This window comes from Budorcas taxicolor, chromosome 23 (assembly GCF_023091745.1).
Source record: "Budorcas taxicolor isolate Tak-1 chromosome 23, Takin1.1, whole genome shotgun sequence".
NCBI classification, from domain to species: domain Eukaryota; kingdom Metazoa; phylum Chordata; class Mammalia; order Artiodactyla; family Bovidae; genus Budorcas; species Budorcas taxicolor.
In genome coordinates, this window is record NC_068932.1 from 36,080,613 (window position 1) to 36,144,703 (window position 64,091).

At 36.0% G+C, this 64,091-nt stretch overlaps 1 protein-coding gene across 1 annotated transcript; it reads left to right on the forward strand.

The window, feature by feature from the left end:
* Nucleotides 1-6,160: 6,160 nt before the first annotated feature.
* Nucleotides 6,161-60,722, forward strand: CCDC172 (coiled-coil domain containing 172). Its single transcript, XM_052660821.1, has 8 exons — nucleotides 6,161-6,239; nucleotides 6,408-6,493; nucleotides 37,092-37,208; nucleotides 38,452-38,617; nucleotides 41,846-41,947; nucleotides 42,659-42,761; nucleotides 59,773-59,860; nucleotides 60,681-60,722. The coding sequence occupies exons 1-8, from the start codon at nucleotides 6,161-6,163 to the stop codon at nucleotides 60,720-60,722; spliced, it is 783 nt and encodes a 260-aa protein (XP_052516781.1).
* Nucleotides 60,723-64,091: the final 3,369 nt, after the last annotated feature.

Consider the following 64,091-nt stretch of genomic DNA (forward strand, 5'->3'; position numbering starts at 1 on the left):
AAGGAGATCAGCCCTGGGTGTTTTTTGGAAGGACTGATGCTAAAGCTAAAACTCCAGTACTTTGGCTACCTCATGCAAAGAGTCGACTCATTGGAAAAGACTCTGATGCTGGGAGGGATTGGGGGCAGGAGAAGAAGGGGACGACAGAGGATGAGATGGCTGGATGGCATCACCGACTTGATGGATGTGAGTTTGAGTGAACTCTGGGAGATGGTGATGGACAGGGAGGCCTGACGTGCTGTGATTCATGGGGTTGCAAAGAGTTGTAGAAGACTTAGCGACTGAACTGAATTGAACTGAACTGAACTAAGAATTGACAGTTTACTTTCATTTCTACTTTCTGACTAAAAATAAAATGAAACCCTTAAAGCATTTATATTATATATATGATTTTATCATGTTTATGTGAGTGTATATATATATATGTTTGTATATACTCACATATATATTCATATGCTTGTATATATTCATATATATTCATATATTCATATATATTCATTTGTTTGCATATACTCACATATGTATGTATGTATCTGTGTTTTCTCTACATCTGTCTACCTGTCTCTGTGTGTGTCTCTCTCTGTCTCTCTTTTCATATATCTATCTACCTGATTTCCTTAAGGAGGATGGACTCCTGCAGTAGATAATTGCCCGAGGCCTGCTCTGTACCCTAGTTGTGATACCCTTTCTGCAAACTCTTACTAGAAAGTTCAATATAGGAAAAAGATAAAAGAAGATTTGCTTTAACTGAAGTAGTTGAAAGCCACTGGTGAACAAAAAAGATCTTTTATTGGAGCAGAAGGAATTAGGAGGGAGTTCTAGACGTAGCTCTGACATTAACTGCCTGTGCAATGTTGGGAAAATCCATCATCCTCCAGGCTTCAGTGTTAACATCTAAAAAATAAGAGGATTGTGCAAGATCTTTACTAAAGTCAATTAAACCACTAAAAAATGCTTTGCTTGTAATAGAAATAAATCTTAAAAATTAAAAGAATCATAGCTCTTTCCCACAACTGAACTTTTAAAGTTTGTTATGGTTTTACTTGCAATCCCCAATAAGAAACGTGAAGTCCTAACCCCCAATAACTCAGAATGTGACCTTATTTGGAAATAGGGTTGTTACAGATGGAATTAGCTAAGATAAGGTCATACTGAAGTAGGGTAGGCTCTTTATCAAATATGACTGGTGTCCTTATAAGGAGAGAAGAACAGATAAAGAGGCAGAGACTCACAGGGAGACCGCCAAGGAACAATAGAGGCGGGGATAGGAGTGATGTATCTGCCAAAGAATTTGGAAGGCCAGAGATTACCAGTGAGGACAGTAAGCTAACAAGAAGCACAGAAAAGATGCTCCCTCAGAGGGCCTAAAGGAACCAACTCTGTTGACACTTCGATTTCAGACTTCTAGTCTCCAGAACTGTGACAAGATAAATTTCTGTGTTTTTTTAAACCACCCAGTTGTGGTGCTCTGTTATAGCAGCTGTAGGAATCTAATAAAAATATTAAGAAATGAATATAGTAATTAGTGTATTAGTATTTTTTAGACTACCCAGCTGTGGTACTCTGTTATAGCAGCTGTAGGAATCTAATAAAAATATTAAGAAACTAATATACTAATTAGTATATTAGTATTTTTTTTAGACCACCCAGCTGTGGTACTCTGTTATAGCAGCTGTAGGAATCTAATAAAAATATTAGGAAACTAACATACTAATATGTGCTATGTTATGCTCAGTCTCTTCAGTCGTGTCTGACTCTGTGACTCCATGGACTGTAGCGTGCCAGGCTACTCTGTCCATGGGATTCTCCAGACAAGAATACTAGAGTGGGCTGCCATGCACCACCCTCCACAAGGGGATCTTCCCCATTCAGGGACTGAAACTACATCTCCTGCATCTCTTGCATTGCAGGTAGATTCTTCACCAATAGTTTGTATACTAATTTCATTTCTTAGTTTTACATATCAATATGTAGCTGGTTAAATAAACATTTATAACAAATATGATCCATCTTCAATTATTTTGCTTTATATCACATTTAATTTTAACTTGTTATAGATGCATTGTGTTACTAATCCAAATTCTAGAAATCTGCAAGGTGTCTTAAAAATATGACATTAATTGGTTGATGGTAAGTATTTTTTAGAAAATGTATCTGTCTTGAAATATTAACAGAGCTGCTGAAATTGTCTCATTTTCTCCAGCCTTTTATTTTTGGAGGCAGTAGATGAAGTTATTAAGTATTTGCCTTAAGAGATTATCAGGGTTCAAATCCTGACTCTGTTACTTCTTAGCTAGTATTATGTGTGACCTTGGACAAGATGCTTGCGCTCTCTCTGCCTTGCTTCTCTGATTGTTAACTTGGAAATAATAAAAGCATTGATCTCATCTGACTGTTGGATTGATTATACTAATGAAAGCATGACAAGGTCTCAAACAGTGGTTGGAACATAGTTATTAATACATGTTAGCTGTTAGCCTTTCCTTTCTAGTGCTTCTAACCCATTGCCAGATTGACTGCGTAAAGCAATTCTGATGTGCCACTCACCAGCTAGCGAACATTATGAGAATCCCCATCACATAACATAAAAATGTTAAACACTGTCCAAAAACTGGCATCATCTAAGTTTCTGCTTTTTTTCTCCCTTTCATGCTATCTTCTGAAGTCTCATCCTCCTTTAAAATCCAGCTCATATTTTATTTCCTTCTGAAAAGTCTTCCCAGATCACCTACATCAGACATTCTTTTCCTCCCTGCCATATTTCCATCACATCAGCGTGAAGCTCTCATACACAGCCTACCAGGAATCATGCCTGTTATGTCCCATTTGATAGATTATGACCTCCAGGAGGGCAGGGCCTGAATCTTATAATTTTGTATCTCCCATAGTACCTACCAGAGGTTTTACGCTTAGTAGATACTCAATAAATGGTTGTTAAACTTGGTTGAACCTGTTTTTTTTTTTCTTTTTGGCAGATGCCCTAAGAAAATCATAAAACAAATGAATTACTTTTCTTCTTTTCATTGCAATATATATGCCCTGGGCTAGTGGATATTTGCAAGCCTGGTTTAGAACTTAGGGAAGTCATCAATCTAAGAAAGGAAAGGAAATGCATTTTAAATCACAAGAGCAATATAGCCTTATATAAGGCCTTCTAGCAAAGCAATTATCGATGGCTCAATAACCCAGGTGCTAGTGTTATTATGAACAAAAATATGAGGTTGAGAGACAGTGAGTGATCTCAACTTTTATATTCCATAGGTACGCAATTCAGTGAAACATGTACAGATGGAAAATTTAGATCTGCGAATCATATGTGGGTATCATAACACAAATAATTGGCTTTCTTTCTAAAGAACATCTGTTTAAACATCTGAAAGCAGTTGTTTATATTGCTGCCAAGATGCTGAAAAATATAATAATTCTCCAATGAGGTTAGAATATCCAGGGGAAGAAAAATACTTTTTATGTAGTTCTATTTTTATTAAATCCTGTTGTTGTTTCTCTAATATGGCACATAGGATATGCTCAATAATATTTGTTGAATGAATAGCAGAGACTCATTAAACAGTTGTTGAATGAATCATCTTTCTTTTTAGGCTTATAATATATATGTTTTCAGAAAATAGAATGCCCTAGTTTTACCATGTCATATATAATTTTTATTTGGCATAAATTTAAGTAATGCTACTTTTGCTCTAAACATTATAGAATGTACTCAGCATGTATATCTATAAGAAAAAATATGTTAACACTATGGAAAATGTTTGAATAAAGCTTAATACAGGACAGCAATATCTTAATATGTTACTTTTGCTCATTATTATGAAACACTTTTAAGAATTGTGACCTTGCATAATTGTGTTTGTGCCTATAAATAAAACTAAAAATCCTGCTAACGCCTATAGGTGTGATACCTCTAAGAAAACCCAAACTCGGGATTTAAAAGCACAAAAATATTCTGAGAGGTGAAGACTACAAAAGACGAAAAAGCCATATTTCCCATGCCCCTTCCCCAGAATTTCCAGCGGTGTTCTCTTCCATACTTCTGTGTGACTGAAGTGACGCTCCCTAAAGTCTGCCCAAATTTTTGTCTGCCAAGTTTTAGCACAGAAAGAGCATGTTAAATAATAAATGTGAGTTTGAGTGTAACTAATAAAATTAGAATGTTAAAGAGCAGCATGCTTTCGAAAACCAGCCTCCTTGTGAGGATGCTCCCACTGCAAGTCCACAGGAAATCATTCTGAAGGGAGTGATATTAATTAGTAATATAATTTATCTTATGGAAGCCCTTTCTTTTGATGGCTGCTGTGGCACAGTTCATAAGCCTCCAAACGAGTACTCAAAGAAAAATGGTTCACACCACAATTTCAGCTTTGTTTTCCATCACTGAACAGATAAAAGTCAAATTTATTTCAATATATGTAAATTTTACATATGCATCCATATGATGGAGGATTATGAAGTTTTAAAAAATGTATTAATAAAAGAGTTTTCAATGAAATGGTAAAATGCTTGTGCTGTAATAAGGAAAAAGAGCAGAATCCAAAATTAAATTCATGGCCTCTGATCTCAGATCTTGCTCTGCTACATACTAGATGTGCAATCTTGGCGAGATACTTAACTTCTGTGCCTCAGTTTCCTCAACTATGCTCTGAAGGTAATAGTAAAAGTTAGCTCAAAAGGGCTTATAGTGTTCAGAATAGTACCTGGCAAGTACTCAACAGATAATAACTATTATTGTTACTTATTCACCACGCATTTGTAAAGAAAAAATGCAAATGCACGGTGAGGGGAATTACCTGAAGGGCAATAACCAAAATGTTATTAACATTTGCTTCTGAATGATATATTTATGGGAAATTATTTTCTACTTCATTACACTTTTTAGTATGTATTTTTTATAATAAAGTTTAAAAATTAAGTTTTTGCATACAAGTCTTGAAAAAAGGTTAACATTTATAACCGATTATGCTATAGCATTATTGAAATTTTAATTAAGTTTATTATACAAATGATGTGACAGAATTTACATTTACCATTTTTTACTTAATATTAAATACACTTCTTTAAAGTTTAGCCGCTTTGAATTTAACATTTAGACAGAAAGTCAAATGTTTATTATAATCTTAATATTTTGACCTACTGAAACTAAAAATATTTTATTTTTTAATATAAAAATCCCATACCAAAGTCCCAAAGGTGCCTTTCATGTTTAAGCTTTAATTAGCAACCACTTTGGTCTCTGACACATATTACGCAGATATTGAAGTGTTAATATTACCGCAGCTTGATTACAAAAGGCAGTGATTAATTTAAAAGCAGACAAAAAAGATATGCCCTGATTACAAAGGAATGATTAAGGCGAATGTCAGACACTGCACATTTATAGCAGTCTTTCCCATCGTCAAATGATAAGACTTTGCAAAAGTTTATATTTAGAATCACAGGTACTTTGTACTTTATTATAAGACTGGGTTTGTGCCTTGGAGACAGATCACTCCAACTCCCAGGACGACCTAAAGACTGTTGGGGGCCACGTTGCCAGAACGGAACCAAGCAAAACAACTGAATGACGCATAGTGGGCCCAAAGAGATACCGTAGGCTCAGTTCCCAGAGAACCCCGCGAGGTGAGGCCTGCCAGGTCTCCAGCCCACCGTAGAGATTGCTTTGAGGACTTTCTATTTGAGACTGGGCGTTGGGGGGCGGGGGAATGAGAGGAAAAGCCCGAGCCCAGAAAGGGCTGCTGTTCCAACTGCTCCAAAGCTCAGGCCTCGGTGACTCCATTTTTTTTTCCCCTCACCCCCCACAAGAACGAAAAAGAACCTCGCACAGGGGCCAAGGCCTTGTCTGAGGGGAGCTGCGCTCAGCCAGGGGAACAAGGCAGTTTGAGACAGGTCACAGGAAAAACGAAGGCGCACAGAAGGGAAAAAAAGCAAGTCTGTCCAACTTAACGGAGGCCCGGAGTGTGGTTGAGGCCCCGGAGCCTTGGGCCTCACCTCATCCCGTACGGGCCCCGTTCTTGCGGGGGGACAGGCCTCTGGAGGCCGAACCAGAAATGACCCTGGAATCAAGCTTCTTTCTGCTTTCCAGGATCCTCAGACTCGGTTATAAAATATTTTAAGGACGAAGACGGGAGCGGCAGGAGCGCGGCCTGAGATGAGTCTGGAGTCTTTGTTCCAGCACATCATATTCTCCGAGCACCAGGCAGAGGAGAGTCGCCGCTTGATGCGGGAAGGTCAGGGACTCTGCTGTTTGAGTTGGCTTGGAGCCGGAGGGAAGGCTGGGGGCAGTGGGCAGAGCAGTGAGGGGTGGGGGAAAGACAGCCGAAAGATGTCTTATCACAGGCCCCAGAAGAGGGACTCCAGAGAGACGGACGTGTTTAAGCATTCAATTTTTATTACAGTAAGGTCGGAAATAAACAGATGTCGTGAGAAAATTAAGAAAGCAGCAGAGCAGCTGAATGAAGAGAAAATCCAGTTGGAATCTAAGGTATTGACATGCAGAGCTTGCTCATTATCACTTGAAAAGGTGTTTTTTATTTGACTTTTTGAAGATTTGATACTATTTAACTAGTTGTCCTTCCATGTGGTGGTTATGATAAAGAATCCTCCTGCCAGTGCAGGAGACCCATGAGATGCAGGTTGGATCCCTTGGTGGGGAAGATCCCTTCCAGGAGGAAATGGCAACCTAGTCCAGTATTCTTGCCTGGAGAATCCCATGGACAGAGGAGCCTGGTGGTCTACAGTCCATGGGATCACAAAGAGTCAGACATGTATGAGCATGCACAAAGACACACAGACTCACACACAAACACACACGCACCCACCCACTATCATGAAGCATGCTACTATGTTAGTGAGTGTTGTTCCATGCTGTCTGGTAATATTTAAAGTTCTGAATCCGGAGACACCTTCCACCCTAACATGAATTTGTCCTATAGAAACCAATTTAAGTCATGAAGAATTCATTGTCCGTGTTGTGGAATGGTTAACGTTTCAAAAGAGCATAATGTCATTGGAAAAAGAATGATTCAATTAAGTAGTTGGTGTGGGAAATAAGTTTAGAAGAATAAATAATTTAAGAAGTGTGCTGTGTTGATGAAACAATTGAATGTAACTTTCAAAGGAGTTGCTACCATTTTTTATTATGACTTTCTTTTTTTCACATTTTATTTTAATTGGAAGATAATTGCTTTACAATATTGTATTGGCCTCTGCCATACATTAACATGATTCAGCCATGGGTACAAATATGTCCCCTCCCTCTGGAACCCTGCTTGCATCTTACCATTTATTTTTCAGTTTTCTGCTAGATTTTGAACATGTCTTTCATCCAGAGAAATCATTTTTTTTCCCACTAGCATTTCAGTCTTTTCTGCAGCATTTGTAAAGTTCTGTTATTTTACACAGAAACAGAGGAATCTGATGATATCTTGAAGGTGGATTTTGAAATGTGGATAGAATTTTGGAGAGACAGAGTGAAATATAATAGTAAGAGAAAAGTATTTGGAGCAGGGGGAGAATATGAACAAAAGGGAGGCATAAGCAAGGCATTTGTGGAGAGAAATCTCTCAAAGCAGGGGTTGATGCCTGGGAATAGGAAGAAACCATTGTAGGATTTTGATTAGGGAATGGTGTGATAAGAGTGGGTTTTGGAAGATCTCTCTGAGCTCTGGGAGGAGGGGAACTAAGCCCATCATCCAAATAGGTCACCCATAGCCTTGCTATGAGTGGAGGGTAGACAGCCATACAAAAATATTTATCCAGCTCCTAAAGATAAATTATGTGAGCAGTGTGCAATGGGAAATCTGTTTGAGGAAGTCTGTTCGCTAAAATAAGTCAAATAGGCTTAACACTGTGAGAAATTTCCAGTTCTCTTTTTGGATAAAATAATCATAGATTCTTTCTCCACCTCTCAAGCTTCTTCAGTTATTCCTTTCAATTCTCGTTCAAACACCACCTGAGAGCCCTCCCTTGTACATCTTGGAAAGATTTTTTTTTATCATAGCATTTTGGATATCACCTTACCATTAAACAACAGAGCATACTTGTGTTTGTATCCCTCATTCTTTTGTGGGCAATGTATTGGATTTTTTTTCTTAACCACCTTTTATTCCCACAGCCTGTATTCCATAACACACAGTATTCTTTAGTGTTTTGAATGAATGAGTACTAAAAGGGAGATAATAGGGAGAGTTCAGTTCAGTCGCCCAGTCATGTCTGACTCTTTGCGACCCCATAGACTGCAGCACGCCAGGTTTCCCCATCCATCACCAACTCTCGGAGCTTGCTCAAACTCATGTCCATCGAGTCGGTGGTGCCATCCAACCATCTCATACCCTGTCATTCCTTTCTCCTCCTGCCTTCGATCTTTCCCAGCATCAGGGTCTTTTCCAGTGAGTCAGTTCTTCGTATCAAATGGCCAAAGTATTGAAGTTTCAGCTTCAGCATCAGTCCTTCTAATGAATATTCAGGATGTACTGTCTTTTAAAATATAATTTGGATATATGGTTCAGTGAGACCTTAGGTCCTGTTTTGCCTGTGAATAGTAGATAAACTAACTGCTAAAAATAATTCTAAAAGCTGATGCACGGGCAGAGTTTTAAGAATGTCATGATGTAGCTTAATTTCCTCTTTAAAAAGAATTAAGATACTTTCAGAATTGTTAACTAGAAGCTAATACAGGTAATAGGCAAAACATATGCAATTAAGTAATGCATAGCTAACACTTATCGTGCACTTACTGTATGTTGGGCACTGTTCTAGATGCTTCCCTTGTATTAACTCTTTTAATCCTGCCGGGAATCCTGTGATGAGGCACCATCATTAATTCCCCTTTTGGGGGGAGGAAAAAGAGAGGTTAAATGACTTGTTCATGGTATGTAATTTAAAAACAAATGACAATAATGAAAGTAGTAATTGAGTAATGACAGTGTATTTTATTAAAACAGTTTTTAAAGCTCATCTTAGACTTTTTTCTTCATGAAATTCACATATAATAGTGTCTGAAGCTTTTGCATCTAGTCTAAGGCAGTATTTTTAAAAGTATAGTAGTGTAAGTTTTTGTGCAAATGTGTATTTCCTGGGTTGGCGAAAATATTGACCTGGCAGATAACAAATGTTGAGAAAAAAAGGGTTTATTCTTGAATATCTTTAGAAAATAGTAGATTTACTCTTTGTAATATTTTCTCAGTTAAAAGCCTATTTTGCTGAAAATGGAAATGTAGTTTGTTGATATATATGCATACATAAAAAGCTGATTCAAATTGTTTTATTTGAGAGAAGAAAGAGCAAATCCCTAGCATTGCTTGGAAACATTTGCTGAAATTACTAATTAATATAGGCTCATGAATGCACATTGCTTTTTAATCACCTCATATATGTGGGGAGTAATACAATTGCTTTTACTAATACAATTAACATATGTGGTTCACAGTTCATACAGTACTAATTTATAACTGAAATAATTTGATTTATTATATAGTCAACATGGGGGGGGGTGTGTGTATAAAGATCTTTAAAGTAGAACCATAATTACAATGTAAATGACTAATGGGAAGAACTGAAGAAGTAATCATAAATTGATTTCTTGTTTCTTTTATTCTCAGAGTTAATTATATGTCTGCCAATAATAATGAAAATATATTTACTTGCATATTTGACTTGGCATTTATTGACCAATTCATCAAGTAGAAGCAGCATAAGGAGAAACTAGAACATAATTTGAATAGGCCAGTGCTTGAGCTATTTGCACAGTGATACATTCAGAAAGTATTTTGGGCATTTATTTTGGAAGTTGCTTGTGGTCAAAAAGTGAATTCAGGAAGTATAGTATTTATATTTTTCTGTTCTATAAAACCCAAGTAGCATGTAATTAGAACTTGAATGATAGCATTTGCCTTTCAGGGCTCAATGAATACTTTAAAATATATGGTTGCAAAAGTCTCAGATTATGTAGTATGAGTACTTTGTGAATTGGAGAACTATGATATGCCTGGTTAGGTTTGGTAATGTGAAAACAGAGAGACAAGAACATGCTGTGGATTTGTGTTAATGCTTACCAGTACCTATAGCTTCTAATCATCAAGGAAAGGTTTTATAATATTGATGACAGGAAAAATCAAAGTTAGGGACTTGCAGGACATTTGTTGTTTTTTTTAAAGCATCTGAAAGAGTTTTTTTCTTTTAAAAATAGTAATATATGGTTAAAATTGGGACATTTTAATGTTTAGAAACATATTACAAAAAACCTAACATAAATCTATCCTCCCTCAAGAAGAAGTAAATGGAGGAAAATCTGAGGCAGTTTTACTTTTTGCTTCTTCCAGTTTTAACCTATTGCATAAACATAACACTGATGAAATAATATTTCATGAATTTTTAAAGGAAAGTGGTATTGAAATAAACAAGTAGCTTAAGGTGGCTTCATTTACTTCTTTACTTCAGAATATATGCTTTCATTTTTTTAAATTGATAAAAATTATGAACCTTCCTAGAACAGCAGGCAGAGTCTTAATCTGTTAGGACTGATGCTGAAGCTGAAACTTCAATGCTTTGGCTGCCTGATGTGAAGAACTGACTCATTGGAAAAAACCCTGATGCTGGGAAAGATTGAAGGCAGAAGAAGAAGGGGATGACAGAGGATGAGATGGTTGGATGGCATCACTGACTCGATGGACATGAGTTTGAGCAAACTCTGGGAGTTGGTGATAGACAAGGAAGCCTGGCATGCTGCAGTCCATGGGATCACAAAAAGTCCAACACAACTGAGTGACTGAACTGAACTCTATTACCTAATTAGGGAAAGAACAAATCACAAATTATTATTATTTATAATATTGAAGCTGTGTAATTAAGATTTTTCCCCTTTTAAGAAGTTTAATCAAAGAAAAATTTGTCTACTACTTATGTTTCATTTCATTGTTGATGAAAAGTTGCTTAAAACATAGATAAAAGAAAGGCATTTCTTCTTTTCCAATTAACATTTGTTAAATAACAATACGTGTGAATTATTTAATCTTAATTTTGAAAAATAAAGTTCAAATTCTCTTTATCATAATTTAATATATACCTGAAGCTCTGTTAGTCGTGACCAAGACACTTTTGAGGATTCAGTTGAGTTCAGTCACTCAATCGTGTATGACTCTTTGCGACCTCAGCATGCCAGGCCTCCGTGTCCATCACCAACTCCCGGAGTTTACCCAAACCCATGTCCATCGAGTTGGTGATGCCATCCAGCCATCTCATCCTCTGTTGTCCCCTTCTCCTCCTGTCCTCAATCTTTCCCAGCATCAGGGTCTTTCCCGATGAGTCAACTCTTCGCATGAGGTGGCCAAAGTATTGGAGCTTCAGCTTCAGCATCAGTCCTTCCAATGAACACCCAGGACTGATCTCCTTTAGGATGGACTGATTGGATCTCCTTGCAGTCCAAGGGACTCTCAAGAGTCTTCTCCAACACCACAGTTCAAAAGCATCAATTCTTCGGTGCTTTTGAGGGTAGTTATACTTAATTGTTTTTAATCTCTGACCTTTCCACGTGGAATTATGAAGTTATCTTGTCTTAAACATGTATAGCTGATTTTTTAAAGTTATCATAGAAGTTTAGGTGTATTTCCCCTTTTTTATTCGCCTTAGTCAGTTGTACAAGTCCATGTCCTCCTTGGAGGAGGGTATGGCAACTCACTCCAGTATCCTTGCCTGGAGAATCCCATGGACAGAGGAGCCTGGCGGGCTACAGTCCATGGGGGTCACTGAATCTGGAGTCTCTTGTATGAAAAATAATTTTTCTTTCACATCCAAGGTACCTCATAATTGATGGTTTGATTGATGTCCTCTTCACTCCCCAGTGCTGCTTCCAGGACACGATTTCTCTACTTGCTTATGGTAGTTTATCCTGTATTCTAGACTCCGCCAACTTTCCTCCCTGCTCTTTTCTGTCATTTTACTCACTCACTGGGTAATCTCCCTTGTTCTTTAGAATTTGGCACCTGGCTCTCAGGCTTCCACTCTATCTCAACTCTTGCCAGCATCTTGTATGATGTCATTGTCTGTATGTACTATTCAGCTACCTTCCTGACCTGTTGGTTCTTTGGTCTCCACATGTTCAGTGCCCTTATTCTCCATTCTACCTCAGCTGCCTATTTCCAGAATTACATTCTGGGTGAGTCAATTATTTACTTCTATGCCAACACTCAGGAAATTCCAGGAGAGATTTGATCCAATATCTGAGACGGCCACACTGCCTGGAAAACTGCTGCATTTCTCTTTCTCACTCTCTGCAGTGACTGTTGTAAACCTTTTGCTCTCATGTATTTTGTCCTTCTTCTGAACTACTTAACTGTCATGATAACTTTGCTTTGTGATAAAAAAAAAAGCAACCTATAAAACTTCCATAAGCATAATACCATTTAAAAACACACAGAACAAATAACACATCTTGTAAGGGGTTTATATGTGTATAGTGAAATTATAATGGCATACATAGGAATGATAATAACACATCAACTTAGTGATTATCTCTGATGAGAGTGGAAGATAAATGTAATCAGAGAAGGATATACAGGGTATTTCAGCTGTATCTATAATGTTTTATTTCTTAAACTGGGGCACATAGCTATGAGATTACTTTAAAAAATAAAGATATATCTTAAAAGTTACAGAGCTGTGGCTTTTAGTCCATTCAAAAGGTTTTGCAACCATCATTATCTGAGCCCAGAATATTTTCATCACTTCAAAAAGAAACTCTGTACCCACATTAGTCACTCCTTCCCATATTAGTCACTCCTCCATCTCCCTCAAACTGCATGAGCTCTCGGTCACCACTAGTCTACTTTCTGTGTCTGGAGATTTCATGTAAGTGTAATCATACCATAATGGCCTTTTATGGCTGTCTTCTTTCACTTAGTATGTTTTCAGGATGCATCCATGTTATAGCATGTGTCTGTACTTGATTCCTTTTCATGGCTGAATAATATTCCATTGTATGGATACACTTTGTTTATCCATTCATCAGTTGATGGACATTGGGTTATTTCCACATTTTAGCTATTGTGTATAATCGTGCTGTGAACATTTGGGTACAAGTTTTTGTATGAACATTGTATTTCAGTTCTCTTGGATATTCCACCTAGGAGTAGAATTTCTTGGTCATATGGTTAATTATAGGTTTAACTTATGGAGGAAATACCAAGTTTTCTGTAGTGGCAGTTTTACATTGCCACCAGGAATATATGAAGGTTCTAGTTTTTCTGTATACCGACCATTGCTTGCTTTCTTGGGATTTTTGGTTTGTTTGATGGCCATCTTAGGGGCTGGGAGATGGTGGTTCATTGTGGTTTGTATTTCCAGTTTCCTAATGAGATTAATATTGAACATTTTTGGGGGTGCTTCTTGGCCATTTTGCAAATCTATTTTCCAGATGGCCTGCTTAATTAATGGTCATATAATTGGTTGCAGTTCTTTTATGGGAGGGTCTTGTCTCTGAGAAGTAGTAATCTTTCTGTATATTAATATAACTGAAATGATTTTATTTCTAAATGAAGTAAAATATTATTACATATAACATTTGTTGGACTCCTTTTTCTCAGCTTTGTTTTCATGATCTTAAGAAAATCTGAGTAATATTTCATGGTAATAGCAGTATAGAGCAAACCATATAACAGTATGCCAGATAGCCTTTCTATTTGCAAATGCACATAAATCACAAAGGTTGCACATTTCCTGGCTTGGATCCATGAAATGGAGAATCTGCTGCATTGCTTCTAATTGTTAAATCTACTAGTGTGCTTCTATTCCTTTTTTAAAAAGAGCTGCTGCTGCTGCCGCCACTGGTAAGGTCACTTCAGTCACATCCAACTCTGTGCGACCCCATAGATGGCAGCCCACCAGGCTCCCCCATCCCTGGGATTCTCCAGGCAAGAACACTGGAGTGGGTTGCCATTTCCTTCTCCAATGCATGAAAGTGAAAAGGGAAAGGGAAGTCGCCCAGTCGTGTCCAACTCTTGGCGACCCCATGGTCTGCAGCCTACCAAGCTCCTCCGTCCATGGAATTTTTCCAGGCAAGAGTACTGGAGTTGGGTGCCATCACCTTCTCCCATTAAAAAGAGCTACTCTAAATAAATTGTTTACCCTGAAATGTTAGAAGTGTTTTAAACAGGAAAGAAAAGAAATACTTCCTTTCCAGGAACTGAGACAATGATCTTCTAATTAAAGACAGTAAGTTTGTGGCTCAGTATTTAGAAAGTATGAGATTAACAAGTTTGCTAGCCTCCTAGGAATATACAGCACAAAAGAATACCTTTTAAAAAGTTTACCTTTTGATTTGTGATTTCCTGGAAAATCAATTAGCTATGCTCTTCACTTCTGTTATTCATTCACTCAACAGACATTCATTGAACAACTCTTAAATGATACCAAGAGTAATTGGCAAATAAATTATGTAACAAGCTTCTACCTTAATTAGAGGGTTGACATTAAACAACTTCAACTATAGAAACCTAACTGTAAATTCAAAATTCTTGATGTTCTCACTTTTTAAAAATTCTGTAATTACTTTAAATTTTCTCTAATTCTCTAAAGAAAGCCTTATAATGTTTGTCATGAATTCTTTTCTAAAATGGGGAACTACAATAGTTCACCAGATATTTTAATGTAGCACTGGCATTTTCTAGTAGCTCACCACTAGAGATAATCTGATTTTCTAGGGTGTGTACCTTTGCTGTGGGTTTTTAAATTCTTGACTAAAAGAATATTCTTGAATGTACCAGCCATTCTTTGACCTCAGGGCCTTTGCACTTGGTGTCTTCTCTGCTTGAAATGCTTCTCTCAGCTATTGGTGTTTTATACACACTTCTTTTAGCTCTCTCTCGGTAGGGAGGCCAACCATTCTATGAGAATGTGAGACTTTCAATTCTCACGTTGGAACAGCCACATATAAATCTTGATGGTTGGTTACCTTACCTCTCAGCCTAGTTGGCACTTTAGAGCCGTGGGTCTCAAAGTGTGATCTATGATCCATTGTTGTTCTGTTGCTCAGTTGTGTCCAGCTCTTTGTGACCCCATGGACTATAGTACTCCAGGCTTCCCTGTCTTTCACTATCTCTTGATGTTTGCTCAGACTAATGTCCATTGAGTTAGTGGTGCCATCCAATCATCTCATCCTCTGTTGCCCCCTTCTCCTCCTGCCCTCTATCTTTCTTAGCAGCAGGGTCTTTTCCAGTGAGTCGGCTCTTCGAATCAGGTGGCCAGAATATTGGAGCTTCAGCTTCAGCATCAGTCCTTCCAAAGAGTATTCAGGGTTGATTTCCTTTAGGATTGACTAGTTTGATCTCTTTGCTGTCCAAGGAACTCTATGCCATACCACAGTTTGAAAGCATCAATTCTGTGATCTATAGGAAGAGTTTTGTGATGTCAAACTATTTTCCTAATAATATAAAGCTATTATTTGTCATTTGCACTGTTCTGATATGTACATTGATAGTGCAAAGGCAAATATTGGCACCTCAGAACAAATTAAGGCAGTGGCAACAAACTTTTAGTAGTCATTGTATTATTCACTGCCACACGCTTACAGTGAGAAAGCAAACCCCACCAATTTAACTGTATGCCCTTGATTAAAGTGTAAAAAATATTGTTTTGAAACTAACCATTTTGTGTATGTGTTTTTAATATTGTGTGTGATGAAATGGGAAGTTTACATGAAGTACTTCTATATTCTGAAGTACAGTGACTGTCTCACAGGAGAGTATTTATATGACTGAGTTTCAGTATGAACTAGCTATTCTTTTTCTGGAGCATCCTTTTTACTTGAATAATTGACAGATAAGTATAGTTATTTAAACTTGAGTATTTGGCAAAATTTTCTCAAAAATGAGTGAAATGACCCTGACATGTCAAGGCAAATATTATTTTTGTCAATGATAATGTTCAACCTTTCACACAAAAATTACAATGTTGAAAGACTCAGATCTGTCACTGTATGTGCAGTTCATGTGTCACTCTGTGTGCACTATATGTGTCACTATTTGTCACTATATGTGCAGTTTCCCAGTACATATTTTTCTGAGTTTGTAGGTGGTATTAATAAATGTTAGTTTTTAATATTGCATTATGGAGTGTATCAACATTTGGAGGACCTGAATAATTCAGTGAAGGAATATTTTTGAAATGACCAGCGCATAGTTTTAATTTTACATGGATAGAAGATCCACTCAAAGCACAAAATAGACCAATGGTTTTTATTGTAACAGGATGAAAAATTTATTGAAATGGTTTCAGATCTCACATTGCAACTAACCTTTAAGGAACTACCACTCATTACGTTCCTGAAGAATATGGCATAATTATTCAGTTAGGGTATTAAAATACTCCTCTCATTTCCAGCTCTACATCTGTGTGAGGCTAGATTTTCTTCATATACTTCAACCAAGAATCATAGTGCAAGAGATTGGATACAGAAGCAGATATAAGAATTCAGCTGTCTTCTGTTAAGCCAGACTTAGAAGAGATTTGCAAAAATGTAAATGCAATGCTTCTTACTTCATTTTGCTTTGGAAAATGTTATTTTTATAAAAGTATATTTACTTTAATATACAACAAATTTATTGTCATTATTTCTAAGTGAATTAAATAGTTTCAAAGTTTCTCAGTTTTAATCTTTGATACTGAAAATATTTATAGATACAGCTCACAAATAATTAAATAAAAATCCTCAATAATTTTTTAAGGCTATAAAATCTTAAAGACCAGAAATCATAAGATCAAAAAGTTTGACCCTCCCCTAAGTCCATATATAAAATTACATATAAAATAACATATAAACCATATATAAACCTCATGCCATCTCTCTCTTTCCTGGCTTCTGCTTTATTTTTCTTTGTAGCTCTTAATTTCTCTTGATATATTTTTATATTGGTCTGTTTATCGTTTATCTTTCCTTGTGCTGCATGTGTGCTAAGTCGCTTCAGTCCTGTCCAACTCTGTGTGACCTTATGAACTGTAGCCTGCCAGGATCCTCTGTCCATGGGATTCTCCAGGGAAAAATATTGGAGTGTGTTGCCGTGCCCTCATCCAGGGGATCATCCTGACCCAGGAATCAGACCTTGCAATTGTTATGTCTCCTGCTTTGGCAGGTGGGTTCTTTACAAGTAGCACCACTTGCAAAGCCCTTGTTAATGTAATGCAAAGCCCTTGTGGATGTAAACTCCATATGGAATACATATTCATTTGTTTTGTTTACTACTGTTATTCTTACTTACTATCTAGAACAGTGCCTGAATTACAGTAAGTGTTACATATTATTGAGTGAATAAATTAATTTTTTTTCTTTTAGAATTCACTGTTTCTCTTTCCTCTTCTATGAATTCTGCTTGTGACATCTGTTGACCTTTTCACATGGTGGTACGTTTTTTTATGAGCCTTAAAATTTTTTATTGTGAACCTATCTTTAGCAGAACTTTCCTTTCTTGGGAGTCCTACCTAGTCTCGATAAAAAAGAGTTCCTAAGGAGCAATTTCAACCCTGCTGCCAGAACCGTGCAGAGTTCATTTGTTCAGGATGAATTTTCATGTAAATTTTTGGGCTCAGTGTTTCTGCCCTGCCTGGCTAAGAGACATTTGAATCTCACATCCATGAACAATTCAAGTGTGGCTTTGGGGGTTCTAGGGTATGATTCCTTTTCTATTCATGGATCAACAGAGGCAGCTCACTTCTCTGCTGCATCTCTAAACCGGTGGTAGAGTTTTCTTACTCCACGTGCATAGCCAGCATAGGCACTTTTTTTTTTTTTGCAAAGAACAAAAGCAGCATTTTAGTTGAAAAGTCTGATAGTGTTGAAGTTGTTATACTTATTCCCTTGCCTTATTTCCAGACTGAGAGGTAGTCTCTGTCAGCAGTTTCCTGTAGGTATTTTTAAAAATTGACATATGGTTAATTTATGATGTTGTTAGTTTCAAGTGTATAGCAAAGTGATTCTATTACATATATATAATACATATATGTATATAACACATGTTATCCATATATGTATCAGTTTGGTTCAGTTGTTTAGTTGTGTCTGACTCTGCTACCCCATGAACTGCAGCACACCAGGCCTCCGCTGTCCATCACCAACTCCTGGAATTTGCTCAGACTCATGTCCATAGAGTTGGTAATGCCATCCAGGCATCTCATCCTCTGTCATTGTCCCCTTCTCCTCCTGCATTCAGTTTTTCCCAGCATCAGGGTCTTTTCCACTGAGTCAGTTCTTCACATCAGGTGGCCAAAGTAGTGGAGCTTCAGCACCAGCCCTTCCAATAAATATTCAGGACTGATCTCCTTTAGGATGGACTGGTTGGACCTCCTTGCAGTTAAAGGGACTCTCAAAAGTCTTCTCCAACACCACAGTTCAAAAACATCAATTCTCCCATGCACAGCTTTCTTTATGGTACAACTCTCACATCCAATGACTACTGGAAAATCCATAGCTTTTACTAGATAGACCTTTGTTGATAAAGTAATCTCTCTGCTTTTTAATATGCTGTCTAGGTTGGTCTAGGGCTTCCCTTATAGCTCCGTCAGTAAAGAATCTGCCTGCAATGCAGGAGACCCGGGTTCACTTCCTGGGTCGGGAAGATCCTGTGGAGAAGGAAATGGCAACCCACTCCAGTATTCTTGCTTGGAGAATCCTGTGGACATAGGAGCCTGGCAGGCTGCAGTCCTTGGGGTCGCAGAAGTTGGACATGACTTAAAGACTAAAGAGAGAGAGGATGGTCATAGCTTTTCTTTGAAGGAGCAAGTGTCTTTTAATTTCATGGTTACAGTCACCATCTGCAGTGATTTTGGAGCCCAAAAAGATAAAGTCTGTCACTGTTTCTGTTGTTTCTCCATCTGTTTGCCTTGAAGTGATGGGACCAGATGCCATGATCTTAGTTTTCTGAATGTTGAGCTTTAAACCAGGTTTTTCATTCTTCTCTTCCACTTTCATCAAGAGGCTCTTTAGTTCCTCTTTGCTTTCTGCCATAAGGGTAGTGTCATCTGCATATCTGAGGTTATTGATATTTCTCCCACCAATCTTGATTCCAGCTTGTGCTTCATTCAGCCTGGCATTTCGCATGATGTACTCTGCATATAAGTTAAATAAGCAGGGTGACAGTAGACAGCCTTGACGTACTCCTTTCCCAATTTGGAACCAGTCCATTGTTCCATGTCTGGTTCTAACTGTTGCTTCTTGATTGCATATAGATTTCTCAGGAGGCAGGTCAGGTGGTCTGGTATTCCCATCTCTTTCAGAATTTTCCACAGCTTTTGTTGTGATCCACACAGTCAAAGGCTTTGGCATAGTCAATAAAGCAGAAGTAGATGTTTTTCTGGAACTCCTTTGCTTTTTCTGTGATCCAACGGATTTTGGCAATTTGATTTCTGGTTCCTCTGACTTTTCTAAATCCATCTTGAACATCTGGAAGTTCTCGGTTTACATACTGTTGAAGCCTGGCTTGGAGACTTTTGAACATTACTTTGCTAGTGTGAGATGAGTACAATTGTGTGGTAGTTTGAACATTCTTTGGCATTGCCCTTCTTTGGGATTGGAATGAAAACTGATCTTTTCCAGTCCTATGGCCACTGTTGGGTTTTCAAAATTTGCTGGCATATTCAGTGCAGCACTTTAACAGCGTCATCTTTTAGATTTAAAATAGCTCAGCTGGAATTCCATCACCTCCACCTGCTTTGTTTTTAGTGATGCTTCCTAAGGCACACTTGACTTCACACTCTAGGATGTCTGGCTCTAGGTGAGTGATCACACCATTGTGTTTATCTGGGTCATTAAGATCTTTTTTGTATAATTCTTCTGTGTATTCTTGCCACCTCTTCTTAATATCCGAGAGGCAATGGCAACCCACTCCAGTACTCTTGCCTGGAACATCCCATGGACGGAGGAGCCTGGTAGGCTGCAGTCCATGGGGTCGTGAAGAGTTGGACACGACTGAGCAACTTCACTTTCATGCATTGGAGAAGGAAATGGCAACCCACTCCAGTGTTCTTGCCTGGAGAATCCCAGGGATGGGGGAGCTTGGTGGGCTGCCGTCTATGGGGTCTCACAGAGTCGAACATGACTGAAGCGACTTAGCAGCAGCAGCAGCAGCAGCAGCAGCAGCAGCAGCAGCTTCTTAATATCTTCTGCTTCTGCTAGGTCCATACCATTTCTGTCCTTTATTGAGCCCATCTTTGCATGAAATGTTCCCGCGGTATCTCTAATTTTCTTGAAGAGATCTGTAGTCTTTCCCGTTCTATTGTTTTCCTCTATTTCTTTTCATTGATCACTGAGGAAGGCTTTCTTTTCTCTCCTTGCTTTTCTTTGGAACTCTGCATTCAGATGTGTATATCTTTCCTTTTCTCCTTTGCCTTTAGCTTCTCTCCTTTTCTCAGCTATAACATATGTGTGTGTGTGTGTGTGTGTGTGTGTGTGTGTGTGTGTATTCTATTTCAGATTCTTTTCCATTACTGGTTCTTATAAGATGATGATATTCTCTGTGCTAGACAGTAGGTCATTGTTGTATCTGTTGTATTTATAGTAGTATATATATGGTAGTCCCAAACTCCTAATTTATCTCTCTGCTCTGTCCTACTCTCCTCTTTAGTAACCATAAGTTTTTTTTCTTTGTCTGTGCGTCTGTTTCATAAATAAGTTGATTTGCATCACAGATTCCACAGATAAGTGTTATCGTATGATGTTTTTCTCATCTGACATACTTCACTTAATATGATAATCTCTAGGTCTATACATGTTTCTGTAGATGATATTATTTAATTCTTTTTTATGGCTGAGTATTATTCCTATGTATTATATATGTATACCACATCTTCTTTATCCATTCATCTATCATTCTTGACGTGCTTCCATGTCTTGGCTATTGCAGATAGTGCTGCTATGAAGATTGAGGTGCATGTATCTTTTCAAATTATAGTTTTCTCCAGGGATATGCCCAGGAATGGGATTGCAGGATCATATGTTAATTCTATTTTTAGTTTTTTAAGGCATCTCCAAACTGTTTTTCATAGTGGCTGTACCAATCTTCCTTTTCACCATCAGTGTAGGAGAGTTCCTTTTTCTCCACAGCCTCTCCAGTATTTATTATTTGTAGACTTTTTAATGAAGGCCACTTTGACTGGTGTGAAGTGATACCTCATTGTAGTTTTAATTTGCATTTCTCAAGTTGGACTGTGAAGAAGGCTGAGTGCCAAAGAATTGATGCTTTTGAACTGTGGTGTTGGAGAAGACTCTTGAGAGTCCCTTGGACTGCAGGGAGATTCAACCAGTCCATTCTGAAGGAGATCAACCCTGAGATTTCTTTGGAAGGAATGATGCTAAAGCTGAAACTCCAGTACTTTGGCCACCTCATGCAAAGAGTTGACTCCTTGGAAAAGACTCTGATGCTGGGAGGGATTGGGGGCAGGAGGAGAAGGGGACGACAGAAGATGAGATGGCTGGATGGCATCACGGACTCGATGGACATGAGTCTGAGTGAACTCCGGGAGATGGTGATGGACAGGGAGGCCTGGCGTGTTGCGATTCATGGGGTCACAAAGAGTTGGGCAAGACTGAGCTGAACTGAATAATTAATGATATTGAGCATCTTTTCATATGCCTCTTCGGCATCTGTATGTCTTCTTTGGAGAAATGTCTGTTTAGGTCTTCTGCCCAATTTTTGATTGTGTTCTCTTCTGATATTAAGCTGTATGAGCTCTTTGTGTGTTTTAAAAATTAATCCCTTGTTGGTAGCATCATTTGCAAGTATTTTCACTCAGTCCATTGGTTGTCTTTTGTTTTGTTTATGGTTTCTTTTGCTGTGTAAAAGCTTATAACAACCTATTTGTTTGTTTTATTCCAGACTTTATCCAGTTTCATCTCCCTTTGGCTTTGACTTTGAGTCATATTTGAGCATTTTAAAAATCCTAGCCCCTGTTGCCTGTATCCAGTCTCAAAGATACCCTTTGGACTTGAATTCTAGCATGATGACTTCTGGCATGATATTTCTCTCTTGTTTTTTGACTTCCCTATGTTAATGATATTTTAAATTATTTATATTTTATCCAGCATTTCTCTGTCTTTGAATAGAAAATGAGTCGTTTCTCGCTCTTATTTTTTTGTGGACATATTTTTGTTTGTACTTCGTGAGGACATCAAGTAGTTGATTAGCAAAAAAATTTGTACTTTATAGTAAAATTATTATAGATATATACAGTGTTTTCTCTCTGTAATTCTCCAGGCAGTTCTTTTATTCTCTTCTGTTATGGTATTTTTATAGGGTTTACATTGTTATTCTGTGAGAACTGTTCAGACTTATGTTTTGCCAACAGTTAGCACATATAAATTGTTCTTTCCTGCATTCTTGTTTTCTTGAGTTCTTGAAGAATGAACTGTCTTCTTGGAACTAAAGCTGCTGTTTGACAAGTTGATGTGAATATCTCCAACCTGTTTCTAGCATTATTGTGGAATACTTGACTGAGGTCTGATCTTCTCTTGCTTGTGTGCCAAGTTTTCTTATTATGAACAGGAAAATGTATGTTTTAAAGAAGCTGTGACATTTTATAGATCTTCTGTTAAAAGCAGTACATGAAAATTCACTACCCTCAGCATTCCATTGTTTTATATCCTGACAGAACAGGAAGATGTAGTGATAGGTAAGGTAAGGTTCTGCTTCCTAAGTTGTCAAATTGCACAGAAGTCACCTTATTTCAAAGTAGCTCCCCAGGGAGAGTCTTTCAGATTAAGAAGTATCATTACAGACTGTTCCTGGCCTACCACTATTTGTATTTTACTATTCTTTCCCTAGTCAGATTAATGCCTAGCTGAATCAGCAATTCTCTGGAAATGGGAGTTTTATTTGAGGAAAAGGAGAAGAATAATTTTGAAGATGGAGGGTTATTTTGAGACGGTTGTCTATGGACTTTGGAACCCCAGATGGGTTCAGAAAAGGTGAATGAAAATGGTCAAAGGTAAACTGGCTATGCATAGCTGTGCCTGTCATCTCAGTGCTGGTGGGAAGAATTTCTTATAGCCTTTGGTGCTTGTGTGTTCTTATGAATTGTTATAGCCTGAATTAATATTTCAAGATTAGTTGAAAGACTGCCTACCTCAGCTTCTTTGGTTCAAGCTAGTTCCATGGTTATAAATATAGTCCAGTTTTTCTTGGTTAAAATTCTAATCAATTCTTCCCAAGAGAAGACAGAAAAGTGGAAGGAATGGGAGATATGTGACCACCACAATAGAAAAATAGATCAGGCTATTACTCTAAAATGATCAACTTCTGCTCCTCTCAGTCTTTTTTTTTTGATATATATATTTTTTGAAGTATAGTACACAGCAAGGTGATTCAGTTATACATATATACACATATTATTTTTGAGATTATTTTCCATTATTGGTTATTACAAGACACTAACTAGAGTTCCTGTGCCATACAGTAAACCTTTGTTGCTTATTGCAAATGTGTCTTTTAAAATTAGAAATCTAGTATTCTATCCTTATAAGTCAAACAAGTGAAATCAAAATGTCATAAATTTTTTAGCTAGGCAAAAATTCTTAAGTTTTCTAAAATACATGTACATACTATTTATGTACATATATACAAAAGCTTTTCTGCTACACTTGATAAAGGCTTGAGAAAGAACACAAAAAAGGAGATGGAAAAATTGGAAAACATAAAACTAAATGAAATGGGAGCACTGAATATGAAATATAAAAAATGAAACAACCTAGATAAAGTAAAAGATCCTCATATAGTCCAGTTGCTTTTAATCATGGCTGCTCATTAGAAACATATCTGGAGCTTTGGAGAAAAAAAGCAATACCAGGGCATTTGTATTTTTCAAAAAATACCAAGATAATTCTGATATGCATCTGGATTTTTAAAACGTGATTATAGGTTTTTATATTAAATTATATAGATTTGGTGATATAGAATTCTATTATTTTTCTGTTGACCAATCATGATACAATGGCATTAAGTGACTAATAGTTACATAATCACAATAGTAAAATATGTTTATTAGTTTTCACAATCAATAGCCAGAGAAAAAATAAAATAATTACAGCCATAATGGGAACATTAACCTAACAGTATAAAATAATTACATACAATTTGTGGGGTCAAGCAAAGTGATGTGGTAAGTGGAAATGCATACATGCACATGTTTTCATCCACCCAGCCAGTCTATGTCTTTTGGTTAGTGCATTTTAATCCATCTACATTTAAGGTAATTGTCAATATGTATGATCCTATTGCCATTGTCTTAATTGTTTTGGGTTTATTTTTTGTAGGTCTTCCCCTTCTCTAGTGTTTCCTGAGTAGAGATGTTTCTTTAGCATTTGTTGTAAAGCTGGTTTGCGTGCATGCTAAGAGTCGTGTCCAACTCTTTGCTATCCTATGGACCGAAGCCACCAGGTTCCTCTCTCTGTCCATGGGATTCTCCAGTCAGGAATACTGGAGTGGGTTGCCATGCCCTCCTCCAGGGGATCTTCCCAACCCAGGGATTGAGCTCACGTCTCTTAGGTCTCCTGCATTGGTAGGTGGGGTTTTTTTTTGTTTTTTTTTTTTTTTTAGCCACTAGCACAATCTAGGAAGGCCAAACCTGGTTTGGTGCTGCTGAATTCTCTTGACTTTTGCTTGTCTGGAAAGCCTTTGATTTTTCCATCAAATATGAATGAGAGTCTTGCTGGGTAGAGTATTCTTGGTTGTATGTTCTTTCCTTTCATCACTTTAAATATATCATGCTGTTCCCTTTCAGCTTCCCTTTTAGTTTCTGTTGAAAACCAGCTGATAACCTGACTGGAGTTCCCTTGTGTGTTATTTGTTGCTTTTCCCTTGCTGATTTAAATATTTTATCTTTGTCTTTAGTTTTTGAAAAAGCAAGAGAGTTCCAGAAAAACGTCTATTTCTCCTTTATTGACTATGCCAAAGCCTTTGACTGTGTGGATCACACTAAACTGTGGAAAATTCTGAAAGAGATGGGCATACCAGACCACCTGACCTGCCTCTTGAGAAGCCTGTATGCAGGTCAGGAAGCAACAGTGAGAACTGGACATGGAACAACAGACTGGTTCCAAATAGGAAAAGGAGTAGTCAAGGCTGTATATTGTATCCTGCTTATTTAACTTATCTGCAGAGTAAATCATGAGAAATGCTGAGCTGGAGGAAGCACAAGCTGGAATCAAGATTGCCGGGAGAAATATCAATAACCTCAGATATGTAAATGACACCATCCTTATGGCAGAAAGTGAAGAAATAATAAAGAGCCTCTTGATGAAAGTGAAAGAGGAGAGTGAAAAAGTTGGCTTAAAGCTCAACATTCGGAAAACGGAGATCATGGCATCTGGTCCCATCACTTCATGGCAAATAGATGGGGAAACAGTGGCTGACTTTATTTTTCTAGGCTCCAAAATCACTGCAGATGGTGATTGCAGTTATGAAATTAAAAGATCCTTACTCCTTGGAAGGAAATTTGTGACCAACCTAGATAGCATATTAAAAAGCAGAGACATGTACTTTGTCAGCAAAGGTCCACCTAGTCAAGGCTATGGTTTTTCCAGTAGTCATGTATGGATATGAGAGTTGGACTATAAAGAAAGCTGAGCGCTGAAGAATTGATGCTTTTCAACTGCGGTGTTGGGGAAGACTCTTGAGAGTCCGTTGGACAGCAAGGGTATCCAACCAGTCCATCCTAAAGGAGATCAGTCCTGGGTGTTCATTGGAAAGACTGATGTTGAGGCTGAAACTCCAGTACTTTCGCCACCTGATGTGAAGAGCTGAGTCGTTTGAAAAGACTCTGATGCTGGGAAAGATTGAGGGGGAGGAGGAGAAGGGAACAACAGAAGATGAGATGGTTGGATGGCATCACTGACTCTATGGACATGGGTTTGGCAGGACTCCAGGAGTTGGTGATGGACAGGGAGGCCTGGCATGCTGCGGTTCATGGGGTTGCAAAGAGTCAGACATGACTAAGCGACTGAACTGAACCGAACTTAGTTTTTGTCAGTTTGCTACTATGTGTCTTGGGGTGTTCCTCCTTGAGTTTATCCTGCCTGGGACTCTCTCTGCTTCCTGAACTTGGCTGACTATTTCCTTTCCCACGTTTGGGAAGTTTTCAGCTATTATTGCTTCAGATATTTTCTCAGGTCCTTTCTCTCTCTGTCCTCTCCTTCTGGGACCCCTATAAAGCAGATGTTGGTACATTTAATGTTGTCCCAGAGGTCTTTTAGGCTGTCTTCAGTTTTTTGTTTTTGTTTTTCATTCTTTTTTCTATATTCTGTTCTGGGGCAGTGATTTCCACCATTCTGCCCTCCAGGTCACTTGTCTGTTCTTCTGCCTCAGTTACTCTGTTATTGATTCCTTCTGGTGTATTTTTCATCTCTGTTTGTTTGTTCTTTAGTTCTTCTAGGTCTTTGGTAAACATTTCTTGCATCTTCTCCATTCTGTTTCCAAGATCCTGGATTATCTTCACTATTACTATTCTGAATTCTTTTTCTGAAAGATTGCTATCTCCAGTTCATTTAGTTGTTTTTCTAGGGTTTTATATTGTCCCTTCATCTGGGACATAACTCTCTGTGTTTTCATCCTGATTAGCTTTCTGTAATGTGGTTTTTGTTTTAGCTGCTGTGGAATTGTGGTTCTTCGTGATTCTTCTGTCTCCCTCTGGTGGATGAGGCTAAGAGGCTTCTGTAAGCTTCTTGATGGGAGGGACAGGGTGGAAAAAACTAGGTCTTGATCTAGTGGGCAGCACGTTGCTCAGTAAAGCTTTAATCTAATTATCTGCTAATGAGTGGGGTTTTGCTCCCTCCATGTTAGTTGTCTGGCCTGAGGTGACCCAGCCTTGGGGTCTGTGGCCTCTCTGGTAGGGTTAATGCTGACCTCCAAGATGGTTTATGCCAAGGGGGACCTTCTTGGACTGCTGCTGCCAGTACCCCTATTCTGTGTTGAGCCGCTGCCAACCCACACTTCCGCAGGAGACCCTCCAACGCTAGCAGGTAATTTTGGTTCAGTCTCCTGTGGGGTCACTGCTCCCTTCCTCTGGTGTTGGTGTGTGTAGGATTTTTTTGTGCGCTGCAAGACTGGAGTCTCTGTTTCCCCCCAGTCTAGTGGAAGTCCTATAATCAAATCCCACTGGCCTTCATGGTCAGATTCCTTGGATTTCCCAGTCCCTGTCAGATCCCCAGGCTGGGAAACCTGACGTGGGGCTCAGAACCTTCACAACAGTGGGAAAACTTCTTTGGTATTATTGTTCTCCAGTTTGTGGAACACCCACCTGGCAGGTATGGAATTTGATTTTATCATGATTGTTCACGTCCTACCATCTCACTGAGGTTTGTTCTTTGTCTTTAGACATGGGACATCTTTTTTTGGTGTGCTCCAAACCAGGTGGTCTGATATTCCCATCTTTTTAAGAATTTTTCACAGTTTGTTGTGATCCATACAAAGGCTTTAGCATAGTCAATGAAGCAGATGTTTCTTTCTTTTTCTGTGACTCAATGAATGTTGGCAATTTGATCTCTGGTTCCTCTGCCTTTACTAAATCCAGTTTATACATCTGGAAGTTCTCAATTCAGGTACTATTGAAGCCTAGGTTGAAGAATTTTGAGCATTACCTTGATAGCATGCGAAATGAGCACAGTTGTGTGCTGGTTTGAACATTCTTTGGCCTTGCCTTTCTTTGGAATTGGAATGAAAACTGACCTTTCCTAGTCCTGTGACCACTGCTGAGTTTTCCAAATTTCCTGACATATTGAGTGCAGCACTTAAACAGCATCATCTTTTCAGATTTGAAATAGGTCAGTTGGAATTCCATCACCTCCTCTAGCTTTGTTCGTAACAATGCTTCCTAAGGCCCACTTGATTGTGGACTCCAGAATGTCTGGCTCTAGGTGAGTGATCACACCATCATGGTTTTCTGGGTCATAAAGATCTTTTTTGTACAATTCTTTTGTGTATTCTTGCCACCTCTTCTTAATCTCTTCTGCTTATGTTAGGTCCTTATCATTTCTGTCCTTTATTGTGCCCATCTTTCCATGAAGTATTCCCTTGATATCTGTTATTTTCTTAAAGAGCTTGCTAGTCTTTCTCATTCTATTGTTTTCCTCTTTTTTTTTGCATTTTCCACTTAAGATGGCTTTCTTATCTCTCCTTGCTGTTCTCTGAAACTCTGCATGCAATTGGGTATATCGTTCCCTTTCCTCTTTGCCTTTTTCTCCATTTACTATACTTTGGATATATCAGTAAATGTATATCTAAGTAAACAATTTTTAATGGTAGCATAGTTTCCCATTAAATGGCTATGATATATTTTATGTAACTGATTTTCTATTTATAATGTGATTATTAATATCACTGTGATGATACTTTTATACATACATCCTTGTGTACTTATATTTTTTTTTGGGTAAAGTCCTAGAAATCAAATTGGTAGATACAGTTGATCCTTGAACAACATAGGTTTGAACTGCATGGATACGCTTACATGAAGATTTCTTTTAAATAAATCCTGCAGTACTGCATGATCTGATTGATTGAATGTGAGGATTAGAACTGTGGTTATGGAGATCTAACTATGAAGTATATGGTAGATTTTTTACCGTACCAAGGATCAGTCCCCCAACCCTTGTGTTGTGGTCAACTGTATTCGTAAGGCTTTTGATAATTTCCAAATTGTCCTCAGAAAAGTTCCAGATTGTATTTCCACAATTTCACTATTTGTACAATAGAAATGATTGATTTTCTTTACAAATGTGTCAACAGTGATGGCATTTATGGTTTTAATTTGAACATTTTAGGTTACTTATATTTTCATTTGTTAGGATTGTTCATAGTTACTTTGTGTATTACTTAATAATATCCTTTTTTTGTCTTTTTCTCACTGAATTCTAGCTTTTTATATGCAATAGATATGAACTCTTTCTTTGTCATTTGTTGCAAATTTTATTATTTGTAACTTTTTAAAATCAAAATTTAGAATCTTGTGTTACTAGAAATTTTATGCCTTTTGTTTGTTTCTGAAGTTCATTGTTTAAGCAATGTCTTTTTCCAATACTTTTACAAGTCTTTTTCTTACTCATAAATAAAAATGATTGCCTATTTTTCTTCTGGGTAAATGTCACATGTTTCTCATTGACTGGAAACACCATCTTTATGATGTAGTTATATATAAAACACCAGCTTGTGTTTTTGTGTGAAACTGTGTATTTGTGTCTGTTCTAATATACGCTGTATAATTCTGTTTATCTATTTGTTTTGTCACCAGTATCACATTCACTTAAATTAGCTTTATAATACCTTTGATGCTCTGGAAGAACAGTTTCTTTTTTAGAATTTTCCTGATTCTCTTTGTTTGTTTGTTTGTTTTCCAAAATGAATTTGAGATCGTTTTATCAAGATCCAACAAATGTATTGCAGTTTTAATTAAGATTATACTCAGTTTATATGGGGAGAACTGATATGTTTACAACTATGAATTTTCACATTCACGAATACAGTGTATCTTTCTATTTATTTATACTTTCTTTTATATTCCTCAGTATAGGCTTTTTCATATAGGTCTCAGATACTTCTTGTTAAGTTTACGTGTAGTTTTATTTTGTTTTTCTGTTATAAATGGGATCTTTTCCTTTTTTTTTCTACTTGTTGGTAAATAGAAAAAAATACTATTACTAGCCTTTTTACTGAACCCTTCATTATTTCTAACAGTGTCTTGGATTTACTAAGTATACAATAATTGTATTTACTCAAAGAAATGAAAAAGAGAGAGAACTCTGTGCCAGGTTTTTGAATCATCATATCTCTTGCAGAACAAACCTACATAGCAGTGGTCTTATCAGGCATCCTTATAATCTCTAGTGAAAAGAGAAGAGATGAGCCAAGACTTGATTGAGATGAAGGAATGAACCATGAGGAATCTGGAGAAAGGGATTTCTAGGCAGAGAATAGCCAGTTCAAAGGCCTTGAGGAGAGAGTGTGGCTGGATGTATGGGGAATAACAAGGAGACCAGTGTGGCTAGAGAGGAGTGATTGAAGAAGAGACTGGTAGAAGAGTTTCACCCAAACTCGTGTCCATTGAGTCAGTGATGCCATTCAGCCATCTCATCCTCTGTTGTCCCCTTCTCCTCCTGCCCCCAATCCCTCCCAGCATCAGAGTCTTTTCCAATGAGTCAACTCTTCGCATGAGGTGGCCAAAGTATTGGAGTTTCAGCTTTAGCGTCAGTCCTTCCAAAGAATACCTAGGACTGATCTCCTTTAGAATGGAATGGTTGGATCCCCGTGCAGTCAAAGGTCAAAAGCATCAATTCTTTGGCGCTCAGCTTTCTTCACAGTCCAACTTTCACATCCATACATGACCACTGGAAAAACCATAGCCTTGACTAGATGGACCTTTGTTGGCAAAATAATGTCTCTGCTTTTGATTATGCTATCTAGGTTGGTCATAACTTTCCTTCCAAAGAGTAAGCGTCTTTTAATTCCATAACTGCAATCACCATCTGCAGTGATTTTGGAGCCCCCCCAAATAAAGTCTGACACTGTTTCCACTGTTTCCCCATCTATTTGCCCTGAAGTGATGGGACTGGATGCCATGATCTTCATTTTCTGAATGTTGAGCTTTAAGCCAACTTTTTCACTCTCTTTCACTTTCATCAAAGGCTTTTTAGTTCCTCTTCACTTTCTGCCATAAGGGTGGTGTCATCTGCATATCTGAGGTTATTGATATTTCTCCTGGCACTCTTGATTCCAGCTTGTGCTTCATCCAGCCCAACGTTTCTCATGATGTACTCTGCATGTAAGTTAAATAAGCAGGGTGACAATATACTTGACATACTCCTTTTCCTGTTTCCAAAATCAGATTGATTATATTCTTTGCAGCCAAAGATGGAGAAGCTCTATACAGTCAGCAAAAACAAGACTGGGAGCTGACTGTGGCTCAGATCATGAACTCCTTATTGCCAAATTCAGACTTAAATTGAAGAAAGTAGGGAAAACCACTAGACCATTCAGGTATGACCTAAATCAAATCCCTTATGATTATACAGTGGAAGTGAGAAATAGATTTAAGGGATTAGATCTGATAGATAGAGTGCCTGATGAACTATGGACAGAGGTTCGTGACATTGTACAGGAGATGGGGATCAAGACCATCCCCATGGAAAAGAAATGCAAAAAAGCAAAATGGCTGTCTGGAGAGGCCTTACAAATAGCTGTGAAAAGAAGAGAGGTGAAAAGCAAAGGAGAAAAGGAAAGATATAAGCATCTGAATGCAGAGTTCCAAAGAATAGCAAGAAGAGATAAGAAAGCCTTCCTCAGCAATCAATGCAAAGAAATAGAGGAAAACAACAGAATGGGAAAGACTAGAGATGTCTTCAAGAAAATTAGAGATACAAAGGGAACATTTCATGCAAAGATGGGCTTGATAAAGGACAGAAATGGTATGGACCTAACAGAAGCAGAAGATAGTAAGAAGAGGTGGCCAGAATACAAAGAAGAACTGTACAAAAAAGATCTTCATGACCAAGATAATCACGATGGTGTGATCACTCACCTAGAGCTAGACATCCTGGAATGTGAAGTCAAATGGGCCTTAGAAAGCATCACTGTGAACAAAGCTAGTGGAGGTGATGGCATTCCAGTTGAGCTATTTCAAATAGATGCAATAAGGGAGTGCATCATGTAAAGCCTTATGAGCAATTGTAAGGACTAATATTTACTAACACTGAACCTTCTTGGCTTACCTATATTAGGATTACTGTGTCATAGTGAGTTATTCTTTAAGCATTCCATCTGTGGTTAAGAATTGTATTTATTAAAAAAATGTGCTGTGTACTCAGTCGCTTCAGTTGTGTCTAACTCTGCAACCCCATGGACTGTAGCCTACCAGGTTCCTTTGTCCATGGGATTCTCTAGATAAAAATACTGGAATTGGTTGCTGTTTCCTTCTCCTATTAAAAAAACAATAGATCTACTTTTTAAGTTGATATCTGCAACTGATAGAGTATTCATTGATGTACTCTAGTGTGTAAATAGTTAAGTAACTTTTTTCTTCGTCAGTACAAACACATTCTTACCCCAGTTACCATCATTATGAATGTGGAAGCTTCTACCTAACTTTCATGATGTTTTCTTATGTAATGTCTATTTTACTATTGGGCAGAGCATTTAATCAGCAAAATATCAGATCCTAAAAGTTGAAATTATTTTAAGAAACAGCATCCACAGCAAAGTGTAGATTATACTTTGTGCTATGTTTCAGTTCAGTTCAGTTCAGTCACTCAGTCGTATCCAACTCTTTGCGACCCCAGGGATGGCAGCACGCCAGGCCTCCCTGTCCATCACCAACTTCCAGAGTTTTCTCAAACTCATGTCCATTGAGTCAGTGATGCCATCCAACCATCTCGTCCTCTGTCGTCCCCTTCTCCTCCTACCTTCAATCTTTCCCAGCATCAGTGTCTTTTCAAATGACTCAGCTCTTTGCATCAGGTGGCCAAAGTACTGGAGTTTCAGCTTCAACATCAGTCCTTCCAATGAATACCCAGGACTGATCTCCTTCAAGATGGACTGGTTGGATACCCTTGCTGTCCAATGGACTCTCAAGAGTCTTCTCCAACACCACAGTTCCAAAGCATCAATTCTTTGGTGCTCAGCTTTTCTTTTCAGAGTCCAACTCTCACATCCATACATGACTACTGGAAAAACCATAGCCTTGACTAAATGGACCTTTGTTGGCAAAGTGATGTCTCTGCTTTTGAATATGCTGTCTAGGTTGGTCATAATTTTTCTTCCAAGGAGTAAGCATCTTTTAATTTCATGGCTGCAGTCACCATCTGTAGTGATTCTGGAGCCCCCAAAAATAGTCTCTCATTGCTTCCTCATCTATTTGCCATGAAATGATGGGACCAGATGCCATGATCTTCGTTTTCTGAATGTTGAGCTTTAAGCCAACTTTTTCACTCTCCTCTTTCACTTTCATCAAGAGGCTCTTTAGTTCTTCTTCACTTTCTGCCATAAGGGTGGTGTTATCTGCATATCTGAGGTTATTGATATTTCTCTTGGCAATCTTGATTCCAGCTTGTGCTTCCTCCAGCTCAGCGTTTCTCATGATGTACTCTACATATAAGTTAAATAAGCAGGGTGACAATATACAGCCTTGACATACTCCTTTTCCTATTTGGAACCAGTCTGTTGTTCCATGTCCAGTTCTCACTGTTGCTTTGTGACCTACATACAGATTTCTCAAGAGACGGGTCAGGTGGTCTGGTATTCCCATCTCTTGAAGAATTTTCCAGTTTGTTGTGATCCACACAGTCAAAGGCTTTGGCATAGTCAATAAAGCAGAAGTAGATGTTTTTCTGGAACTCTCTTGCTTTTTCCATGATCCCATGGATGTTGGCAATTTGATCTCTGGTTCCTCTGCCTTTTCTAAGACCAGCTTGAACATCTGAAAGTTCATGGTTCACGTATTGTTGAAGCCTGACTTGGAGAATTTTGAGCATTACTCAGAATTCTTTATTTACTGGAACCCAAACACTAATTTCACATCCTTGGTCATTCTCAATTTTCAAGTTATTTTGGTGGAAAAATACCTAAGGGTGTCCAAGTGGCAAGAGTAGTGAAGAGTCCCAAATAATGCCTATGCTGAAAACTGACCTAGCTGACCAGATAAGTCAACTCATTGGGAAAGCTACAAGCTCTATTGACAGCTCAAATATCCCAGGAGAAATAAGACAGGGGAAGAAACAAGCAAAATCTTTATTGCTGAAAAAGAGTGTTGGCATTGTTAGAAATTAAAATTTTTCAAAACAGCAATATTTTCTGACAAAGCGTGGCTGTTTGATTCTAGAATATAATTTTACAGCTATACACAGATATTTTCATTTCATTTGTAGTCAGAGAAAGGAACAAGATGAGAAAGAGAAATTTGAACCTTCCACCCCTTTGTTTTTATTGTTTGTAGCCCCTTGAGATCCCTGGGTAATGTAGCAGATATAGCCAGTAGTTTCTTTTTGTAAGTAACTCTTTGTTTGTTTGTTTCTTTGCTTTTATCATGGATGTCCAGGCTACTATGAGTGTAAGATAGTGCCTCAATTCAAACCTGACCCAGAGATAAGTTCAAAATATCTTTTTAAATTACAGTTTTGCATCTCTTTTAGTATCTTTCCAATTCTGATTTCTACCCATACTTTTGGAACAAAAGATAGATGAGAGAAATCTCTAATGATGATTTATTCTGTGAAATGACCTCATCTTGTGACCCTATCAGTATCTTCAGGGTTATATTTGGAATATTATATAGAGGTAGATATGGTTTTAAAAAGTCAGAATGTGAAAAATAATTTAAGAAATGAGTTTTGATAACAGGAAGAACAAAGGGAACAGTGAGAAACAATTCCACAAATAGGTGGTCTTGAAAAGCTTTTTTAGTAGTAAAATTAATAACTTATACTTGGTAGATGGAACTGGATGGATCCTAAAGCATTTGACCCCTTAGTTACAATAAAATATAAGGCCTGATAACATTAGACCCCATGTAGTTCCCACAGCCATAACTTATTGCCGCCCTCATCTTGTGAGTCAGCATATCATAGGCATCTGTTCTTTCTTAACCTTCCTAACTTGAGCTTCTCCAAAGTCCTGCTTCTTGCTTCTATTGCTCTCTTTTCCCTACTTGCCAATTCTATTATGCATTAAATGTTTTCATCACAGATCCTAAGTAAATTTAAAAATTAATGTTACTATAATCTTTCTGTAGTAATTGATTCTCTGGGACTTTTTAGGTCTTGATTAAAAGAGGAAAATGTATGAGAAGATAGAGTGTAAAACAGAAAGTAAGAATGAAGAGTACACCAATAATGAGTTAAAGCAAAGAAGTAAAAAGACCTCAAAGTGGATAATTTACATAGCATTTTAGGGAAGAGAAAATTTTCAGCTATACCTTTCTTACAGATCTTTTAAATAGTTGTCTAATTTTCATTTGGTGTATTTAGATTTCATTTTTTTCAGGTTATGGTAAAACATTCCAATTAAATGACAGTATATATAATATCTTTCTTTAATTATTATTTTCCCTTTTAAGAAAGAAGACATGAGTTCAGTGATAATTTTAGGTCTTAGTGATAGCTGTAATAGCACGCCTTAATTTCTGAGCCCTTAACATAAGGCTTTTCTGAATCTGAGTAATAAATTTGTCTTACTTTAAACTTCCTTAGTTTAATAAATAATATTTTCTCCATTTTTGGTTTTCATTGCAGATTTGACTACAGATAGTGGTAGAAGCAGAATCAGAATTTAGCAATTTTGATTCTGAAAGGCATATTACATAAAATACCTAATTGGATTAGCCCAAGATTAATCCAGCCTGATGTTTGGTCTCAAAGCATTTTTGTTAGCATTGATGGTTCTTGTTCATAATTGCAACTCTGAGAGTTAAGAGTATACTGCAGGCAACCTTTTCTCAATGAGTTCTGATAGACCTAGTATTTGGTAATTTTTCTGTCTCTTATCCTGTATACTTTCAACTTATACTGTTGTCAGAGACTGAAGTCCTGTTTTAGTTCCGAAAGTATCTTTATGTTACTGTGAAATAGTTCTAGTATTTCCATAATAGGACAATGGTTTAGAAGCAGTAAAGTCAGAAGAACTGAATTTTAGTCCTGGGTTTCCCCCTAATTAATTATATAACTTTTGTTAAGGTATTAACGTCTTTGGAACTCATTTTACTCTCATTTATATAATATATATTAAATAGCTTAGAAGTATTTTCTTATTTGAAATAAATGTAATAGAATTCATGATCATACCTTGGCTCACCATTGTTACCAGTTTGTATATGATTTTATAGATCAAGACATATGTTTTCTAATTTCTGTCTTCTCAGACAGTAAAATACTGTCCCATTCACCCCTCCCCCAATTTTGAAAGTATTTTCTGAATCCCTTTGGTCATGTAAGTTGCACCTTTCTAATCTTTCTTTATTGATGATAGAGTTGATGAAATCAGCACTAAGTGCTGAAGGTATGGGCAGATGTGCTATGATATTATATAAATGTAAGATATTTTCTGTTTTATTTCAGCTGCTTTTTTTAATGCCAGTATTTGTAGGGCTTTTTAGCCATATCATTTCAAAATGTCTTTTAGGCCAGCCCTTTGGGTCTGGACCAGACTATTCCTAAGCTCTTTACTATTCAATATCTTCTGGGACAGAGATTTCACAACCTGTCTCTCACCTTGAAGAAGCTCGTATAGCTAACATAAATCTTGCTTTTTGCAATTTAAGTTCAGATTTATTTCCTTTTTCTTTTCTCTTTGCAAATGGGAACAGACCCAAACTTGAATTGATGCTTTCTTATGAGGGCCAGTACTGAATGTAGTGGAAGGATTGTTTCCAGTCTGGCATCATTTTTAGCTTTTACATATTAAAGCTTCCTGACTTTCATTTCAATATTCATGGTCTCAAGAGATGCTATTCTTTATAGCCCAAATGAAATAACAGTTACATATCTAATATTAATGTTTATTATATCTTTTGCTAGTTAGAACCAAATGAGGTACTAAAGTAAAAAATGAGTTCTCAAAACCCATTTGAGAACTTTAACAGATTTGTGTTTTATTGGGTATAACTATAGTCATGGGAGTGGATTTTTGCCTGTGGTTTGTAGATTTGATCTCATTATTTTATTAGTCATATTGTATACATGATTTCTCCATCATATTTTCTAGTAATAAGACTAAAAACTTGTTCTTTAAAACAAGCCGTCTTGAAGCAAATTTCAATGTGTGTCATCAAAAAGCTTTAGTACCTAAGCTACCAAATGTACTAGATATCAGGAAAAAGCAAATGCTTTCTCTGCCCTTCATGTGCCTATAGTTTTATTAGAGGGAGAGATTATAAAAATTATAAAGCACTTATAAAATAATTTAAGATAGAGCATGTAAAGTAAGATGTTTAATGTGAATTTTATTTTTCATTTTAAAGGTTGATATAAAAATTTTTATACTATACAGATCTATTCTATTAAGTCAGATACCCTGAAATGTCTAATTGTTTCATTCTGATTCTTTTTTTTTTTTTTTTTTTTGGCTTTAAAGGTTCAGCAGTTTTCTGAAAAAGCCTTCCTCTTACAGCTTTTGAAAACGCATGAAAGTGCCTTAGAAAGACAGTGCAATGAAATTACAAACCAAAGGAATATGCTTCTCCAAACCTTTGTACGTCTCCAGCAACTTGGAAAAGTTTATTTTACTGATTGTATCAAAAAGTTGTGTAAAAATATGCTTTAGAAAATATGTTTAGAAAAATCATCCATACACATATTGGCAGGTAGTCCTCTTGAGATATGGAAAATTATTAAGTGCTATTTTAAACCAATTGGTAGAGTAATACAGTTTGAAAGAATTAAATTGTCAGGATGCACTATAGAAATTATTTGCTATTGTAATAAGCATAAAAGAAACATTGAAACTGAGTTGAATTGCTCAGGCTTCAAGATCTTGGTTTTAATGCTTTTGAAAGGCACAGAGATTCAGACTTCTGGCAAATTAATGGATGTGGGTGCAAAGATAAATTTTGTTTATTTTTAAAATCATAAATCACAGCAAACAGACTCAGTAGCTTTAAATGACAAGAACAGCTTAGGAATATAATCTATAACTAATTGACTTTTTGAAAAAATACATTTTAAACTGTTAAAAATATATATCCAGAGTCAGAATCAACCACCAAATGGTTACGAATGGCATGGCAAGTTTCCAGCTGTAGCTCTTAATTAGTTATGTTTCTTGGAAAAAAATTGGAAAACACAGTAATGTTTAGGTTCTACCATTGTCAAAAAGTTTAGGTTCTAGCATTGTTTAAAGTTTCTGGAAATTCTTATTTCTTTCTACTTCATGTTGACATTTTATGAAATTTAAACTGTTATTTAGAACTGTATTTGAAATGACCATTTAATTTTACCTTGTCTACATTTTAAAAGATTTTCTTGGAATTTACACTCAAAGGACAGTAATTCCTTTGAGTGGTGTAGATCTGCATTTTCAACTTTGGTCATTTAATTCTTTTACCATCCAGTTGCAATGTAACTCCTTTGAGTAAAGATTTTCAACTTTGATCATTTAGTTATTTTACCACCAATTTTGCAATGACAAAATGGCATATATGCCTGTAAGTTTAATACACAAACAGACACATGCATAATGATGGGTGGTAAAATTTCTACCTCAATAATTCTCCTAAAATATTAAGGATAAATCTTTCACATGAAAATAGTTGGTTGTTATCATGTAATGACCTCAGTTTTTAAATTAATATTGCTGGAGGAATATAACATTTTAGTACCAGGAATATAATTTTCTGTGTTATTCTCAGTATTTCCAAATGATTAAATTTTAATCATTAAAGAAGAATATTGTTGCAATTAACACCTATATTTGGTCCTTTGTTTCCATTTTTCAGGAGGCTACAAAAAGAAGAGTTACAGAGGAGGAAGAAAAATTTATTAAGGAAATTACAGACTTCAATAATGAATATGAATTAACAAAGAAACGAGAGCTTTTGATGAAAGAAAATGTCGAGATTCAAATATCTGACTTAGAAAACCAGGCAAACATTCTTAAAATGGGTATGAAAACATAGTACCACCTCATTTATCTGGCATTAATGAAGATAACTTATTTTGACTTAATGAATTTTCCAGAAACTTTACATTTTTATAAGTAAATTGGGTTATTGCATTGCTATTCTTTTACTTTTATCTTAATTGTATGTCTCTTTTACTGTGAGCTGTCTCAAGCTCTTTAGAAGTAGGTGTGATATGATCATTGGTCTTTTATTTAATAACCAAATTCTGTTTACTATCTGTTATATATTAGGCACCCTTCTAGGTCCTGGAGGCATAAAACTAAAATGTAAGGGGATGAAATATATAGGCAGATATTTATAGTACATTGTGATAGAAACTATATAGGTGATAGTGTTGCTGTGATCTTTATTCTACCATCAATACAGTTTAGGAAACACTGTTAAACAATGAGGTAGGGAGAATTCCATTTCAGAAACATTAGTATGGAGGTAATTGCAGTCTGTAATAAGATCCTGAACTAAAGAAATTATCAAAGAGAGGCTAGTGGTGAAGAATCCATCTGTCAATACAAGAGACAGGGGTTTGATCGCTGGCCAGGGAAAATCCCATATGCAGTAGAGCAGCTAAGCCCTTGTTCTGCAGCTGTTGAGCCCATGTGCCTCAACTACTGAAGCCCACATGACCTAGAGCTTGTTCTGTGCAGAAAGAGAAGCCACCACAATGTGAAACCTGCCCGCAGCAACTAAGAGTAGCACCCGCTCACTGTAACTAGAGAAAACCCTGCACAAAATGAAGATTCATTACAGTCATAAATAAATAAAATTATTAAAAAAATAGAAGTTACCAAAGAGAGGAGAAGAGAAAGAGATTTTTAGGAAGAATGACAGATATTTCACTGACTAAACAGATATAAAGATAGTCAAGCATGAACCACAGTTTTCACACTTCAGAGATTGGGTAGAATGTGGTACCAAGAGGAAGAGCAGAGATGGAGGTGAACTGTAGCCTTTTCTGGACAAAAAATTAAGTTTTGTTTCAATGTTTTTAGTTAGAGGTGTCTATGGGATAAACAGGTAGAAGTGCCCAAGTAGCAGGTTGAAATTGGTTGTGAAACTGATACAAAAGATCAAGCTAGAACATTAGGTGTGGGATTTCAGAGAAGTTACTAACATAATTCAAAGGGAACATGTAGAGGGAACATAGAGGGGTAGCAAAGACCAAAGGCAGAAAATGGAAAAGCATAGCATTTAAGGAAAGGAAGAGAATAATGAGACAGAGATGTCGAAGAGGGCAAGAGAACCAGCAGAGAGTAATATGTGATTTGGGACAAGATGTTTTAAGTTTTATTTGCTTCAGTTTCTTCATCTATGAAGATGGAGGATAATGATAATGACCTTAACAAGATTGTTGTAAGTACTCATGAAATAATATTTAATTACATAGAATGCTACCTGGATCATAATTAAACCCTTAAAATATAAGGATTATACTTTTTAATTAGCTTAATTTCATAGATGAAGGAAATGAGGCTCTCAGAGATAAGTTGCTTTGGGTAGAGAGTGTAGGACAGAGGTTCTTCAGGCATGCATGTAAGCATACGTCTTATAGGCGTACATCTGGGACGTTCATATATATATATATATATATATAAAATGATCAGGAAGGAGCACAATACAAAAACTAGAACTAGAATAAATGTATTAAAAACTATTTTTAGATATTAAGGACAAGAGACTGTCCAAGGCTATGATTCCTAAGAGAAGGAAAACACATGAGGCATGATTACCTAAGCTTCTACCTGGTTACAGTTTTTTGACAACAGGAGTGAGAGAGGGAACTTAAACAAAACATAGTAGCCTGATTGAGTCGAGGATACAAAGACTGGAGTTCAGGGAGGCTGAGTTAGTTGAAATTTTCAGGACAACGTACTGAGAGGAAAGAACTGCACAGACAAAACCTCCAGAATTTACATAGAGGTTGCTTTGAGTCTTTGGCTATATATTTTGCTTTGTATACATAGGGGAAAGTCCTCTAGACTGAATAAAGAAAAACTGCGGGGGAATCATAAGGTCAACAATTCTGTGAGCTCACACAGGACTGGGAGACATTCATGCTCCATCCTTTAAGAATAGAAAGAGCTCATTAAACAGAGGAATCCTGCCTTAATAGTAGGATTCAATTAGCCTTCGACCTAAGGCTACTCTGGATACACTCTAAATCTTAAAAGCATGGTTTGAACCTAATTATGTTACCTAACTGCATGCTAAATAGCAGGTATCAACATGCTTGAGGGGAAGAGAGCAAAATTCAAACATCAACAAAATAGTAAACAAAATGTCTGGTATCCAACCAAAAATCACTGTATCTGTGAAAAAGAAATTGTATCTCATACCAAAAAGGAAATTAGGTCAATAGAAACATCTCCAGAAATCACAGAGATAATGAAATTCACAGAGAAAGACTTTTAAAATTGATAATTATAAAAATATTCAGGACCATGAGTATAATAGAGATAAATAAAAGATATAAAATAATAAAAAAATTCAGAAAATCATTTGGCAAGATCCAACACCCTTTCATGATAAACACAGTCAATAACGTAGACATAAAAGGGACCATTCTCAACCTGATGAAGAGTATCTTTGAAAAACCATGGTGAATCTTATTTATGATGAAAGAATGAGAATTTCTCATCTAAAATCAGGAAAAGATGAAGATATTCATCCACTCCTAGTATTTGTATCCAGCATTTTACTAGAGATTTTAGCCTGGGCAATCAGGCAAGAAAAAGAAATACAAGACATCTAGATTGGAAATGAAGTAGTAAAACTATCTCTATTTGAACATAGCATGATCTTGTGTATAGAAATCCTAAGGAATCCATAGGAGAACTATTTGAGCTAATAAACAAGTTCAGCAAGGTGGCAGGTTATTAGATCAATATATACAAGCCAAATGGACAATTTGAAAATTAACATTCAGTTTGCAATCAAGAAAGAGTAAAACACATTTAACAAAAGTTTAAGACTTGTATACAAAAACCACAAAAAACCTTGTTGAAAGAAATTAAAGGAGACCTAAATAAATGGAAAGTCATCCCAAGCTGATGGATTGAAATATCGAATATTGTTAAGCAGTACTCCCAAAAGTATATTGACCCTACATTGCTTACATTTTTACTACACAAGAAAAAGTTAATCATTCTTGACAGACGTTAGGCAAAGCCAAAAATAGTTAAAATGTGTTTTTTTGCATATTTATTTCTAGAAATGAAGTCAATGGAACATGATAGTGACCTGTTAAATGAACTTCAGAGACAAAAGAGTGAATTAATACAAGAATTATTTACTCTGCAGAGAAGGCTTAAAGGTATTACATATATGAGTCTTTGCTGATGAATATGGTTATATATCTATCATTTGTTGTTCAGTTGCTAAGTTGTTGTGTCCGACTCTTTGTGACCCCATGGACTGTGGCACACTAGGCCCTCCTACCCTTCACTGTCTCCTGGAGTCCGCTCAATTCATGTTCTTTGAGCCAGTGACGCTATCTATCTATTTCATCCTCTGCTGCCCACTTCTGCTTTTGCCTTCAGTCTTTCCTAGCATCAAGGTCTTTTCCAGTGAGTCAGTTCATATCAGGTGGCCAAAGTATTGAAGTTTCATCTTCAGCATCAGTCATTCCAGTGAATATTCAGGGTTGATTTCATTTAGGATTGACTGGTTTGATCTTGCAGTCCAAGGGGCTCACAAGAGTCTTCTCTATTATAGGTTAATATTATTCTTTCAAAATGTATTTACTCATTGAGATATAGGTGATGTAAAAAGGGGATTTTTTTGATGTGGAAAAGGAATAGGTAAAGCACTAAATTGATGTGTTGAATCTGGTACTTTTAATTTCATAAATTTTAAGATCTTTTTTTGTGCCTTTAAATGGTACATTAAAGTAGAAAAATAAAAATCATTAGTACATGTATTTTACACAAAACACCTAAATTTAGAGCATTGTTCTTATGAATGAAGAAAGATAACCTTTATATTTAATTTTTTAAAGAGTATAAGAATTGTCTTAATTGTTTAGGTTTTGAAGATAAAAAAAATGGAGCCATGTGTACTACTAAATATCTAGAGGCAGAAAAAAGAAAAATCAATGAAAAACCTCAAAATGATGCTGAATGCTTAAGGTAAGAATTGCCTATTATACTTTGATATAAATCTGGTAATTTTTTAAGTTGTCAAGTAGATTTCAACATAAAGCCAAATGCATAATTATTTCAAGATCATTCTGAAATATGTTAATAAGCAAATGCGTTACTGGTTAAAAACGCATAAGTTTTAAATTGTATCAGGTTGATAATACTGAAATCAGTCATATCTTTTCCTATTCCTCAAGAACTCTTGAGTTATTCACATCCTAAAAGATAAAATGTAGAATCATTTCCACGACTCTTTTTTCTATTATTCCTAAGTTTTTGGAGTGAAATGACTGAAATTATCTTTTTTGGTCCTTCTAGATTTCAGGGGGAAAAAAATTACAGTCTACTTTACTTAAAATCTGTGCTTCTGGTTTTGTGCCTAAAGATTTGAAAATATATTTTCTTTATGGAATATTTAGATGTTTTCTGTGTATTTGGATAATGAAAGAATGGCTGAGGTCTGAAATGACATAGTTATATACCAAAGGAGTACATCTCCCCCAGTTTATTAATTTCATTGTTATTTCTTAATAATTCAGTGTTAACATTTGCTGACTTAATTTTAAAGAGCTTCCTATACTTTCTAGGTTTCATGTAAGAAACAGAAACCTCATTACTGAATCTATGAAGAGGCAAATGAAGCTTTCTTTCACATAAATCATATAGGAAATATGTCCACTAGAGCTGAACAAATGCTTCATATTAGCAGTGTATTGCCTTAGGCCATAATTTTAGTAGATTGTGAGAAAATATTTGCAATTTAATTTTATGTTAAGTTTTATAAGCATGAAATATCAATCTCTTGGGTGATATGTTTGATACAGAATGAGTTTCTGTAATGACAGTCTGCTCATTGATTTTTTTTACACTTTTAAAAATGGTCATGCCCACTGGTATCATTGTAGTTCATAGTGAAAGGCTTCCAGTATGAACTCCAGTTTTGTGGGTTTATCCCTCAGTCATAAAAGTTTTCCCTGGTTTAAAATTAAACACTCAAAGTCTGTTAAGAGGGCCTTCTCCTTCAGAGATGGTGACAGGAAATTTGGACAGAAAGAAACACCAGTTAATATGCCTAGTCCATTCTTTGCATTTTAGCAGTTACTGAATGAAATGCCAGTATTTATCAGTTCCCACTTTAAATTCTTTAAAATGTGTAGCTTAGTTTCCCTTCTGGTATGTTCCATAAAAATGATTTCAAGTATGAAGAGCAGAGTCAAAGTACTAAGTAGAGAGATTTTGAAAAAGAGCGCCATCAGTCTTATAAATAGCAAAATAACAAGGAGCTAATAATGGTAGCCAAGAAATGATATGACATTTATTGAATATCATTAAGACCAATACTAAGTAGATTTTACCCCTAAATTTTAGAATAGAATCTTTTTCATTTCTGTGTTCAAATGTATACTGAATTCTATAGTAATGACCTTCATCTTAAATTTTCTGATTTAACTACTATTGGTATAGATACTGTTTTTGCAACAGGGTTTCTCAGACTTGGCACTGTTGAGATTTTGGGCCAGGATATTCTGTTGTGGGAGAGCTGTCCCATGCAGTGTAAGATGTTTATTAGCATTCCTGGTCTCTACCAACTAGATGCCAGTAGCACTACTCACCCCCAGTTGTTATAAACCAAAAATGTCTCCAGATATTACCGAATGTCCCCTGGGCAGAGACAGGTGGGCACAATTGTCCCCAGTTCAGAATCAGTCTTCTTTTTAAGGTTTTTATCATTGTACTTCTACTTTTATTAAACTTTAAGCAGTAAGAAAGCAATTGCAAAAAATTAATACTTCATTTCTATGAGCTTATTGTTTCTGCTTTTTAGAATTAGAAAAATTTTGATACCTTTTTTATTGTCTACATTATTGAAATTCTTTTATAATGATTATAAAGTTAAAGTTTTTTAAAGTTAATCTGCCACGTTCAGGTTGTTTGTTGGACTTAATGCCATTCATTAATGAAGAGAACCAGAACTTTATATTCACAATATTTTAATGATCTCTGCTTTAGTTAATCTTTCACTATTTATAAATTATATTCGTTTATTTAAAAGATTCTGTTGTGAAGAGTATGGGATCATTAATTAACACATGTTAACGCAACTAACTTACAGAATACTGCTATGCTTAACACCTAAACTAGAGGTTGGATTAATTTCTAAGAAGCATTCCTGAGAACTTTATAACTGATCAAGCTAGTGTTTTTCACATAGTCTGGGGAGGACAGAAGTGATAAACCTCAGGGTCTCAAGAGGCAGTAGCATAGAGATTAAGGTTACAAACCCTTTGAATCCCAGCTTTGCTATTTACTAGGTTGGTGACCCCAGACAAGCAATTTGACATGTCTGTGACTCATTCTCTAAATCTATCAAATGAAGTTAATAATGGTAACCACCTCACAAGATTATAATAAAAATTAAATGACTTAATATGTATGTGTGTGTATATATATATATAAAGCCCTTAAAGCAGTGCTTAGTACACAGTAAATACTCTAAATTATTATACATAATTATAATTGTATAATTACTTATGATTTCATTTGTACTTATTATCCATATGGATTTCATGCCTTTCAAGCTTCTTTCTCATTTTTTTTCTGTCTTTTTAATGAAGAGACTTCCTAAAAGTTAGTTATTGATTGGATTTTTATTTTGTACTCTCCATGGCTTGTCCCATCTGGTCTAAAGTTTTAGTTATCATCTATAGATAATTTTTAAATCCCTGTCACTAATCCCTCCTTCCTAAGATCCAGGTGAATTCCCAACAATTTAATTATTGTTATTTTGTTCAGTTGCTAAGTCATGTCTGACTCTTTGCAAACCCATGGACTGTAGCACGCCAGGCTCCTCTGTCCTCCACTGTCTCCCAGAGTTTGCTCAAATTCATTTCCATTAAGTCGGTGATGCCTTCCAACCATCTCATCCTGTGTTACCCTCTTCTCCTCCTGCCCTCCATCTTTCCCATCATCAGGGTCTTTTACATTGAGTCGACTCTTCACATCAAGTGGCCAAAGTACTGGAGCTTCCACTTCAACAACAGTTCTTCCAATCAATATTCAGGGTTGATTTCCTGTAGGATTGACTGGCTTGATCTCCTTGCAGTCCAAGAGACTCTCAAGAGTCTTCTCCAGTACCGCAATTCAAAAGCAATAATTCTTTGGTGCTCAGCCTTCTTTATGGACCAACTTTCACATCCGTGCATGACTACTAGAAAAACCATAGCTTTGACTGTATGGACTTTGTCAGCAAAGTGATGTCTCTGCTTCTTAATCCTGTGTCTAGGTTTGTCATAGCTTTCCTTCCAAGGAGTAAGTGTCTTAATTTCATGGCTGCAGTTACTGTCCACAGTAATTTTGGAGCCCAAGAAAATAAAGTCTGTCACTGCTTCTACTTTTTTCCCTTCTATTTGCCATGACATGATGGAATTGGATTCCATGATCTTAGATTTTTGATGGAGTTTTAAGCCAGCTTTTTCACTCTTCTCTTTGACCTCTTTCAATAATGTAATATAATCAAAGAAAAACAAAAGTATAACTTATGTTATCTCCCTGCATTTCTGTCACATACTCTATTCTACTAGCTCGTCAGAATACTATTTGTGCATTTCCAAATATGCCAGAAGACTTCACACCTCTGTATCTTTCTTTTTCTTTTCCATTAGCTAAAATCTGATTTAGTCCTCAAGGCATAGCTCACATGGCATTTTTCCTGGGAATGGCTCAAACCCAAAATGTGAAACCAAGAAGGACCCTGTGGGGCACCTGGGCACAGAAGTCTTTTTGTCTCCCTTTTGTTATAGGCTTCCCTGGTATCTCAGATGGTAAAGCGTCTGCCTGCAATGCGGGAGACCCGGGTTCGATTCCTGGTCGGGAAGTTCCCCTGGAGAAGGAAATGGCAATCCACTCCAGCACTCTTGCCTGGAAAATCCCATGGATGGAGGAGCCTAATAGGCTACATACAGTCCGTGGGGTTGCAAAGAGTCGGACACGACTGAGCGACTTCATTTTCACTTTCCTTTCACTTTCTTATAGGCAAGGCTCCAACCTCCATGGCCTTCCCTGAGTTCCAAACGACAGGTTTGAACAGTTGCCAATCAAGAGAGGAGTAGCCAAGAAACCACCTGAGGCAAGATTAAAGGGACTAGAGAAGCTCCTAAATGAGAGTAAAAGAGTGCAAGCCCTGAATATACCCTAATTTTGTCAGCAAGCCTACCCTTGAACTCCTGCCATAAAACTCCTCATCAAACCCCCCTAGACTGGGATACATAGTTTTCAAGAGCAGGAGTCTGCTGCGTCCCCCTTTACTTGGCAAAACAATAAATTTATTCTTTTCTACTTTACCCCAAACTCTTGTCTTCATGATTCGATTTGGCACTGGTGCAGAGAGGCTGAGCTTTTGGCATGAAATGTAGCAGGTGTGTTTGATGTGTTCACAAATCATTTCCACCCTATCCCAGCCCATCACCAAGTTTTGTTGCTTTTGCCTCCAAAACATTTCTTGAATCCTTCCACTTCTCTCTCCACAGCTATCATCCGATTTCTAGCCACTCGTCTCTCTTCCCTGGATCCCAGTAACAATCTCTCTTCTGCTTTTCCCTCATCCACTCTTGCTACCATTGCATTGTAAATTGAGTTGCATAATTTCCCTTATTAAAATCATCTGTGCTTTCATAATGAACATAATACAACCTAAAGCTCATGCCTTGTCACCATACGGTATATGACCACATCCCAGATGTTTTTCCCAACTATGGTTACCAACAGAGGTCCATCTATTCAAAGCTATGGTTTTTTCAGTAGTCATGTGTGGATGTGAGAGCTGGACTATAAAGAAAGCTGAGCGCCGAAGAATTGATGCTTTTGCACTGTGGTGTTGAAGAAGACTCTTGAGAGTCCCTTGGACTGCAAGAAGATCCAACCAGTCAATCCTAAAGGAAATCCTAAAGTCCTGAATGTTCATTGAAAGGACTGGTGGTGAAGCTGAAACTCCAATACTTTGGCCACCTGATGCAAAGAACCGACTCATTGGAAAAGATTAAAGGCAGGAGGAGAAGGGGATGACAGAGGATGAGATGGTTGGATGGCATCACCAATACGCTGAACATGAGTTTGAGTAGGCTCAGGGAGTTGGTGATGGACAGGGAAGCCTGGCATGCTGCAGTCCATGGGGTCACAAAGAGTTGGACACGACTGAGTGACTGAACTGACTGACTGATGGTTCCCTGCTGACTCTGCTCCCTCAAGCATTCCAGGCTTTCTTCCACCTAAGACCTTTATCTATGCCTTTCTTTCTCCTCAGGTTATCAGATTGCCCCTTGCTTTATGTCTCCTACCTGATGGGGACATACCTTATCCTTTAGAGCTCCATTGAACTATTCCCTCAGGGAAGGTTCCCTGTGATCATATTATAACCTGTTATTTTTCCTAATAACACACTGTATTTTTTTCCTTTCTAACACAGAATCCATTTTGTAATTACACATTTATGTGCTTTACTTTATTCATGTTTGTCTCATCACTCATCATATGCTCAATAAGGGGAAAGATCTTACCTACTTTGTTTATTATTGTATGCTGAGTGTAGCCAGTCAGTCGTGTCCGACTCTTTGCGACCCCATGGACTGTAGCCAACCAGGCTCCTCTGTCCATGGGATTCTCCAGGCAAGAGTACTGGAGTGAGTTGCCATTTCCTTCTCCAGGGGAATACCTACTCTAGGCCAAGCTCTTTACAAAGTATCAGTCTCTCCCACTGAACTGGGAACTCCCTCTACTTCTTGTTCGTTTTTCTGTCAGTCTGCATCTAACATAGTCAAGGGCACATAGTGTTTAATAAATGTTTGTTCCAGTGAGTACATCTACATTTTAAAAAACTTTTACTACAAAGAAGATAGAAGTTCCTCATGTATTTTCAATATTCTTTGCAAACACATGGTATATATTAACCACTGGGATAGCCACATGGAATTCTTCTTCCCGCTCCTGATTGTTTTCTTCTATGTAGAAAAAACTTTACTGGTTTAGCTCTCCTAGCCATTCCCCCAAAACTCCTTCTTTCTTATTCTAAGGTAGAGAGGAGTGATTCAGTCTGATTGTTGAGTTTGGAAGGATAAACTGAAGACCAGCTCCTTTCTTTGCCTTATCTCTTTGGAGTCTGGCCTGCCTCACAGTGTGTGTTCTACTCTGCTCCTCTATCCCTTGAGTTTTATAGTGGTAGGACTTCATGGGAGAGAGCTTTTGGCATCTGCCTTTAATGGTGTGAGTTAGGTTAGTCTAATTCTGGATTCAGTATTAGTAGTAAACCCTTTGCGTGTAGATACAAGCCACATTCTCTAGTGTCTGCTGTATTAGTAGCAAACATGACATCTTGGCTTCCCTTCTGCTTTCCTCATTTCTCAGATGCACAGAATTCAGGTAGCAAAGAATAGACCCCTTCAAACTTCCAACACCTATTATTTGTTATTGTTAATCAACACCAGGATAACCAAAATACAGTTCTTCATCATGAGCTTTTATTTACTCCAAATAGTAACATACCAGACGACTTGAAACATTTCTGGCTTTTTCGTACCCACGATACTTAGAATGGTTTTACATTTTTATAATCAATGTTTGTACTGGTTTAATGCAACAGGAAGTTTGTTTCAGAAATGAAGCTGTAGAGTCAACAGCCTGGATTTTCTTTCATAGCATTTGAAGATAGTGTGGTTTTGTGAAGAGCATATTTGCAATGGAAACTGCACAAAAGTTAATATATACCTGCTACTGAGATACTCTAAATGCATTTATATGAAGTAATACATCAATGCTGTTGCCTCTTCAATGAAAAAGTCATCCAGTTAAGTTAGTCATAGAGGTCACATTGATGGTCCTTAGATTTATAGGAAAGTATAAGCACATGATGATGTTAGAATACTTCTAACCTCTCTGAAAGATACACAGATAAATATGTATATTTACATATGTATATATTTTTTATTTTACCAAATATGAATAGATAGTTTTAAATTATGAGAGTAGACTATATTGATTAAATAAAAAAATTTAGACATTACGAAAATGTAAAACATCAGTCTCCTCTCTCATGTCTTGTTAAAAGTTTGACACGTATCCTGTCAGAGTTTATAGTCTGTGTGTGTGTGTGTGTGTGTGTGCACACATGTGCATTTAACATTGGTCTGTAGTTTGCTTTATTACTTAGAAAATAGATATTTCTCATTAATACATACTGATCAACTTGATTCTTTTTAATGCTGATGTAAAAGATGCCATATTTTGTAAGCTTCCTCCCATTGATGGATGGGAGGAAGTTCTTAAATAGTCATAATTAGAAGCATTTTTATAAATGTACCCTTAAATACTTGTGGAAGTGTTCCTGTAACATCATTTAGCAGAGTAATAAGAATTGTTGTCTATATTGAGGAAATAATACACATTTACATTGCAGTACTCTTGATTATCAACAGTAATAAACTCCAAGTAGACAGGTGTAACAAAATCTCAGTTCTAAAGTTTCTAGAAAATACGAGTCAAAAATTAGATATCTGTAGCCAACCCCTATCATCTCTTTAGTTTTTAATATTTATAAGATATGAAAATCCTCATTTAATTCCAGGATCATTCTTAGCTATGTATTTTGTTGAATATTTCTGTTGACTCTGCATTTTTCTGGTAAAACTTCATCATTTATTCACTAACAGAAGTGCCTTTACAGCATTGATTATGTAGCCTTCAAGCTAATAGAAATCCCCTGTTTCGTGAATTCCTGGCACACACTGTAGTTATTAAAACTTCGAGTAAATACAAAGGAAATTTTTATGGTAGAAGTCAGTTGATTATTTTAAATGTTATATTCTGATATAAACATGCCTGTTTGTAAATGTCCTAAACTTTGAAATAATTTTTCTTATTATATGAGCCATATATAATATCATTTCCAAAGTTCATTTGTCCCTTTGATATCATAGTGCACTTTTTTTTTTTCACTTTCACATGTTTACCTTTAGAAACAACCCCTTTTGGTTGTGGGATGGGGAAGGTGATAAAAAATACCTGGTGAAAGGAGATGCCTAATCCATCTAAACCAGGATTTGAAGTAATGGAGATGCTGGTAGCACTCCTCTCTCTTTTACTTCCTTCTCAGTAGATCTCATCAGTTCAGCCTTACCCATCTGTGAAGGTTCCTATCTGTCTGCTGATGGCCTGGACTGAAGGAATGCATAATTAGAAAACTGAAATTCTACTTTCAAAGAATGAACTTTGAAACCCACGCTCATAAATAAATTGTGTATGAAAGAGCATGAGATATATATCTTTAAAATGGAGTATTTTGTGTTTAAATGGCACTTAAATAATTTTTGTATGAATTACTATAGAGAAATGATATCAAGAATGTCACACCGTAAAAAACTAGTGGAAAGTAGTAAGGATTGCTTATTAAACCTCTAGTGTGATTAAGTTAACCAAAAAGGATAAGATTCATAGACTTAACATGTTAGGTCTAAAATTCCATGTGTCAGATATGGCATCAACATGGAATGATAATCTGGGAGAAATATGTAGTACTTATGATGAACAAAGGGTAACAGTTTATAAAAAATTAACAGATAAAAAGTCAGCAAGAAAACACTAAAAATCAGTAGTTTTTAGTTTATGTATTTATCCAACAAGCATGAATTAAACACTTGCTTTTACCATACACTTTGCAGGTTACAGGGATACCAAAGTGAATAAGACAAGGTAATTCAGTTATACATCTTATTATTTAAGTGCAGATTAAAACTACTGAATATCAATTTTTTAATCAAATTTTGAAAGATATACTTAGATGACCATACTGAAAATTGGCCACAGTGTGGTACAGAGATAATTTACTCATTGCTGTGGCAGTATACATTGGTTGTATTTGGAATGCAGTTTGATGTATATTGCTTGTATTTGGAATGCAGTTTGATGTATACAAGTTATTGTAAGCATCTTTAAAATGTTTATGCCATTTAAAGCAGTAATTTCACTTAGCTGTATCCCAAGAGAAATAATCCAAAGCACAGAGGAAGCTTTATGAACAAAGGTGTTCATAGAAATGTATTTATGGTAGAAAAAAATAAGAAGAACTTAAATGCTGTACTATAAATGAATGATTAAGTTAACTGTGTTATAGCCACTTAAACTACTATATATTTATCTTAAATGGTATTAATTGGCATATGTAATTAACTGGGGGAAATATATATGACAGTATAAGGCAAAAGAAAGAACTAGAAGGCAAGATTACATAATCAATATCATATGGAAGCAAAAGACCTGAGATGAAACATACCTACATTTTAATCTCATTGAATTTGTGTACTAGGACTTTGGGTGAAAATTGTCCTTCTTTCTAATTAAATCGTACTTGTTTATATTTCTATAACTAAAAAGAGTGTTCTTTTAGTTAAGGCTTCTCCATGGCACTTAGAGGTAACTGATAAAAAATGGAATGGTGCAAGAAATTATAAAAATACATGGAACATACATTTTGCTAAACTAGCAATGTTGGCCCATCCTCATCAATATCTGATAATTTAGAGAAAGAAGACAGTAACCAATGCAAACTGCCCGTAGTTGCTGTGCAGTAGGGGAAGGAAGCTCTTCTTGACTCCTATAGGCAATCAGTCTATGCACTGAAGCATGAGATCTGCTTACCATTATATAGCTCCAGCCTAGCTGCAAATACATAAATATTCATACCGTTAGCATCCAGTCTCCTTTAAAGCTAGCAACAGTAATCTTTCCTTTAAGTGAGATCTAAATTCTACAACTTGGTTATATGCTGAATTGTGAAATGCTTCCTATAATTCATCTTAAATGCCATCCTTAATTTCAGTAGTCTCTCCTCCTTCTTGTTAGCTAACTAAAATGGAAACCAATCACCACCCAATTCTGATGGGCATGAGAGCTCTTACCAAACCATTTGAACTGAAAGGTGAAAAGGGGCAAGTATTGATGGCACAGTGGGAAGAACAATCCCTACCATTGTATGTATTTGTAAAGATATATATATTAAAATGAACATTGTATAGCAGCATATATGGTATATTGTTCCTCTCCATTTAACTTTACACTTACTTTTAAAAAATATTTACTGCAAGGGATTTTATGCTTGTGTAGACATCTAATGCTACAAATCATTAACTTTTTCTCTCTTTCCAACTTGAGCATTCCTTCAGAATTTTTATTCACTATTAAATTCCTACAAGTTCAGAACACAGTGAACTTCATATATATTAGGTATTGTTTCTCAATCCGTTCTTATAACTATTATGTTTTTTTCCCTAGCTAGGTGTTGGTTCTCAAGTACAATAATACAGTGAGAACCTGTGAACTAGGCTAAAACATTACCAGTATCTTGCTGTGGGGTCCTCCGTTAACCCACACTCCCTTCTTTACCTCAGATGTAATTGCTGTCCTAGAGTGTTTCATTTGTGTGTGTGTGTGTGTGTGTGTGTGTGTGTGTGGTATGACTTACTTAATTCATTCCTTGCTTATAATTTTCTTTGTTACTTTATGATTTACTAACTTTATGTCATGTATTCATATATGTAATCAACCTGTCATTTATATGCCTGCCAAAACAAAATATTGGTTATTTTTGCTTATTTTTGAGTTATGTAAAAAGGGTATCATTCTGTCTGGGACTTGCTTTTTATTCACTTGTTTCTAAAATTCATCCACGTTGTTAAGTATAGATATGTGAATATGCTTTTTCTCTTTTTAATGCACATTTGAGTTTTCAGTTTTTATTGTTGCAAACAGTGCTGTTTTGATCATCCTGGTGCACACTGCAAGAGTTTCTATAGGATATATGCCTGATGGAATTGCTGAGTATAAGGCATGTAAATGTTGAACTTCACAAGGTAGCAACAAGCCTTCTATCAAAGTGATTAAACCAGTTTATACTTCCATTGGCACATTACCAAATTCCCCAGTGATCTATATTCTCTTAAATGCTAAATTTTCAGACTTCTTTTTTTTTTAACATTTGAACAGAAAATTTATTACTTTCATTTTCCAAGTATTTTCTTTTTCTATTAGGGAAAAAAAAAAGCTTAAGGACAGTTGTCACTTGCTGCCAAATTGAGGGTAGTCTTTCTCTGGTGGTTTAGTCTCTTAAGTTGCGCCTGACTTTTGTAACCCCATGGACTGTAACCTGCCAGGCTCCTCTGTCCATGGGATTCTCCAGGCAAGAATACTGGAGTGGGTTGCCATTTCCTTCTCCTATTTTCAGACTTCTTATGCATTAAAAATCTCTTTCGCAGCTTATGAAGTTTTTCATTTGTTTTTGGTGTTCTTCGTACTGTTGGTCTTGGGTACATTTCTTACTTTTACGGTCATTTCTTTTTGTGGCTGTCATTTTTGTGTCTTGTTTAAGAACTCTTTCCCTACCTTAGATCAGAAGGTTATTCTCCAGTATTTTCTTTAATAATTTTTAAGGTTTGTGTTTCACATTTAGGTCTTTAGTTTATTTGGAACTAATTTTTACTTACATTGCACGGTAAGATATAGCTTCATTTTTCTCCACATGATAACCAGTTGTCTGAGCAGCATTTATTGAGTAGTTTCTCCTTTCTCTAGTGATCTGCAAAACCATGTCTTTTATTTAAATATAATAATCAGAATAACATTTGTGAATCTATTTTAAGATTCTGTTTTCTATTCTGCTAAATTGGTCAACATTCATTTCTTTCACAACTGTCTTAATTATTGTTAAATGCACGCTATTAACTTTTAACTACTTAATTACTGTTACTTTATAATGAATCTTAATCTAATGCAGAACACTTCCCTTAATCCTTCTTTGTCTTTATCAAGAATATCTTGGCTGTGCTTGACCCTTTCCTTTTTTATGTACATTTCCGAATCAGCTTAAATCCATGAAAATCTTTTATGATTCCACTCATCCTACAGTCTCTTTTGAGAGATTTTAATCTTTATTAAGCTGAGATTTCTTGTCTGGAAACAGAATATACTGATTTTTTGGTCTTAATTTTTTTAATAAAAATCTTTTGTGAGTTTTATTTTTAGATACCTTGTAGTTTTAAATGTAAATTTTTTAATGACATCAGTATTCTCTTTATTGCTGGTGCATGGAAATATAACAGATTTTTGTATGTTGATTTTTGGCCACTATCTTTGTTAAACTCTATTTTTTTAAGTTTTATTATAGAAGATTTAGAGCACAAAGAAAAGTAAAAAAGTAAGATATAGTGAATCCTAGGTACTTATCACTTAACTTTCAGTTCAGTTCAGTTGCTCAGTCATGTCTGAATTTTTGTGACCCCATGAACTGCAGCACGCCAGGCCTCCCTGTCCAACACCAACTCCAGAGTATATTCAAACTCATGTCCATTGAGTTGGTGATGCCATCCAACCATCTCATCCTCTATAGTTGTCCCTTTCTCCTCCTGCCTTCAGTCTTTCCCAGCGTCAGGGTCTTTTCAAATGAGTCAGTTCTTTGCATCAGGTGGCCAAAATATTGGACTTTCAGCTTTAACATCAATCCTTCCAATGAACACCGAGGACTGATCATGGACTGGTTGGATTTCCTTGCTGTCCAAGGGACTCTCAAAAGTCTTCTCCAACACCACACTTCAAAAGCATCAGTTCTTCAGCACTCAGCTTTCTTTATGGTCCAGCTCTCTCATCCATACATGACTACCGGAAAAATCATAGCCTTGACGGACCTTTGTTTGCAAAGTAATGTCTCTGCTTTTTAATATGCTGGCTAGGTTGGTCATAGCTTTTCTTCGAAGGAGCAAGATTTTTTTAATTTCATGGCTGCAGTCACCATCTGCAGTGATTCTGGAGCCCCCAAAGATAAAGTCTGTCACTGTTTCCCCATCTACTTGCCATGAAGTGATGGGACTGGATGCCATGATCTTAGTTTTCTGAATGTTGAGCTTTAAGCCAACTTTTTCACTCTCCTCTTTCACTTTCATCAAGAGGCTCTTTAGTTGTTCACTTTCTGCCATGAGGGTGGTGTCATCTGCATATCTGAGGTTATTGATATTTCTCCCACCAATCTTGATTCCAGCTTATGCTTCATCCATCCCAGCATTTCTCATGATGTACTCATGTAAGTTAAATAAGCAGGGTGACAATATACAGCCTTTACATACTCCTTTCCCGATTTGGAACCAGTCAGTTGTTCCATGTCCAGTTCTAACTGTTGCTTTTTGACCTGCATACAGATTTCTCAGGAGGCAGGTCAGGTGGTCTTAACAGGTGGTCACTTTAAGAGTTATCAATTTATGGCCAGTATTGTTTAATCTATGTCTCTTCTCGTTTTTCTCTTGTATTACTTGAAACATATCATACATACTATTATCTTATTATGTCTCTGTAGAAAAGTACTTTAAAAAATATAACTAAAATCCATTATTACACATAAGGTAATTGACAACAAATAACGATTCATCAAATATTGTCAATGTTCAAATTTCCAATTATTTATAAATGTCATTATTTTATTTGTGTGAATTAAGTTCCAAATAAGGTCCACACATGACAAGCAGCTAATATTTTAAATCTCTTTTAATCTAAAAGCTTCCTCTACTTAAAAAAATTTTTTTGACATATAATTGATTAGTGATGTTGTGCATCACTAATGCACAACATTAGCCATTCATATGTCTTCTTTGGAAAAAAAAAAACGTCTGTTCAAATCCTCTGCCCATTTTTTAATCAAGTTGTGTAAGAGTACAAGCCATTGTAGAATGTCTCTGAAATTAGACTCATTTGTTCCTTAGAGATTAGATTCAGGTTAAATAATTTGGGACAAGAATAATATATAAGTAAGATTGTATCCTTAGAACATTGCGTCAGAAGGCATATAATGCCAATTTTGTTTCATTTTCAGTTATGTTAGGTTTGATCGCTTAGGTAAGATTGTGTCTGCCAAGTGACTCCAATGAGAAAATAGTCTTTTCCATGGATATTTACTAAATGATATAGGGGATGACTCAGACCCTGTGCATAATCTTTTTCCCAGTAACTTTTCATGCAGTCATTTTAGCATCCACTAATGATGCTTCCCGGAGTCAATTATTACATAGGTGGTTGGAAAGTGACAACTTTCTAATAATGGAATTCCTGTTCATTTGTTAGTTAGTAAAATTCTGGGGGGAAAAAGAAGTTCCTCTTCCTGTTACCCCATTCTTTTAATTTCTCCTTTTTAAGATTTTCTGTGGACTCATGAATTTCTTTTTATGTCATGTGTTATAAATACATGATTGTCATTATTTTTGATGCTCAGATTGTCCCAGATTTGTATATAAGCAGCCCCTTGAACTAGATTTCTGTGTCTTTTGCCCTGTTTCCATTAGTTTTTGGTCGATTTCCTTCCTTCTTGTGCAACAAACTATCCTAGGCTCACCTTGAATATTACCTACCTCAGCCCTGGGATAAATTATTTCAAGGAGTCCTGGTATCTTTTGTTGGTACTGGTTTTAAAAGCTAAGATTAGCATGCTAGAAATGCTCATTACTACTGGGTGTTGCTTTCGAGTACTTTAAATGGACAGAAATAAAAATACCATCTTTTTTAAATCATAAATTTTTATACTGATTTCTTCCATTCAAATCCAAAATGACAGTTTTTTTCCTCCATCCATTTTCTATGTACATCTTTCTTTTCCTAGTGAAAACTCTGGTTTGTAACAATATCAATGTAATTATCCATTTCTTATAACTGTCTATAATCATTTTAGAATAACTAGCTGTGCACCCTCACTAACAACAAAAGTAGTAAAATTTAAGATTCCTTTGTAATTCTTACTGCCTTACAACATATCTCACTGAAGGTATATAGACTACTATTTTTGAAAATTACTTGAGTTCTTTTTAATTTTTATCTGTGATTATTAGTTTGAAAAACAGATTTAGTTTGTTCTGTTTGTGTTTAATTCAGCTGTCATTTTGTGTTAAACTTTATGGTTCTTTTTCTCAACTTTATTTAATTTTATTTGTTAAGTATATAAATAATCATCATGGTTCAAAAATATATAAAAAAAGATACATGCCGATGAGTTTCATTTTATTCCTTATTTATTCCACCCCATTTTCACTCACTGCTATAGGTAATCAACTTTGTTAGTTTCTGGTTCATCTTTCTGTGTTTCTTTTTATCTTCATTTTTTTATACTATATAATACTCCATTATATGGATGTGCTATAGTTTATTCAACCCATCTCTTAAGAATGGACACAGGTTGTTTACAATATTTGGTGATTACAAATAATAATGCAGTAATAACTGTGCATATATTGTTTTGTACTTACAGGGTGTATTACTGGTGGTGAATGGTGAAGTCAAAGGAAAAATTTAAATGTAGTTTTGTTAGATACTACCAAATTCTTCTCCTTTGAAGTTTAACCATTTTAAATTACCCTATCAATGTTTGAGGACACCTGTTTACCCAAAGCTCATGAAAAAAATGTGTCATCAAGTTTTTGGAGTTTTACCAATCTGATAGATGAGACATGATATTCCTGTGTAGTAAATTTTCAAGTATTTATTGTGAGTAATACTGAGCACTTTTCATATGTTTAGGGATGATTTTTATACTTTTTCTGTGAACTCACTTTTTATGACTTCCCCATTTTTTAATCAGCCTTTTGGTTTTTTTTCCCCTTGATTATAAATTCCTTTACATATTAGAGAGATGAGACTTTAATTAGTGATACATGTGGCAAGTATTTTCTTTAAGATTGTCATTCATCTTTCTACTCTACTCATGTGTTTTGCTGTGCAGTTTTTAAAATTAAACTGAATACTCTTATATTTCATTTATATTTTGAACCATAGTGAGAAAGTTCTTGAACACTATCAACTTATAAAGGAATTTACCTATTCTTTCACTCTCACTTTGTCCTTACATAGTTTTATTATTTTTGCACTTAAATCTTTGATCCAGTTAGAGTATATTTTGATATGTGCTGTGAGATAAAGAGGCGGTTTAAGCTTTGACAGTCCATTTATTGTCATATAGCAAATAGCTCTCTAGTTATTCTAACACAGCTGATTAAAAAGTCCATCTTCTTTTCTTTTTACAGTGATTTTAGGTGGCTCTTTTAGCATATCCTAAATGTCCATTTGTTTCTTAAGCTATTTCTATCTTCTGTGTCCCGCTACTCTATTTATATGTCAGTACTGTACTTTTTTAATTATGAAGGATTAATGGTATGATCTAGTATCTCATAGAGCTAGTTATCCTTCTTTGTTTTCTCTTTTTTTTTGAACTTTATTGAAAAAAAAATTCAAGATTTTTTCTAGACTGTTCTCTTCTCTGAATATGTGAACTTTAGAATCAATGCACCCAGCACCAGGGGAAAAAGTATTAGTATTTTTTCTTAGGATCAAGTAAAATTTTATTTAACTGGGGATAGTAACCATTTTTCTGATGTACTACTCATGAAAAACCCTGAAGGAGAAAATGGCAACCCACTCCAGGATTCTTATCTGAAAAAAATCCCATGGACAGAAGAGCCTGGTGGGCTACAGTCCAAAGGGTTACAAAGTCAGATGCAACTGAGCAACTAAGCAACTAAACAAGCCATCCATAAGAAATTCAAGTTAGTTATTTGACAAGTTAGTTGGTGACAGTGAAGGCTACTTATTTTTGTTTGCTAATTTTATATCTTGTCACCCTACTGAATTGTTTTATTATTTGAGTTGGTTTTATCACTGATTCTTGGGTTTTCAAAGTATGTTTTTAAATCACCTGAAAATTAGGTAGCTTTATTTCTTCTTTCATCTTTCAAATTCTTATTCCTTTAATTAATTTTGCTAGACTAATTTTAATGGCTAGAATTATAGAAAATTAAAATCTCTTTCCAAATTCTTTAATGTTAACTTAAAATTGTGATGATAGAAGCTACATATCTGCCACTATTCATTTAATAAAGAATTATTATAAAATGTATTGCTGAACTAATTACTTAAGTGAATTTTTCCTTTAAAACAGACTTAAAAAAGAATTAGAACTTTATAAGGAAGACGACATGCAGAGTGTTTATGATGCTCTCCAAACAGAAATAGAATTTTTGGAGTTGGTAAGCCATCACTGATTGTTTGACTTTTGTTTAGCATTTTTTTAACCTACTGATAAGAATGTTTTTACTGGAATAAATTTCATTAAATTAATGTTCTGCCCTTCACATGGCTTTGCACTAGATACAAAAAACAAAACAGCAGCAAGCAAAACTAAAGTAAAAATATGAACCTGTGAAATGTTTTCAGTCTTGGAGAATTGATGCTGCATAAGGCAAGTTATATTTAAAGAGACTATAAATTTAAAAAAATTTAAACCTGACCTCACAACATCCCCTTGACTGAAACTGTTATTAGAGGATTAATGCACTGAAGAAGTTTAACTATCATAATGCTTAAAAGCTTTTTGTTTTTGTTAAGAAGAAATTATATTTCTATTATATGTGACCCTAAAACTTTCTTATTACAGATTTTTATGATTTCAAGAATTTTGGATTCAATTATTGGAAACCTATTTTCAGATTGTGTGGGAATGCTTCGAATTGCTTTTAACCTCTTTGGTTGTTTATAAAATGAACAAGTATTTGTCATGCTCTATTTTAATAGAGGACATATATAGCTAGCTTTAAAGCATGTTAAAATATAGTTTTAATTTAGTACACTTTGTTTTCTTTCATATTTATTTTCCAAAAACATTTTCTTGTTCAAAATTTTCCAATAGATTGTGTTAGGAGTTATAGTTTATAGGATTTATATCTTTATTAAAACTTACAGTAGTAAAATTTAGAAATGCCCAGTTGTGCTAAATTTACATGAATTTTACGTAATTCTTTTGTTGAGAATTTCATTTGTCTCATGAAAAATTGTATGTTTTTGTTTCAGACATTGGCACAGAAAGATCATCAGGAAACAAATAACTTGTAAAGAATTGATCAACTACCTAAGATTTGGTCAAAGCATCTTAGTATTAGATCTTTGTGGTAGATACATGAATGATACCCATTACAACAGATTCTTGTGGAAAACTTGAGGTTAAAAATATTTAGAGTTGTTTGATATCTAGAATTGATAATTAGAACTCTAAAATATAAGTTTGGGTCTTGTTACCTACTGAAACTTACGGGTTTTTAATGTGGTTTGATTGTGTTTCTAAAAGAATTAAAAAGGAGAAACAGATACTGTGTTCTCAGATTTCTTATTCACCCTGACCCTTAAGCTCATTTGTGCTTTCCGATGTTATTCATCCTTTGTTTGCAGCTTACCTTGGATCAAATCAAACATGTATAGGTGGAAAAACTCAGATTATAGACCCAGTTTTTGTCAGTACCATTTGCACCCGCGAAGATGTTTACTTTGATTTTAATCCTTTGTAATCACAAGGTGATGTCTTTTGACAGAGGCCTTCTGAGGCCTTTCATCTTGAGTAGCCAGCTTTCTCCACTTTTCTCTAAATATATCTGTAGATTTGAGTCTGGGGCACCTGCAGCCACTTTCCAGCACTTTGTCCTGCCAGTTTTATTCCTAGTGCCAGTGTTGGTTAGAATGAAATAAGTCGTCTACTTGGGGAGGTACATAGTCTTCTTTTGGCCGTCAGGATTCACTTTTGCTGGTGTCCTAAAATATTGAAACTGAAAACAGGGTACTTATGTTTGGATCAACCTTGGTACTGTCACTAAATTTACAACATCAGATATCTTTCTGCTGTTTGAAGTCCTAACTAGGAAGAAAGGTATGTTTTCATCAGTTTCTTTAAAATTTTTAAATTATTAAAAAAAAACCAAACTTTGGCGTATAGTTGATTTACAACATTGTGTTAGTTTCAGGTGCACAATAAAGTGACTCAGTTAAACATATACACATATTCATTATATCAGATTCTTTTCTTGTATAGGCTGTCACAGAATACTGAGTAGCATTCCATGTGCTATACAGTAGGTCCTTGACGGTTATCTCTTTTTTATATAGTAGTGTGTGTTTGTTAATCCCAAGCTCCTGATTTATCCCTTCCCTCCATGTTTCCCATTATGTAACCATAGTTTGTTTTTGATATTTGTATGTATTTTCATGTATAACTCAGGACTATATATTTGTGGTGGGAAGAAAGAAGGAAGCAAGAATAAACAAAGAGGAAGAAATAAAAGGGTATTTATTACATTCTCTGTATTTACCTAGTTGGAACTATCAGAATTAGAAGTCATATGTCATAAGTACAAATTACAAATATTATGTAGGCTTCTACAGTTCTGCCTGTGTTTATCATTCACTGTATCGATCTACATACAGGAATGTAATCATGGCACAAAAAAGAAAGTATATTGAAACTGTTCAACAAGGCCCTAAATTGTGGTCGGTGGGGAGGGGAACAAAATCTATTTAAAGATATATCTCCAAGTACTGAATGCAAATGTTTTGTGATTGTAGTTGAATTAGTTTGATATCAAATATGAGATGTTTACAAATGTCTTAGATATATTGATACTAAGGTAGTCTTGTTTCAAATCAAGCTTATTTGGGCATAACTTTTTGTATAGGTTACTTTATATCCTTATTTTTTTTAAGTAGCAAAGTTAAAACTCTCCTCTGAGATGTGTAGCAGTTGCCATCTGTTTAAGTAATTTGCATATTAGAAGTTATTTTTATTTTGATTCTTTAAATATTTAATAGTAAATTACTTTTACTTAAGAAAAAAAAGTAATGGTACCAGGGAATTGAAGTCTATTTTATATGCAAATATAGAGTGGGAAGTGGTTACTGGGATTAGTCATAACTTCAGTTCTGTCTTATTTTAGTCCATTTATCTAACCACATTCTAAGTTCTGAGTCTTGTGAATATTGATTATTAAATGTGTATCATATCATTAATATGCAGGGTAAGTTTACATGTAAAGCCTTTTTTGCAGTGATTTTTGTTCTTTATTGATTTTGTAGCTAAAATATTAATGTGAAGTAGAGATCTGCCTATTATTTATATAACTTACACAGAACGTCATATATGCAGAATAAACTTACTGATGTAAAAATCTTTTCATGAATGTGTATATAGACTATCTAGATTGAATATTCAGTAATGGAGTCAGAATTCACATGAACTGAATTTGAGAAAAATGGAAGGCTCAGAACATATTTTCATTATTTCAGAATGTTTAAAATGAATATTTTAAGATTTAAACTAATTTTCAAGCAGTCAAATAATTGTTTTAAGATTGCATGATAGGCTACACTGCTCAATACCAACCAGAATAACTGGGACTGTTAGAATCAGGTAGTCAAAGGAAGAAGTTCACTGAAAAAAGGAAATACAACAATCAGTAGAAATTGCAGTGTACAAAACTACAATATATTAGATGGCTGTTCTTAATTTTTTTTAAGAATTAGTAATTCATTAAACTCTTAAGTAGGAAAAAGTAACTGAAATTACCTAAGTAAAAATATGTCTCAGACTGACTTTAATTACTCTAGAAGATGACATTGGCTATCCAAAAAGGCAGTTTTCAAATGAATGCTCATTCATTAAATGAATTCACTAAATTTTCCCTATACTTAGTTATAACTAAAGCCTAACTAACCCAGAGTAACTGCTACAGCGCTGAGGTTCCTGACTTGCTACCATAGTTCTTTCCTATAACGGAAGTTATTTTAGAAGCAACTTACTAATTCTCAGCCCTCCACTTGCTATAATACTAGGATGTATAGATAGTTTCGGAGAAGGCAATGGCACCCCACTCCAATACTCTTGCCTGGAAAATACCATGGACGGAGGAGCCTGGTAGGCTGCAGTCCATGGGGTCGCTAAGAGTCAGACATGACTGAGCGACTTTAATTTCACTTTTCACTTTCATACACTGGAGAAGGAAATGGCAACCCACTCCAGTGTTCTTGCCTGGAGAATCCCAGGGACAGGGGAGCCTGGTGGGCTGACGTCTGTGGGGTCACACAGAGTCGGACACGACTGAAGCGACTTAGCAGCAGCAGCAGCATAGATAGTTTGCTGCATGTTTTTCCTGCTGATTAATGGAGCTATTTGGCTAGGGGAAAAACAGCAACAAAATTACAGGATGTAGAGCATAACCACTGGACTGAAAATTCCTTTCTCTATTCCCTGGCCTAATTATTGAAATGGGAGGAAAAAGCAAAGAAAGGGAAAAGCTTTAAGGCCTGTACGGTCAGAAAGATTTCTAAACTACTCATCGTTCTATCAATAGTTTTCTTCTGTAAAACAAAACTTGAGGATTGTCTGCCTATCCTTTTTCTCTTAAAACTTGATAAATCATGATGAGATTCTTAAAAGTCTAA

Excerpts from the sequence above, each read along its gene's own strand:
- CCDC172 (XM_052660821.1), top strand. The coding sequence starts at position 6,161 with ATGAGTCTGGAGTCTTTGTTCCAGCACATCATATTCTCCGAGCACCAG. Across the intron at positions 38,618-41,845 it reads GGCAAACATTCTTAAAATGG|AAATGAAGTCAATGGAACAT; the intron begins GTATGAAAACAT and ends ATTTATTTCTAG. Across the intron at positions 59,861-60,680 it reads AAATAGAATTTTTGGAGTTG|ACATTGGCACAGAAAGATCA; the intron begins GTAAGCCATCAC and ends TTTTTGTTTCAG.